Here is a 72,089-nt window from a genome sequence, read left to right as displayed (position 1 = left end):
TAAATGTGGAATGAATGAATAAAGGGAAAAGCGTACAAGGTTAAATAGTTTATGAGATACATGTATTTGGACTTTATATTACTAATTGAGCCTGATCAGAATCATTTACATGCCAAAAGTATGTGTATACATGTGCACACAAATGGTGCTTCACGCTTGCACTCAACCGTGCTTGTATCATGTATTTTCTTATTATATTCTTTCTTGTCTGTCATTTGTTATATGCTGTACCAGCTAGTCTATCCTTTGTTTCAGTCTTTCTGAAAACTGAAGGAAACAAAGAATTTGATATCACTATTCAACCAAAAAGAACTTTTATTTCTCATATCCTATGAGGCTGGTTTGGAGAACTTAAGCTGCTGACCATGAATATATGCCATTGGTTTGAGAAAAGTTCTTAATGGCCCTAAGCACTGGTTGTTTTTGAGGAACTTAGTCTAAGAGGGATATATAATATTAAATGCATCATAATCCTGGTTGCAAGTGTAAAAAAAGTGTTAGGCCATTGTGCAAGAATCAAACTCTCTGTAACCATTGTTTGTACTAGATTGTGGTTTCATTTTGGTGTTGGACAAAAGTTGGCATCGTTATGATTGGTGAATGCTGCATCCTTTTTCACTAATAAGTTCCAAGGTTCCTCACTCTACTTGTGATTGTTTATAGGCAGTAGGAAAGTGTTAAAGATAGGAGCTATGGACAGTTTTTGCCAGGGAAAAAATTCCAACACTTGGCACATCAGGAGAATATTCATTCTACTTTTTCAAGATAAAAAAAGTCTGGTTGGCATCTGGAGGAAATTGGTGGAAATTGTTTGGGTGGATATCAGGAGAATGATTAAGAGGGATTTAGGATTCTTTTTTTTTTTTTTTCAAGATCACTAGTTATTCCACTTAGTATTCAAGTTACCAATTCTTTTGGATTGTCTATCTTGTTTGGGAAAATAGTGAGAGAAATGAGGAATAAATTAGTATAGGATGACAATTTCCAAAAAGAACTAGCTGGAGGTTTCCAAGAGAACTGGAATCTGCTGTGGGAGAAGGCTTTGTCAAATATCTTCTCTTTGTGGAAGAACCAAACACCAGAAGGGAATTAGTGAGGCCAGATTTCGTGTCTTTTTCGCTAATTCTCTTGCATCAAGCAAGGAAAGACTACTTTTCGCAATCCATGATTACCAAAAACCAGTTTGACTCCTTTTGATGCTTTCCATCACCCACCTCTCAAACATTCCCTAAAAAGCCCTTGGCGGTTTGTTCTGGAGATGTCACAGGGAAATTGGAGAGATCAAACTTGTTATTGTGACGTTTCTAAAAGTGTTCTATTTGGCTGGTAAACCAGTTTAGCTTGGACTGTTCGGGCACGGCTCGTTAAGGGACACCCTTGCTTGGGGTCGGCCTCGGTTCATGAACCGAGATGAGTCTGAGCTCGTCATGAGCCAAGCTTTATGGGCTGATTGTGAGCTGGATCGTTTTCTAAAAAGAAAATTTTAAGTGTTTTTAAAGCTTGATAATATATAAAATATATGTATAATACATATATGCATTATATATATATATATATATATATATATATATATATATATATATATATATATATATATATATATATATATATATATATATATATATATATATATATATATATATGTGTGTGTGTGTGTGTGTGTGTGTGTGTTTTGAAATGTAAAACGAGCCTATGCTGTTGAGTGTAGCTTGTCATGTTCGTGCTTGGCTCATTTACCTAACCAAGCTGGCTTGTAGTTCAGCTCACCAATCTCAATTTTCAAGCCGAGTTGAGCTAAGGCAAATGCTGAGCTGCTCGTCTCGTTTTCCAGCAATATCTTACATATCATAAAAGTAAGATATTGTTGTCACTTGTCATTCTTCTAATTGTATTTACGGGTAATTTCTGCCAGCAAACATGGGGTCTTTGCGGGCTGCCAAGATCTCTAGTGGCACTCGCAACAGCAGAAAACATCAAGAGAGGCAACCTGTTTACTGCTTCGACCGCCACTATATCCCCTCCCACATCTGCACGTGTTTTCAGGCCAACCTTCACCGTCAACTACTTGATTGCGCATATCGAGAGAATCCATTCATCGCTTGGTAGTAATCTTGAGACTCACCAAGTTGATTGCGTATGGACCTAAGCACAAAGATCCTGTATTCAAGCCAATGGCTCGCAGCAAGAAAATGATTATAAAGTGAACATTTATGGTATATCAGTCTTTGCAAACTCTTTATAGACATAGCAAGGCTTCAGCCTCTAGAGTCAGTGTGTGCTGAAGGCATCTATGTTGGTGGTATTTGTCATGGTTGTTGTTGTTGGAGAAGAGAGATTTTGGGAATTGGGAATTTGTTTCTGTTTGTGGGTGATTTGATGAATCACTTTTTTTAGTAATTACTACTTAGAGCAATTTAGAAAATGGTAGTTACTAAAAAAAGCTCTTTGTTGTATCTATATGTACGTGATCTCCATTGTAAAATAAATCAATGTCTCTCTCTTCTCCCGTGGAGTAGGCTAAGCTGAACCACGTAAATCTGTGTCGTGCATTCTTTTTTGTTTCTTCATGGTATCAAAGCAAGGATGCTGATCCTTGAGGCTTGATCGTCTGATGAGCGTGAGCTTTCTGTTTTTCTGATTGTGTGGTGCTGAGTGATACAGGATTGGATTCCTGCTGCTTTGTGATCTTTTTTTTCTGTGTTCTTGTGACAGAGGCTCATCCTCAGACCTTGGAAGAATAGAAAAGTTGTCGTCTTTCGACTGAATCTCATAGCACGCTGGGATCTCTGATTTCCATACTCCAGAAGAGCTGCAAATTTCTGTTATTTTTTTTCATAACTAAGACTCTTGGACGCTGCTAGCTTCCTTTGCGGCTACTGCTGCGACTTTAACTTGTGTTGGATTGTTGCTCTCATTATCTGTCTGATCATCATCAGAGTTGCTATCTTCAAGATAAGTTATTTACTTCATTTATCTCAAGTACTTCTTCAACAACAGCATAAAAATTTCTGTTTGATAAAGAAGACAAGGTGTTGACATTTTTTTTTGCAAGGCTCTGCAAAAAAAATTTATTTTTCAAATACCATAGATCCTATTTTTTTTGTTTGCTTTCTTTCTCAATGGGTGAATCAGATAGTAACCCTGGTTGGAAGCTTTCTTCTGTTCTCCTAAATGGTATTAATTATGTTCCTTGGTCAAGAGCAGTGATCTTATCTCTTGGCGGTAAGAAAAAATTGGGTTTTATTTATAGAACAAAAACTTGTCCTGCATCGACTGAAAATGAGTATGAAGATTGGATTTCTAGTGATCAACTTGTTCGATCATGAATTCTTAATTCTATGGAACCTCAAATTTTTGGAATTTTTACCTTCTCTAAATCTGCAAAGGAATTGTGAGATTCTATAGCACAGTTGTATGGTAGTTAGAATAATGCTGCCGGCATATTTGAATTCAAGCTTGAGATTGCAGCGGCACAACAAGGTGAAAAAACATTTAGTGAACATCTTGAAAATATGAAAAGAATGTGGGATGAATTAAACATGTATCGTCCACATACTATTGATACCAAGATACTCTTGCAAAGGGCGGAGGAAGATAAAATCTTTTCCTTAGTAGCCTGAAACCTTAATATGAAAACATCATGAGTAATATTCTTATGGATGCTACCCTTCCTTCTTTTTCCAGTATTTGTGCCATTATTCAACTAGAAGAAACTCGAAAGAAGACTATGAAGATTGAGCAAAAATCTGAGAAAGTTGAATCAAATGCTCTTTTGGCAGAGAAGGATGATCAGAGAAAATTTTTTGGTACTGAAAAAGGAAGGAATACTTATCAAAATAAAGGAAAAAAGGAGACTTATCGTTGTGGTAAAAATGAGCATACCAAGAATCGATGCCGAGAATTACATCCTCATCTCAAATTGAATTTTGTCAAAAACAAGAAAGATCATGCTGTAATAGCCGATACATCCATTTCAATGAGTCAATTGAGTCACCTCCTTCAACAAATCAGTAAGTCCATGTATTCTGAACAAAGCTCTTCTGCCTCTACTTATGCTTCATGTAATTTACAAACTTGCCCTACTTTGTCTTCTAAAGATATTTTTTGGATTATTGATTCAGGAGCCACTGATCACATGGCCAATAGTCCATTCTCAGTGTATGAATTTACCTCTAGGTCTGATAAACCTAATGTTTCAGTTGCCAATGGAGTTACTGTTTCTGTGTTAGGAAGTGGCAAAATTATTATTTTTCCAAATAGTGTTACCTCTGATGCTTTGGTTATTCTATCCTTTCCAACTCAACTTCTTTATGTTGAAAAAATTACTAATTCCTTAAACTGTCATGTTATTTTCTCTCCTAATTCTGTCATCTTAAAGGATCGAAAGTCAAAGCAGACGATTGGTGAAGGAATTTATTCCCATGACTGTATTTGCTCAAACCCACTAATAAGGTGTGTCATACCAACAGTTGTGTGGAGAGTCACATCTTACACAAACGGCTTGGACATCCATCCAACCATGTTTTTCCGAGTTTTTTTTCCTTTAATATCAATTGAGTCTAGTGTATGTGATGTTTGTCAATTTGTTAAACAAACACACTTACCATTCATGAATTCAATGTCTATGTCGGTTGAACCTTTTGAACTCATTCATACTGATTTATGGAGGCCTGCTCCAATTGATTCATATAATGGATATACGTACTTTGTGTTATTTATTGATGATCGGTCTCATGCTACGTGGTTATACTTGTTAAAATAAAAAACTGAGGTGTTATTTTCTTTCAAAAACTTTCATACTATGATATGTATTCAATTCAATGCCAAAGTTAAGACTTTCAGGACTGACAATGGTTCGAAATACACCAATGACTCATTTGTTGAATTTCTTCGGAGCCAAGGGATTATTCACCAAACTAGTTGTGTTGGAACACCACAACAAAATGGGGTGGCAGAGAGAAAAAATTGGCATATCCTTGAAGTCACAAGAGCTCTTATGTTTCAAATGAATGTCCCAAAAAGGTATTGGTCTCATGGAGTTTTAACGACAATATATTTGATTAATCGACTTCCTAGTCGTGTAATCAATTTTAAGGCTCCTCTGGAAATTTTGAAGAATCGGATGCCTGACATATCTCATTTGCAGGTGTTTGGTTGTGTGTGTTACGTGCACCAACAAGGAATCCATCGTGATAAGTTGGATGTTAGATCAAATCGGTGTGTATTTTTTGGGTATTCTTCTACAAAGAAAGGGTACATTTGTTATGATGTGACATCCAAAAAATTTATCATTTCTCATGACGTACGATTTGCTGAAACTGAACCATATTTCTCATCACAGAACGATTGTGAGAATCAGTCCCAGGGGGAGTACTTGTCAGATTTGGTACCGCTTCCAACAATAACGTTTGATGCCATTACCCCACATATAGATGTTGTACCTCTAGAGAATGAAGTGAATGTTATATCTTCAGAGGAGGAAGTGACTCCTACAGTTGATGAAACCAAAGCACTTCCAGTTCAACAAAAATCAAGTAGAGAAACTCGTCCTATGAAAAGACAGAAAGATTTTGTCACGTATCATACTGTTTCTTATCCTATACAATCCTATCTGACCTATGACAATGATGCTCAATCTTACCATGCTTTTCTGAGTGCAGTATCTAGTGATCAAGAACCAAAGACTTTTCGAGAAGCTAATTCCAACACTATTTGAAAAAATGCTATGAAAGATGAATTGCAGGCTCTTGATGAGAATAAAACATGGGACATTGTTTGATTGCCTCCAGGAAAAAAAATAATTGGGTGTCGTTGGGTATACAAAATAAAATATAAAAGTGATGGAACTATGGAACGACATAAGGCAAGACTTGTTGCTAGAGGTTTTACTCAAACTTATAGAGAAGACTACAAAGAGACATTTGCTCCTATCACGAAGATGAATACTTTCTGAGTCCTTATATCTCTAGCAGTAAATCAGGACTGGAAATTATTTTAGATGGATGTTAAAAATATATTTCTGCATGGTGATCTAGAAGAAGTCTATATGAGTGTACCACCTGGTCACCCACAAGAAGCCAAACCCGGCTTAGTGTGCAAACTAAAAAAGACAATTTATGGACTCAAGCAATCACCACAAGCCTGGTATACTAAACTCAGTTCTGTTCTCATAATTAACAGGCTAAAAAGGAGTGCTTCAAACCCTTCTCTGGTTGTTAAGCAAGGTATTTATGGTACTAGTATTGTTCTGGTTTATGTTGATGACATTATGATCATTGGTAATGATCAAGGTGAGATATTAAAGCTCAAGACTCTTCTACATAAGCAGTTTGCTATCAAAGACGTTGGGACTTTAAAATATTTTCTTGGATTAGAATTTGCCTACTCAAAAAAGGGCATATTTCTTAATCAACGAAAATATGTCTTAGATCTATTACATGAAACTCGAAAATTAGGAGTAAAACTTCCAGACACTCCTACTGATAGCAGACCTAAGCTTAGTAATGATGGTGAATTATTGTCTGATGTTGGTCAGTTCCAAAGATTAGTTGGCAGACTAATCTATTTGACCATTACTCGACCAGATATATCTTATTCTGTTAGTTTGATCAGTAGATTTATGCATGCTCAAAGAGTGAATCACATGAATGCAGTCAACTGAATTCTGCAATATTTAAAGGGATCACCAGAAAGAGGTATTTGGATGCGTAAGAATGAACACAATTTCATTATTGCCTATACTGATGCTGATTGGGCAGGATGTCTAGTTGATCAAAGGTCTACCACGAGATATTGCACATTTGTTGGAGGTAACTTGGTAACATGAAAAAGTAAAAAACAAAATGTTGTTGCTCGATCAAGTGCAGAAGCTGAATATCGAGCAATGTCATCAACCACTAGTGAAGTTATTTGGCTACGAGCCTTATTGCAGGATTTGGGTTTTGGTTCATCTCAACCAACAAGAATGTTTTGTGATAATCAAGCTGTAATTTACATTGCTTCAAATTCAGTTTATCACAAGTGAAATAAACATATTGAGGTGGATTGTCACTTCGTTCAAGAGAATGTTCAAGCTAATGTTATTTGTATCCCTTTTGTTCGTAGTGATCAACAATTAGCTGATATCTTCACTAAAGGATTGCCTTTTGCCAAGTTTCAAGAGATATTGTCCAAGTTGGGCTCTATTGATATTTTTGCACCAACTTGAGAGGGAGTGTTGGTGTAGAAGAGAGATTTTGGGAATTTGTGGCTATTTGCGGGTGATTTGATGAATCACATTTTTTAGTAATTACTACTTAGAGCAATTTAGAAAATGGTAGTTACTAGAAAAAGATCTTTGTTGTATCTATATGTACGTGATCTCCATTGTAAAATAAATCAATCTCTCCCTCTCTTCTCCCGTGGAGTAGGCTAAGCTGAACCACATAAATCTGTGTCGTGCATTCTTTTTTGTTTCTTCAGTTGTTGCATGCAGGATTGCCGGTTACTCACCAAACAAGGGCCCTCCCTTTGGTTTATTGGACAAACTTTATCACGAATAGCAGAACTGCTCCACAAATTCTACCGAATATTAAAAGGGTGCCTGCAAACATCACGATACATTTTTCACTCTATCCTAAATGATATGCAAAAGGTTTGAAAAATAAAGTACTAGTTCAGCCATGTATGCGATGGTAGATAGAGGTGTGGTTTGTCAATCTAGAAAGCACAGTGAGAGAACTGTCATGAAAATGACCAACAGGTAGATATCGGAGTTAAATTGAAACTTTCTATGTTTGAAAAATGATTAGCTAAACAACCAGTCAATTGCAAACCAATGTTGTCAATATCGGTATCGGCCTTGTATCGTTTGGCCAAGGATTCAACTGAATCGATCGATATCGATGTAATGGCCAGACAGATTTTAACTAAAAAATACTATTTTTTTAAGTTAACATATTGTTGATTTTATTTTTCTGATCTAATATGTAATAATGCAACGATTTCACCAACGAACATGTTTCAACCATACTCCGTACTAGACGACTCGCTTGAGCGCAAGTGCGAGTGTGTATTAGCCTCATAGTACCAGATTCAATACAAAACCATCGTTAGCAAATCCAATTGCATTACTATATAAAAGAAATTATTAATTTGAGTATTTCATCATTGACATTGCCTTAACCGAAATAAGTTTCAAGGAGTCAACCTGCACATCCACTGGCGTATAATAGCTTCTTAGAAAAAAGTTCGAGAATAAAACGTCCAAATGACAAAATCCTTAAGTTATTATTTATTTGAGCAAAAAACTAAAAAAAATATTGATTTAAAAATTAATTTAATAAGCTAAATTTTTGGTTAAATCTCTCGGACACATTACATTTTAAAAACATTGCCATTCAATCACCAATAAAAGAAATTAATTAAAATATGAAATAGTCTCATTAAATATTAAACCATTTAAGCAATTGTTCAAAAATAAATAATTAAAAAATAAATGAATATTGAATTAAAAAGACAAGTATCTCCTAGGATCTCGAAAACAAGAGCCTTCACAACCCCCTCCAACATCCTGCACTCATTCCACAAATCACATATTACATGAAAAATATTTTATTTTGAAAGCATGGGACTTTTAAGAGTCTCAGTAAGATTCACAGCTAATGCAAGATACAATACATAAAGCTTGCATACTAAACATTAATTACCAAAGAAATATATTCAGCAAATAATAGGCAGATAGACAATTTTATAAGAAATTCATGCATTCATGATTCTAAAAATATAGACAAGCATGATATAACAATGTCAAGCATATATAACTACATTCAAATTGAAACTAAGACATTCAATAATATGCATGAATCTACATAATCATGTAAAAATAAATAAAAGTGCAGTAAAATAAAGTGAGTAAGTATTTTATGTTTTACTTGATTATCAAATAGCTATCGGGTATGCGTAGGACTAACACGAAACATTGCCCTATAAGCAAAGTCAGGTCATAAGATGTAGCATCGTGCTCAGAGAGAATATACTCAGAGGCGTAGTTTCGTGCCACAAAAATGATCATGATTACTCACTTCTGCAAAAGTTTCAAGAACATGCCCACTTAGGATATAAGAGACAGTCCTGGGCCCCTTAAATTCTCTGAGCTGGGAGACGCTGAGACATTGCCCCTCAACCATTCTAAACCTTTCTCTCTCAAGCATTTCCAAGCCTCGATATGTATACCATCTGGGCCAACTGCCCTTCTTGATTTTATTTTCTTCAAAGCCTCTGTAATTTCTTTCTTTTGAATCTTGCGCATGAAGTCACAATTCATCTCATGAAAAGGAATGGAGAAGTCTCCAAGATCTTGAGCATGACTTTCATTAAATAACTTATCAAAATAATCTTTCCATCTCTCCTTAATCTCTTCATCTTTGACTAAAACCCTTTGCATTTCATCTTTGATACATCTAACCATACCCAGATCCCTCGATTTCCTATCTCTCATCTTTACAAGCCTATAAATATCTTTCTCGCTCTCTTTGGTCTCCAACTTGTCATAAACCTTCTTATATACCTTATCCCTCGCGTTCCGAACTACTTTTTTAGCTTCCTTCTTTGCTATCATATACTTCTCCAAATTCTCATTATCACGACTCTTACTTAGATTTCTATAACACTCTCTTTTAACCTTAATAGCTAATTTGACATCCTCGTTCCACCACGATGTATCCTTACCTAGCGGTGCACCGCCATTAGACTCACCCAATACCTCCTTAGCCACCTTTCTCATGCCACCCGCTATCTTATTCCACATTGATTCTGAATCCTCCTCGAGACACCAATTAGCTTCCTTAACTACATGCTCTACAAACATTTCTTGTTTAGCTCCTTTCAGTGCCCACCACTTAATTCTAGGATCTATCCTATGTCTATCCCTTTTGCGGCATTGTCTAATTCTAAGATCTAAAATTAAGACTCTATGTTGTGTAGCTACACTTTCTCCCGGTATAACCTTACAATCGCTGTAACAACCCCTATCTCTCTTTCTAAGTAGGAAAAAATCTATCTGACTCGTATTAACCCTACTTTTAAATGTTACTAGGTGAGACTCCCTCTTCCTAAACCAAGTGTTTGCTAAGATCATATCATAGGACAAACCAAAATCTAAAATCCTTTCTCCACTTTCGTTTCTTTCTCCTATACCATAACCTCCATGGATACTCTCAAATCCATCCCTACTAATGCCTACATGCCCATTAAGGTCACCGCCGATGAAAAGCCTTTCTCCATAAGATATCCCTTGTACTACTCCATCTAAATCTTCCCAAAATCGACGCTTAATGGAATCATCTAAACATACTTTATGTGCATAAACACTAATAATATTAATAATATCCGAACCTAATACTAATTTAATAAGTAAAATCCTATCACCCTTCCTATGGACCTCAACTATATTATCTATAAACTCACGACTCATAACAATCCCTACTCCATTCCTATTCCTATTTATTCCTTTATACCAAATCTTATATCCCCAAGGTTCTATCACTTTTGCTTTTTCACCTACCCATTTGGTCTCTTGTAGACATAAAATATCAATCTTTCTCCTATACATAACATCTACTAACTCTACCAACTTACGAGTTAAAGATCCTATGTTCCAAGTGGCTAACCTAATTTTATGGTCTTGAACTAACTTCTTTACCCCCACCCGTTCGACAAAGTGAGGGAACCCTTGCCTATTTGACACCACACCCGAGCGCCGGTGTGACGCGTCACTTCCGGGCGACGACCTAGCAACCCTTGCCCATTTATCACTCCCTCCAGGCCTATAGAGTACAACGCGTCGCTCAGTAGGGAACGCCCCAACGAAATTCTCATATTGGTTCATATTCATAGGGTGTGACTAAGTTTTTATGCTGGCTGTCACAAGCCTACCGCAACCCTCCTCCTTTATCCGGGCTTGGGACCGTCAGTGTATAACTAAACAGTTATAAATGAATTTACTCATAATTTCAAATATAATTTGTATATGAGCCTTTTCCTAAAAAACAGGGCATCCTTACACCATAACAATAGCTTACCAATTGCAACCTAACTCACCTTTATCTCTATCATAAATATTTATATCATGTCTGATATAATTCAAAACTGAATTTATGAAAAGTTTAGAAAAAACATCAAAATATAATTAAAGTCATAAACCCGATTTTCTTGATAAGAGCTTCCATAAACCCTCACCAAGCAAATCGTCATGACTCTAATTAATGTTTTGTTTTTTTTCAGAATTCAAATTATATCAGACCTAATTAAAATATTCATGATAACATATTGAATCAATGAATCCACTACAACTAACCCATAACAAAAAACACATAAGTCGATTTCCCCAATTCAGGCCCCCATAAACCCAAATCGAAAAGGCTTACATATTTTTTATTATGTTCAGTTGTAGCCATGCTTAATCAATATAAATACACATAACTTAATTTAGTTCATGTTGTACACTGCATTAGTAGTCTTTAGAGACTCTTGCTTGCATGAAGTACAATGAAGAACACTTCTTGCCCCTAGCCACAATCATAGAACCTTTAGTGAGCTTTCACTTGTCATATATGAAAGTATTGCAAAACCCTCATCATCAAGCTTACCTTCAAAAATCAAATTTAAGTGAATATCATGAATATGTTTAACATTTTTAATAATCAACGTTATACCATTGTTGGTCTCCAAGCATACATCTCCTACGATAGTGGCTTTAGCTAAGCTAATATTGCCCATCTTAACATTCCCAAAGTCACCAGATGTATAAGATGTAAAGAAATCTTTTTGAGATGTAGCATGAACATAGGCACCGCTATCAATCACCTAACTGGTCTAATCAACAACATACATATCAAGGAAGTCACCTGTGATAGTACACAACAAGGACTTCTATTATTATCATTACGATCATCATTATTTTGTTCCCTCCCTTTATCCTTTTTATTGTCTCTCTTAAGTTGCCAACAATGCTTCTTTATATGCCCTTTAGTCCACAGTGATAGCACTTACTTTTGCTTTTATCTTTGTTCTTCGGACCTTTGCTTTTACTCCCCCCCCCCCCCCCCCCCCCCCATTTTTTATGACTAAAACCTAAGATTGTGAAGAAAAATGATGTGACTTTCTTGTCACCTTTTTATACGTAATACTTCTCTTAGCCAAATACATCATTATGACACCATTTGGGGCTGAGTTAGATAATGAAGTTAAATGTCTCATCAAATCCTTTGGTGCCTTTGCTTTGTTTTGTTTGCCATCATCTTTCTTTTGTTTGACCAATGAACCTTTGTGATAGTTGATTTTGCTTTTCTTGTCTTTGTTTCTTTCTTTTGTTGCAATAATTTTTGCTTCTTTGTCGTTTTCTTTAATTTGGTATAGAATGAGAGCATACTATTTATACAGAATATTGCATCAGACCGAAAAAAAATTATTAGCAAATAAGTAATTAGCTTATATCTCTAAAACACAATAAAATAAATCATATAAACATGTACCTGCATGAGTTTGAGTTTCATGTTTCTACACAAGTATTGCATGTATATTAGGACAAATATATCATAATTAATCTTATAACAATTATATACAAAGTCATGTATATGTACATATTAAGTTAACAAACATGTGCACAATAATTACTTATTTTCTTATTGAGAAATATCATCCACGAGAAAGGTCACCCAATTAGAGTAAGTATTGTAGCCAAAGCACTCAATAAAAAAATAAACTTGAAACCCATCCAACATTAATTCTACAAAATATAAGAGAAAAATAAAGATATTATTGAATAAGTAATGAATTCATATTAGATATATGATGTCATATGAAAATGTTGTACTCATAAAATTGTACAGACTTAACTTCCTCTCATCCATATTCATCTCTCAAAGAACTCTGATAATTGCCCTAGTTGAGTAAAATTAAGATTTACAATATAAATCAAGTTAAAGACATAAATAGACATCTTATGTATCATTTTTAAACATAAATGTAAGTATGCAATGTTGTTCAATGGATACCTTGTCATATTTCTCAAAAGGATACAACAAGTTGATATCCACCAAAAAAGAATGGGTCTCATCTAGTAGAGTCAAACTTTATTGTAAATAATGTTAGGCATTTATCTTGTCTTAATCGGTAGAAAAACATGAAGACTATCATTTTTAGACTTATCAAGAAATACGAGGTAAGGTAAATGGTCTTTGGTAGTTGGATTCCTTTTCAAATTATTTATGGGTGTTCACCCACCGATATTGTGGATTTGACTCGTGTTTCTAGACTTGGCACACTCGTGCCTCCTGTTTCAAACATTTTTTTATTATATGCAAGAAATTCATTCTTAGGTTAAGCAAAAACTCGAAAAAATATATGCCAAGTATAAGTCCCATGTTGATAAAGGACAACATGTTAGCTTTGAGGTCGGTAATATGGTTATGGTGTACTTACACCCAAAAAGGTTTTTCATGGGGACATAAAAAATGATCCTGCATCAGTATGGTTTATTCAAAGTTCTCCAAAAGTTATAAAACAATGCATGCCTGCCTCCGCTGCCTAATGATTTGACAAATGTCATCAATCTTCAATGTTTCTAACATGTATGCCTGTCATGATACATTTAATTCATTGAAGTTGAATTCTCTTACACATAGTGAACCTGTGATGCCTAGATGCATCTGATCCTAATTCTATAGTCTAGGATATGAATCCGATGTATGATGATGCATAACCTAAATTGGATCCCATTATAAACTGAAGCCTAGTGTGAGTGATCCACCTGTGCATAGATTTGGTTGATCAATGAGGGGGCAAAACGAGGTAGAGATTTAGCCCTTCACCTCTCTAGTTGGATTTAAACCTAGCTTGATTCGATGACTCTATTCATTAGACCTACCACCAAATCCATATTCAGGTCCATCTTTTGAGAGAGGCTATATATATTTGTTTCGAGAGAGGAGAGACTTTAATTCTCAGATGGAGAAACCCTAAGTTATTGCCTTTTTTTATTGTTTGCTTCATTTTTTCATAATTTTTGTTTAGTTTTGGTATCCATCTGCCGGGTTTAGGAGTGATCCTCCTGTTCACTGCTTCAAAATGTCAGAATCAGTTTCAATCCTAAAACAATTTTCAAAAAAGATTGGGAGGATTGACCAATTCAAACTAGAATAAAATCAAGAATAATCATTCAATTTTATTTTTTCTAAATTAAAAATCACAAAAAATAACAAAACTAAAAATATTTAAAAAACCATCAATTCAACCCTAGTTTGAATTGTGCTGATTCTACCCAATTGAGGTGAAGGATTGAATCGGCTGATTTTATAAGCGGGCTAAATCAGCTCCTTAATTGAATTGATTTTTGGCCAATTTGATACGAATTGATCGATTCAAGCCAATTTGCTTGTTTATGTGACCTTTCAAAAAAAAATGTCTGCAATTTATTTTTTAGTGTTGAGGGATATTTGGATTGCAATCCTAATAAAAGAAAATGAAAAAGGAATTTACAAATTTAGCCATAGATTTCCATCAATATAATCAACAGTGATAAATTGTTTGGCTTCTTCATCAGTCATGGTCCTTTCCCAGGTCACTCTCCCAGTCTGATTAGCTCCCAATCCATTGCAATTATACTCAGCAAAACAAGTTGTCCTGCAAAATAGATGCACCCTAAAATCTCTCAATTGTAAAAAGAAAGAATTGCAAATTGCACACACACACACACACACTTATATACATAGAGGGATGAGTGTAACAGTGGATGAGGTTTTCATCAAGTGTTACTTGAACCTGTGGGCGATCAGCGCCCGGCATGCGTTAAAGGGTTATTTTTTTGGCCAGCTAATAATCCCAGATCAATGTTGGATATATATATATATATATATATATATATATATATATATATATATATATATATATATATATATATATATATATATATAGAGAGAGAGAGAGAGAGAGAGAGAGAGAGAGAGAGAGAGAGAGAGAGACTTACCCTCTCCTTGAAGAGTCATGCCAATCATCCCATCCTATGGGAGTTATGACATCTGCAAAAGTACAAAAAGAGTAAACGATTGTTGCATATCTTCCCCAAGCTCTACCCAGGTATGCTTTTCCTGACCCTTCCACGTAACAATTCACAAACGAAAACCCAGAATTCTGCAAGGTTGAATTCCTATGTGAAGCTGCTATTGCACCATAGCTTTTAGCCGTGACATTAATAGCACAATCCTGTTTGGTAGGAGCTGCCTCAGTTAGTAGATGATAAACCAAGAAAGTCGTTCTAAAATATATTGGTGAGACATTTAACATCAAGAACAAACGGACTTGATTATCTTGTTATCTAATGCATGCTGAAAGCATATGTGTGTGTCAGTGTGTGTGTGTGCACGTGTGTTGCAAAACGTGCATCAGGATGTTGATTTGATCAAAATTGGGTTCCCTTTTCCTGCAGAGAGGATCATGTCCAAGACACCTTTTTTTATTTATTTAGTTACACGAACAAATTCAAGGCCTGGGAACAGGTAGATCATAGATAGACCCTCTTCCTCCCCGAGGGGAAACTTGGTGGCTAGGACCCTCGCCCCCAGGGCCTATGATGGGTATCGGTAGGGATGTCAACAAGTCGGATGTAACATAATATATGACTAGAATCCGAATCCGAAGTCGGATTCAGTAGCTAAATCTGGATATGATTTTTAATTGGATTTAGATTCTAGGCATTAATTTTTCATTGAAATCCGAATCTGAATCTGAATCCAATTAAAAGCTGAATCCAACTAAGATCCAAATATGATTAAGTGTAAATATCGGATTTTGGGCTAATCAGATCTAGATTCAGTTCTATCTTTTTCCATCCGAATCTGATTAAGTGAGATCCAATTAAGTCGGATTCAGTAATTAATGCCTAAATCTGACTGGTTGGCATCCCTAGGCATCGGCTTGCGCAGGGAGGTGACGCCCACATGGATTGAACCTTAACCACTCACATGATAGCCAAGGCCCATCCCCACTATGCCAACCCCACTTGGGACTTGTCCAAGGCACCTTGGATGCCATCTATTTAGAAAATGAAAGGTACTCACAAGCCATGGAATAAGATGGTACCTCCCTAGATGTGCCTACAACAATTTTTTATGCTATCCACTTTCTACATGAGTTGCATGAATCGCAGAAAAATGGACGGCTGAAATTCGTCTAAAAGATGAAACATTTTTTGGGAAGTGTTCATTTTCATGATGGACGGCATCCAAGGTACGTACCTTGGACAGTCATATCTAAGGGTAGCACTTGTTAGGTAGCTCTTTACCTCATAGAGTGACTTTGCATTGCCAAATATGAAATCAACGGTTCCTTCTATGTAGCATTCAAAGAAGTAATGCCTTCCAGTTTGATCAAACAGCGTGTCCTGTGAACCCAAGAAGTTGCATCTGTAGAACATTGCCTTATCTCCTGAAATTCTCAACGCTACTGCTTGCTTTCCTGAAATTCGAGAATTCTACAGTTCCACAACCACAAATGCAACTATATATATATTAGACTTTTTCTTTTTCTTTTTAGTAGTGAAGCTGATTGATGCAAAATATTTTTTAATTATTTTTTAACCGATTCAGAACAATTCAATTGAGAACTGATATGGGTCGATTCATCTTAATCTTTGGCCAAACGATACCGATACTGACAACATTTGGTTTTAAGTTTTCATTTCAATTTTATTTTTTAAAAGGTTAAAAAATCTGGATGGTAAAAAATTGCCGATTCACTGGATTGAGTTTGAGGGTTTATTTTAAGAAAACGGTTCACCTAGTGAATCCATTTTAACAACATTGGGTTTCTCCTTGATAAATATAAAAAAAAAATCAATTAAAGGTAATTAGAACGTTGGGAAAAAGGACAGAGAGGTGGTGTGGGGATGGATTTACTTGGAATGTTATCCCTGTGGCGCAAAAATAGTCAGATTCTATGGCAACTGAAGCAGACCCCATCGTTCCAACACTCGTTCCACTGATCACATCTGAAGCCGTAGAGTTCCATGTGATCACTGTTTCTTTTCTCTGATTCCCAATAAAAGAAATATAAGGTTTCGTGTAGGGAACAAGCACCTTCTCTCTGCAAATTAATTAAAAAAAGAAACAAAACAAAAAAGAAAACAATTTTCATTGTCAATGCATAAAAACGTAGCAAGAACATAGCATGCACTTCCAACACCAAATAAAGCAATATAGCCCCATCGGCGAAGTGGGGGTGGGGCTCCGGCCATTAGACGGACAGTAGAGGTTCGATTATTCCTGCAGTCATCACTAAGCTGGAGTACGTCCAGTATATACAGGCCCTGAGGGTGAGGATCCTAGACTTTTGAGTTTTATGCCTCTGGGAGGTATGGCAGGATGAGCCAGTCTTCCATCTCAGATGTGGTTTTCTCGAATAGTAAAATCAAAAGAACATCAAATAAAGCAACGTGAAAATGGTGAAGTATGCATACACTAGTTTTTTACCTATAAAATCCGGGAAGTATGACAAGTAGCACTCTCTCCTTATTTCCATGTGGTACCAGATCAACACCACCTTGTACAGTGGTGGAATTGCCAGACCCATCTTTTGCCACCACAATCACTCTAAACTGAGCTCCTTGGTTCAACTCCAACTCCCTCGCCCTCGCCCTCCTAACACTCAAATCTGCCCATGTAATGCTGGTTTCTTGGGTGTTAACACAGCAGGCACCTAAAATAGTAATCAGCACCACCACCACTAAGGATACTTTTGATAAGAAGAAAGGGCCCATATCTTTTCCTTCTTCTTTTCTCATGCATCGCTTTCGACCCGGAAGCATTGCAACCGAGGGGTTTCCATTTTACAAGTCATGACCTTGACACTTAATGAGAAATTAATTAGAGGAAGAGGTTTTGATAGAAAATTATTAGCTTGAAACTTAATGGTACGTAGTAACTAAAATTTAATCTCTAAATTGATCGTTTGGACTTCCTTCATGTGTAACTGTTGGATGAAATGTTTTATCCTCTTTTTTTTTTTTGTTTCTTTTTGGTCTATCTATCTGAAGGTAGGGATGTACACGGTTCGGATGTGGCTGGTACCATATATATCCAACTAATCGGATGTTGGCCAATTCGAATTCTGATGATCGTGAAAATCTAATACCACATATGGTTTTTTACATGTAATCGGATTTGGATATCCATTAAATCCGGATATCAGTTAATTAATTTCGGTAGCAAAAAAAATCAAAACCACACATCTGACTATATATGTCTGACATGATTTTGGCTTACCAAATCCTAATAAATGCAACTGGTTTTGGTAAGATAACATCCCTAATTAAAGGGAGACATTAACTTTAGTTTGCCACGTTTTTTAATAATCTTTCAACGTAACCAAATTGATTTTTGCTTAATTAATTAACCATCATTCCGTTTGTCCGGAAAAAAAACGCATCTTTCTCTCACAGAGGCTTACAACTCCCTCTTGTTCCTTGTAAACTTTGAAAAACTTTCTTATTAAAAAACTACTGTTCTAGACTATATCTTGATCTTTTTGCTGCCATACAAATGAGTTGGTTAGGTTTTAAGTTAAATCCATTCTTAATCAAATTGAAAGTAAAATATATTTGAGATAACATCAATATAATTAGACCTAGGTCAAACCATATGAAATTGAGTTGTGAGCAGCACTGGTCTCCATTAAGGACTAAGTGCAACCAAAATCGGACTTGACGTGCTTGATCTAGACCCGATGCCTTTACAGGCACGACTGAGAGACCTAGGGTTCGAACTGAAATTCAAAGAATGATCGTAACCTATTATCCAGGATTTTACTCCTGGTTCGCTCACATTTCGATCAACTATATATTTCTTTGCTTTGTTTTTGATAATCCAAGTGAAAACCACCCTCACCCTGAAATCACTGATCGTACTTTGCCCTCCTTCCCCCAAAATCACTGACCACACATTGGTTGGCCTCATGTTGGTATTGAGGTCCCCCTGTCCACCGAGGAGTACACTCAACTTTGACCTTGCAGCAAGGGACGCCACCTATGAGGTTATAACTTGTGACTAGGGATGGCATTGGAGACAACCGAGCCCCTCCTGGCCTCGCCCCATTTGGACCGGGGATGAAGGGCATAAAACCGGGATGGAGGTGGGGATGAAGGTTAAAATCTATTCCGGTGCGGGGATGGAGGCAGGGTTGGACTTACGCTTTCCCCCGCCCTGTCCCCATCACAATCCCCGCCTTGCCCCACCCCACCCCGTCCCGTCCCGTCCCCAATGCTTCAAGGGATGACTATAGAATGAGGGAAAATGGGGCCCCGCCCCACCTCGCCCCCGTTTGGATCCGGGATGGAAGACTTGAAACGGGGATGAAAGCGGGGGTGTAGATTAAAATCCATCCCCGTGCGGGGAAGGAGGTAGGGATGGAGGTTCAGATTTTGAGATGGCACAGGGGTGGAGACCTTATCCCCCGCCCCGGACCACTGCCATCCCTGCTTGTCACATCATGTCAACTTGGTGACATTTACAAGTCACTCCTACCAGATGAGTGAAGCCCTTGTATGCCAGTCTTTGCTATAGTTTATAGAGTCTCTAATATAAACTATGAGAAAAACTAAAAAATGGAAAAATGAAACAATAATGAAGGTGTTTGGTAGCAGTTTGGTGAATTTGGTTGGTTTAAATGCTGGTTGGTCATGGGCCATTGGGACCAGTTTAGTAGTTGAGGGGAGTCTAGGGATCAGTTAAGTAACCCGCTACGTGTCCCTCGCCATTCACATGACAACGTTACAAGGAGCCCAACATCAACATATATATATATATATATATATATATATATATATATATATATATATATATATATATATATATGATTGGCTGTGTCAAGTATAGCCGGTTAACTTAAGCGCTCCTTAGATCCCCTCTCCTAGTTGAGTCAGGGCCAATCAGCCCGACAATTTTCAATAGTCATTAACTGTGCCCCGATGCCTTTTTTGAGAAAAAAATATAATATGAATCCAATTAGGTCAGATCCGATTAAGTCGGTTTCTTAGTACCCATTGACATCTCTATTTACAGTGCAAAGACTGAAAGGTTTAAAACAAAAGCAAACTGATGGTGCTCTGGATGCCGTAGATCACATGGATAAACGGTGGTACAGCATCTGACCTGGTCCCAACCCTCTGTATATGTACCCCCCAAGACAAATCGAACGGCTGAGATAGGCCAAGGAACGCCGTGGGTTTATTATTCCTTGGCGACAAGTCAAAACCGCATCCATCTGTCAGCCCAACACCAAAAGGGGACAGTGGGCAGCTGCCATCTTCCGGTCCTTGAGGTTGAGGTGACATCCTCATTGACTGAAAGAAGTTGGCAGAGTTCCATGAGATGATCCTTAACCGACGCCTCCAACTTCCCTTCTTTTCATCTTCCGCTCGTATGATCATCAACGTGTGCCTCCTTCTCACACCTCCCCTTCTACATGTCTCGTCTTTGTCGCTCTCTCTCTTCTATCAACCTCTCTACATAAACACAGAGATAAGCTCCCTCAACTTGAACACGCACACACAGAGATGAGCTCAGAGATTGCAACAACCCTTCTTCTTCCTCAGGACAGGCAATCCATCAAGATGGTTCTGCTCGGCACGTTCGTGGCTGTTTGCGGTGCCTTCGAATATGGAATTTCCGTGAGTATAGACGGCCTCCGGTTTTCGATCCTCCAACCTCTTCTTTAAGTGGTCTCTTGCACCAAAACTCTGAGTTTAAGTTTAAGGCAAAGCTGGGACACCTGCCCCGGTCGCCTGAGTGGCATCAGGCCTGGGGAGAAGGTGCTGACATCTTAGCTGCCTTTAACTGGTGTGCTTCGTAAGGGCTTGGGGCTTGGGTGTCAGTGTCTCCACCCGGAGATTACCCGCTTCAGTGGAGAGAACTTCGTTATCAGAAAGATGAGAATGCACTTGCTATCTTCTTGGTCTCTCTAACGATCTCAATTTGTTACTGGTTTCAGGTGGGATATTCCTCTCCGACTGAAGAAACCATCATCAGTGATCTCCATCTTAGTAAGTCTCAGGTACGATCACCCGCGCCAACTAACCTTACCAACCAACCCACCTTTCTCAAAGCTTGCATTAACTGACTTGAGCCCATAATTTTGTTGCTTGTTTCTTGTGTGTGGCTGAACCAACAGTACTCTGTTTTCGGTTCCATATTAACGGTGGGTGGGATGGTCGGTGCTATAACGAGCGGAAGAATTGCCGATCACCTCGGCCGGATAGGGGCGATGAGAACATCTGCTGTCTTCTGCATCGTCGGATGGATCACCATCGCACTGGCTAAGGTTTTCCTCCTCTTGCTTTTGGTTTACTTCATAAAAATTGGTCACCACCATAATGGAAATCGCTATGACGATCGGAGAAAGTACTTACTCGGGCCACATAAAGTGCTACACATATTAGCAATTTTTTTTGTGTTGTGTGGCCCCAGTACTTTGTAAAGTGAGGCATCATTGTTGGCGTTCTTTAAAATAGAATCGGAATATGAAAGCAACAATACATACCAGTAGATGTCAGGGATGAAATGAAGTGCAGATGTTTGGCATTCTCCTTAACCTATTGACACCCACAAATACAATGAGCTCAAGCCTCAATTTATAGTGAAATGAGAGTATAGGGGTTACATGACATTCATGCATGGTGAACCCTTTACATGCTATATTAAATGTGAACCTTTTCACATTCACGTCTCACTAATACCTTCATTAGAGTCAAACCGGGTCACACGTAGGGTTAGATTCGATCCAAAATATCCAACAACCATTGGATATATCCTCTGCTAGAGGAAGCAATCTTTTGCCTTTTTAACTAAATGGATTTGTTTCCCTTTTGAGCAGGCTGCGTGGGCCCTTGACCTTGGACGATTAGCTGGGGGATTCGGAGTGGGCATCTTCTCCTACGTGGTAATGTTTGTTTTCTATTTCCTGTCCGTGTGTGTATGTGAAGAGAGAGCTCAAACCAAACCAACCACGTACAATGAGCTCCAACAAGGAGGGAAGATCAGGTGCAATGTGATTGCACACCTTCAGTGTGCTACTGCACCTAATCGCCCTCCATTTTTGGGATGCAGCCTATCAGCTGTGGGTTCCCAACGGCGGATGGTGGTGATTTGCAGCAGCATCACACTAAAAACCTGCAATCACATCGCACCTGATTTTCTTTTCCAACAGTGATTCTCTGTAAGGTGAGTTAATGATTCAACGGCCATCAGTATGCACAGAAAGCGAATTATATTTTTATCTTTTTTTTGTTCACGATGAAGAACCTTCCTTGAGACACGGATCATTTTAATGGGTCAGCCTTCTTATGAAGAAACCCTAAGTAGCCCACCGGCCCTCATACCTTATAGTCAGGGATGTCAATGGGTTGGGTTTGGCTCAAACTCGACACGTACCAAACCCTATAGGGTCAGGGTTTGGTGATAAATAAGAAGGTCGGATTAGAATCAGAGTTGAACCAGAAGGGCCAGATGAATATATGGAGTCGGGTATGGTTTGTGAAACTTCATATCAGACCCGGACCTGACCTGAGTTTTGACTAAGATTCATAATTTTTTAATGTAAAATGATAAAAAAATCGGACGTCTCGTTTTTTGGAATTCTTGATACAGCCCTAGTTTTTTTTTCACAATTGCCAAATAAGGACTTGCTGAGAATCACTTAAACGTTTTAAAAAGACAAAAATATCGACGGACCCCTTTTCTTTCCCAAAAGGGCAAGCACGTGCTCAGCTTGGAAAAGCATTAGTCTGGACTCGGGATTCAGGAAGAGTTGGTACCCCACTTGGAATGTTTGGTAGAAAAGTTGGTACGCGCAATGTTGTCAGTATGTATCTGCAGAAAATCAATAAGATACTAATCTGAATCGTCTATTTTTAATAAATATAAAAAATGTTTAAAATATTTTTTTTTTATTTTGTTTAGTTCTTTGGTGGACAATGATGAAGAAAGGTGTTTCTCTCAAGTACATTAGTATAATTAAGGATATGTATGAAGAAGTAGTAACCAATGTCGGCACTTGTGGAGGGATGACAACCAATTTTTCTATAACGGTTGGGTTACATCAAAGATCTGCTTTAAGCCCTTTCCTATTTGTTATAATGATGGATCAACTTACGAGATCAATTCAAGAAAATGTGCCGTGGTGTATGTTGTTTGCTGATGATATTGTTTTGATTGATGAGTCTAGAGCTGGGGTTAATGCTAAGTTAGAATTATGAAGACAGACTTTGGAAGCAAGAGGTTTTAAGTTGAGTAAGAGTAAGACAGAATACATGGAATGTCGGTTTAGTAAGCAACGAAGTAGTGATGGGAGTGTAGTGAAGCTTGGTGAGCAAGAAATACCAGTGGATGATTATTTCAAATATTTGGGATCTATCATTCAAAAGTATGGAGAAATTGATGGAGATGTAAATCATAGGATAAAGGTTGGGTGGATGAAATGGAAAAGTGCAACTGGAGTATTGTGCGATCGTAGAATGCCATTGCGGTTGAAGAGAAAGTTTTATAAGATGACTATTAGGCCCACTTTACTATATGGTACGGAATGTTGGGCTGCCAAGAGACATCATATTCAAAAAATGAGTGTAGCTGAGGTGCGTATGCTGAGATGGATGTGTGGAAATACAATAAAAGATAAGATTCAGAACAAGGAGATACGTAAGAAGGTAGGCGTTGCACCCATTGAAAATAAGATGAGAGAGAATCATTTACGGTGGTTTGGACATATTCGGTGAAGGCCTAATGATGCTCCAGTTAGAAGGATGGAGAAATGGGAAAATATATTAGTTAAAAGAGGTCGGGGTAGGCCTATGAAGACATGGATGGAAGTGATAGGAAAGGATATGAATGCTTTGAACCTCACCGAGGACATGGCATTGGATAGAAATGATTGGAGGAGAAGGATTCATGTGGAAGACCCAGAATGATCTTCTTTTTTGGTTCATATCGCCGACCCCAATTGTTTTGGGATGAAGGCGTAGTTGTTGTTGTTGTTGTTGTATTATTTTAATGGGTTTAAAACGTATCATGTTCTGATTGACACATAATATTTTTTTAATTATTTTTTAGCCGATTCAGAACGATTGACTTGAGAATCTGTATCGGGGCTGATTCAGCTGAATCGTTGGCAAGGCCGATACCGATACTGACAATATTAAGCATTCACATAACTTCTACCACTACTATTTTCGAGAGTGCAATTAGATGCCGTTAGTCAGTCTCAGTCCGATGTGATGAATGGCAGCCAGAACATTTTTTTTTCAGCCCTTCATTTTTTGAAGTGTAGATGCTGCTCATCTAAAATTTGAACGGCCCTCAAAAAAATTGTGGGTCCTATCCAAGAGACAACTTATGCATGCATGCATGGTGTTAAGTTAAAATTAACCTACTATTATATAAAAAAGCGTCCAGTCTTTTGACATAGGATGGGTTGCATCTTATGTCAGATCCTAGCCATCCAACTAAAACATCTAGGCGGCTAGGCTTGGTCCGCATCCAAGTGAAAATGAGACCAATCCTATTTATTGATTCGATTGAATGTAGGATGAAACCTATCTTATGTCAAAGGACTGGCTCCCTACTCCTGTTATATGGGCATGGCATGCATTGGACAACATAGCATGCCTCCTCGTTAAAATAAAACGTGACTTGACAGGTACCCGTGTATGTAGCAGAAATAGCTCCCAAAGAGTTGAGAGGAGGACTCACCACAGCCAATCAGGTACGACATCGATTTACTAAAACACTGAGGTTCTTTACAGTGAGGGGATACAGGGAGAACACAGTCAATCACATGACTGCTTTCCATGTGAGTGCCTGCAATCTGTTGCTGTGTAACCCATGCAATGCTGTCATGTGATTGATTGGTGGAACATAAAGAGATCAGTCAAGAGCTCCCTAATTCTTAATTCTACATGAATGACATGCCTTACTCTACGTTTCTTAATTATTCTCCTGTTTGCCAATCAAAAGTTTCATGACTCTCTCTCCCTCTCTCTCTCTCTTATATATATATATATATATATATATATATATATATATATATGGTCTGGGCCAAGAATTTAAACTGAGATGAACATGAAGATATGGTGAAAAGGAAAAGTAAATTCTAATAAGCTATACTAACAATATTTTCCAAAAAACTCAATTATTCTAAAGCATAGATTTTACAAAAAACATTAATTCTTACAAATATCATAATTATGTATTTATATTAATTGATTAAAAAACAAAACCATGGATATTTTAACTAAAATCAAGCATTTATTATTATTTATTCAAGGATTCATGTCTAATTACCATTGAAAAAAAAAAAAAAACCTTGAAATGATAAAAACATTTGTCATTTTATAAAAAACCAAATCAAAACCTTAAATCCTAACGAGCATCACTCATTTATAGCTATTTGATAACAAAAAAACTTAAATTTCTAACTAAAAGCACGCATGTGGAATCATGTTTAATGGTGATTAAAAAACAGAAATACCTAATTAAATATTCAACTCATTGAAAAAAACAAAATGTTAATTAAAAAAAACACAAAAAACTTAAAACCTAATTAAATATTCATGCTAATAAAAAAATCAAAAACCTATTTCTTAACAAAACATTATATATATATATATATATATATATATATATATATATATATATATATATATATGTGTGTGTGTGTGTGTGTGTGTGATCTATAGGTTTTGTTTAATCGGAACCGGATTTTAGATTGCCCGAATCTGACCTGTATACAGGTTCTTGCCGTGATCCAAAATCAATGGCTACGAAGGTATCAGTTTTTCTTAACTCAAAAAAATATGATTTTTCATAAAAAAAACATGATGGAAGAGTCAATTCTCACTAAATCGTGCATGCTTAACACATCTAACGGTTCAGATATATATCATAAAACACTTAAAACCTATGGGGGCAGAATGAGGCATAATGAGAAATGGAGCCTAATATATATATATATATATATATATATATATGCTAATTGAGAAAAAATTTGGATCCAACTCAGGCCTGACCCGTGCAAAGCCTTAGTTGGTTAATGTCTACACGAGCACACCCCGCACCATAAAATGAACACAGGCCTGAATCTGATCTTGCAAACCTTGCAGCTAATGGTAGCGCTAGGCTCATCAATCGCCTATCTTTTGGGGCAATTCGTCACTTGGCGTATGTTGGCACTAACTGGTGAGTCTCCACTGCTTTTAAGATATGTGTTACGCGGGATGGGAGGGAACCCCTTTCATTTGAAAAGGGCAGGGTCTGAAAAAGCATAAAGAATTGTCCTGTTTGGTTAAAGGGAAGCCATTTCCTATGAAATGGCTGAGCCACATGAAAGAATGTGGGGTCCATTGCGCTTCCATGTAGGTGGCATGTGGACCCGTGCTTCTCACGGGGCTGGTCACTTCATGCTCGTGGGAAAGCCGCTTCAGTTCCACTCATCCCTAAAGTCATCCGGATCGTCATACCCTCATTGAGATTTCATTGATGCAAGTTGTTTTGATCAAATGGGATCGTTCATTTAGTGAAAATCAACATTTGAATTGCTGGATATGTGTGCAGAATTTTTTGTTATAAAAAAATCAACTGCTCAAAAACACAAAATAGTTATTGAAAAATCATATTTTTCATCAAAAAATACAATGCAAAGGTTGATTCCTATTAAATCAACCATGCTGAATCCATCTAATCAATCAGATTCAATCAAAACAACTTGCACTGAAAAGGACTTCAGGATGATAGGAGATGACATAGAGGATGAGTAGAACTGAATTGCGAGAAAAGTAGTCATTTTTAAACAGGCCCTATGTGTCCAACATATTCATATCTTTCTGCAAGGACTGTATGTGTTTGTATGTGTGTGCACACGGGCGTATCATGAATGTACATATACACCACCATAATTTAGGAATATCTTGCAGATGATTGCAAGGAGGAAATAGAACTGAAAAATAGATGATTTTCACGCGCACATGTATATATATTCTAACCAGAGACTTGACGATTGAGTCCTTTCTACTTGCAGGAATCATTCCGTGCATCATTCAGCTCATAGGCCTCTTCTTCATTCCGGAGTCTCCAAGATGGCTGGTTAGTTTGATGGCTCAAACCATGTAGAGCAGATTACATGTGTGTGAGCAAAGATGGTACGTACCTAGTGACAAATGCCTCCTCCCTTGCAGGCAAAGATCGGCAACAAAAAAGACTTTGAAACACAACTCCAGAGACTCAGAGGAAAGGATGCTGATATTTCTCAGGAAGCGGCAGAAATTCAGGTTCACAGACTCATCCCTGTGTATCTGGAGGGCGGATCAGGTGAAATCACATTGCACACTGTGAGTGTGTTGCTGCACCTAACCACCCTCCATCTTTGGGACACAGCCTGTGAGCTATGGGGCCCAACAACAGATGAAGGGCAGTCAGGTGCAGCGGCACACTCAAAGTGTGCAATGGGATTATTGCACTTGATCTACCCTCGTGTATCTGTGTGAATTAAATCCAGACTTGAGACTTGAGACTCGAGAACTCGTTTAGAGCAAATATGTTGAAGAAGGCATATTGACATGATGCTAATCACTGTAATACCACTGTTCAACGAGCAGGATTATACAGAACTCCAAGCATTCCTTCCAAAATCAAGAATAACGGATCTGTTTCAAAAGAAATATGCTCACTCGATCATTGTAAGTATCTAAATATCGATACCTAATTGCTCTTTCTATGAAACAAACTATCTAAGTTCTGTCTCTAATTAATAAATCGTTTCACGTTCAGGTGGGAGTTGGCCTGATGCTGTTCCAACAATTTGGAGGAGCTAATGCGATCGTGTTCTACGCTAGCGATATTTTTGTCTCGGCAGGTCAGTCGTAAAGGCTAACCCCATATGTTTCACTCATAGTTGCCAGAAACAGGTACGGGTACGTGAGGGCTTAAAAAATTTCAGATACATTTTTATTTGAAATGCATATTAATATGGTTCTGAAAAATATCGATATGACTTTCTAGATACGATTTCTAAAAGAGTTGGTGCTAGTTTCTAAAAAGTCTATGCGAAGTATATATTTTTATAACGATACTTATAAATTAAAATAGTTAAGCATAATATTTAAATCAATCATTATTGCATAGTAATCTTTTCCACAAATTATAACATTTAAAACTCTTAAAAAAAGTGTTTTTATAAAATGAAATTGCTGTTTATATGTAGAAATGCTAATAGAAACAAAATCGATACTCATTTATAATGTAATAAAAATGTGTTTCCATGTAAAGATGGTATGCGTTTCTCAAGTAATTGACACAAGTTTCTTAAACATGTGATACTTCTGTTTATGGCTTCAGAGTCTAAGTTTCAAAGCCATACATGATGCACTAGGGTGTATTGAGTGTCATTGCAACTATGGTTTCACTCAAAAGGCTAGGTTGGACTCACTCTGTGCTCAGGCTTGTAGACCTAATTGACCCATATGGGGACGTCTGACTTGCCTAGTCAACTAGTGTCCCTGCTAACTGACCCAATTCTACAACCTTTTTTTTCATTTTTCAAAGACTAATTCTTTTACATTGCCAGGTTTTTCTTCTGGTAAGGTTGGGAGCATCGCAGTGGCTGTCATTCAGGTGCCAGTTTTGCTACTTCAACATGCTTCTATTCCCATATCAACGCCTTTAACTCCATTTAAAGTAACAAGTTTAACTGGTATCCTCCTTAATTTCTACAGGTGCCTATAACCTTACTAGGAGCAATTTTATTGGACAAATCAGGAAGGAAACCCCTCCTAATGGTATATAAGTAAACGTTTCCTCTCTTCTTTTCTCTAGCTAGCTAGAAACATTGTTTTTTAAATTTCTTGCGTGTGTATTTCAAATATGATGATGTTTCAGGTTGCAGCTGCTGGGACTTGCTTGGGATGCTTTATAGCTGGAACATCTTTTCTCTTTAAGGTATATATACAAGAATATTTAAGCTAGTGGATGAATGACAAGAAAGTCATTTAATGGGCCTCCCCTCCTAGATAGTAAACCCCGGGACAGTGCACTTTTTTTTTTGGATAATTCAAGTGGAAAAAACACCCCATCATCGACCACACCTTAATTGGCTGGCCTCCTGTTGGTAAAACCCTTAAGGTCCGCCTGCCCACCGTACACCCAGCTTCGACCTTGCGGCAAGGAATGCCACCCATGGGTTTCGAAGTTGTGACCTTGCTTGCAAAGAACACCCACCACACAAGCAGCTTGTCTGATCCCGGGGGAGTCGATCTTGGGCAAGATGGGGTTCACCACCTTTCCAAGAATCGCCCTAACCACTTGGGCACCCCGGGGCGAGTTTGGTCCGTCCTATCAACTGCCATTATACAAGCACTTTGAGAGGGGATTGGATCATTCCTAAACTCTGATTCTTTACTCATTTTGCGAGTTTCCCTTGTGATGTAGGCTCATCACTGGCTAACGAAGGCCGTTCCAGCCATAAATTTGACCGGCATACTGGTATTTAATTTACTTACCTTACAAGCTCGTATAAATTGGCATCTGAACAATGGTATTTCCTGATCCTGACCTTCTTTTTGTACTCCTTGATCCATGTTGCAATCTCAGGTGTTTGTATCTTTCTACTCGTTAGGCATGGGCGCCATACCATGGGTAATGATGTCTGAGGTGAGAAAACTTTAATTTGAGCTATCATCTCTTTTCAAAATAAGAGAAAAGGGACAATCTTGAGGTAGTCTTTACAAACTGAATGAATGATTGTTCTGAGCTTTATGAAAGAAATCTGTGCATGCTTCGCAGATATTTCCCATCAACATAAAGGGCATGGCTGGGAGCCTGGTGACATTGGTGAACTGGTTCGGTTCTTGGGCTGTTACTTACACTTACAACTATCTAGAAAGTTGGAGTGCAGCCGGTAAGATTTTTTCCTTTTTTTTACAGTGTTTTTTTAACTTGAGAAAAAAGTTATGCTCCACTACTAGTGCAGCTATTCAACTATGAGTACAGATCAGGTGCAATCACATTGCACAAATGCATTGTGCCGCTGCACCTGACCGCCCTTCATTTGTTGTTACACAGCTTATGCAATAGCAGTTCGACGCTGTATTAGCCTGTAATGCGTAAGGCCCATGTGCTGATGATGTAGGGGCATATTGCTATTGCATAGGCTGTATCATAAGAGGGCAGATCAAGTGCAATGTGATTGCACACTTTAAGTGCCAACTTTGCGATACAGCCTGTCAAACTGTGGGGCCCAACAGAGGATGGTGTGTGATCAAGTGCAGCAGCACACTTCAAGTGTGCAATTACATTGCACCCGATCCTCCTTTGTGTCAGAACAGATGGAGGGTGGTCGAGTGCAGTGGCACATTGCTATTGCAAAGGCTGTGTCAAAACAGACGGAGGGTTTGCTTTTGTGCAATGTGATAGAGCCTGATCAGGCCTTCTCTACGTCGGTCTTCTGAAGATGGTCCAGCAACAGCATCTTTATCATGTTTGTTGCATGTGTGTAAGCTAGGAGCTGTTTACTATATGCATGCCGATTTCATTTGAAGAAAAAGTGCAGGTGTTTATCACATTTTGTCAAAATTAAACTTTCACAGGTACCTTCTACATGTTCTCTGCAATAAGTGGAGCAGCCATACTGTTTGTGTGGAATTTGGTTCCAGAAACCAGAGCGAGAACTCTTGAAGAGATTCAAGCTTCCATGGCCTCGCTTGGCTTCTTCAGTGCAGACAACAGCAACATTGCATAGAATTCATGGTAGGGTGTTGGCCACTGGTGGATGATAGTGCAGTGAGGGACTTCCCTGCAACTTCTTGGACGCACATCTTAGATTGATTAGCTTATATATTAATATTTATGGATTAGCTTTTCTTCAAGTGTGCCTACTCATTCGTCTCTAATAACACTGGTGGCACTTAACCAGAGGCATCCCTAAATTTATATATGAATGTCATACTAGAAGGCAGGGAAGGCTGTAAGCTCCATGTCCAAAGTATAGCGAAGGGACATGCGAGTTTCTAAATGTATGAAAAGTTTTTTTTGTTGACAAATTAATGATGGTATTTTTTATTTTCCGATAAACCACCCTATGGTTGGAATCATTACGGGCTGAGAGTTGTCATGTTGATTGCAGATCAGGTCAGTGTCTACAGTGTAAAACTCCACGAGTACTCCTTCCCAAGGTTGCTAGACTAGGAAGTAGAAGCAAGAAAAACTAAAAAGGAATCAAACAAGAAGCAAATAAAAACTAAACTAAAATTGATTATTTGATTTCAGTAGAAAAAAAATATTTTTGTTGGTTACCAATTTAAATAAAACACATGGAAAGTGAGTGAAAGAGTGAAAGAAAGCACATGAAAAACATTAAAAAAATGTGAGAAAAACATATAGAAAGCCTGAATAATGTGTGAAAAGCATAATAGAAACGTGGAACAATCAAAATTTTCATGAACTTTTGGAAGTGAGGAGTATTGTGTTTTTGAAGCAAATTTCTACGACGCTTCCGACCTACTTAAGAGGCTTCTAGTAACTCTGCTCCTCCCCTGCCCAACAGGGTAGTTTCACATTTGCATAAGCCTTGTGGCAAAAGAGACACACCCCCAGTATCCAACTCTTACAACTATCTAGAAAGTTGTAGTGCACATTCTAGGGATCTGGTGCCTAGACAGTGCCTAAGCCACATGGACCCCAACCTGCAAAGTGTCTAGTGGCCACAAGATTGTCACTTCCATAAGATGAACACAAGATAATCTTAGTCTAGCGGCCAAAAGATTGTCACTTTCATGGTGGTGTTGCCAAAACATTGCACCGAGAATAGACATTTCAACACCATTCACACGAGGATATTTTTGGCAACTCCATTCTCAACACCACATTTGACAAAACCTTATTTTGGTAACAAATGGAAATGGTGTTTCCATCTCGATGCAGAGCCTTACTAAGTTTGTGACTGTGTGCGGCCAAATCTTCAATTAGGTAACTAAGTTTATTCTAGATCACACTACTAATGGTGCTAGACTGCGTGCATACCGGCCGTCTTTAGAAATTCAGAGCAATTAATTTGGCCTATAATTTTCTGATTGGGCTTTAATGGAAATATCATCTTCATTAGTATTTTCTAATTTGTATTCTTTTCCATTTGTGTTCCTTCGTTGTGGAAACTTCCTGCTAGGGAAATGCTCTTATACAATACTTCTGTAATTGAAAATTTGTAAACCCCATAAGTTCCCCTGCTCCCTTGTCAAGACATAGAAACTATTGGGCTTAATGGTTCACAGACGAACGGAGTAAATCAGCATAGAAACTGAAATTTTCTAGAGCTTTCACTTTCAAATTGCATCTCTGACTTTTAACACCGACTTTTGTTGTTGGATCAATACAATTACATGTGCTGCTCTAAAATTATGACAACTGCAAACTTTTTCTAAAATTTTGTGTAACATAATCCACACAGCTGATTATGAAATCCACGCAAATATAACAGAATAGATGCTGTCGGAAGAATTGCCTTATCGATCAGAAAAAGGTAATTATCTTCTCCATACTTCAGAACTAAAATACAGGTCATCTTTTCCAAGTCTAAAACCTCATGCTTTTCACAAATTGAAGCACATGAACAAACAACTAAAAAAGAAAAGGACGGATTTTTTTTGCAATTGGCCTCTAATTCATAGGAACCATGAAAGGAACAATGTTATACTGAAAATTCAATTTGAGTTACTGAATGGTGTATGATTCTCTTCAACAACAAATTGATTCAAAAGTATGACATTCAGCAAAACCACTCCTACACCCTACACAGAGGGAGAGGAAAAAAGAAAACAGAAGAATCGTGTTTTCAACTATATAAAAAGGGAACCTCCAATGACCATTCTTGTGCTATAACCTACCAGCAGCAGAAACATGACTTGCTAATCTGCCAACGAACAACAGAACTCTAAATGCAACAAAAAACAAAACAAAAGTTGAGAGGAATTCTTAATCTCGTTTCAAGCATAACAATAGCAGGGAGGTTGGTGTTTGGACCAAATTTGATCTCAGTCGAGTTTGACAGAGGAGAAAAGGAAATGGACGAACCAAAACGATGAAAGGAAGCCAACAGTTCCTGCAGCAAGCATGATAGCTAGAACCATGAAAAGCGAGTAGCCCAGGTAAAGAATTGCCAGGAAAGAAGCAAGCAACACCCCAGGAAATAGACATCCAGCCCTTGTGGTTCCCCACGTTGATGGTTCGCCACAGCCTCACTGCTACATAACCACCAGCAGTTCCAAGAACAAGGTAGAAGAACAGCATGCCTGTGATCAAGGTCCCGCGCGAAGCCGGCGACATGAATCCGAACGCGGCGAAGAAGATGGTCACGACACCCATTCCGAGTATCTGCACACCATCTCCCACCAAGACGCACAAGAGCTGCGGCTGCGAAGGCGCCCGGAAGACATCCCCGACTACGAGCTTCCAACCGGAGAGCTCCTCGTTCATCTGCGCCTGCGCTTCCTTGTCGAGCTCCTCGTATCTCGCCAGATCTCGGCGAACCGTCCTCAGGAAGATTACGAACACGATTCCGGCGAGGAAGGTGACGACCATCAAGGAATTGAGGATGGAGAACCAATGGACTCTGGCTCCTTCCATCTTGAGATAGGCATCCCATCTGGACGGCCACTTGATATCACTCTCAACGAAAGCAACCTCATAAGAGAACAAGATGGGCTGGCCTTTCTTCACAGTCATGGCGAGTACGGAGGGATCACAATTTACAGAGTAAGGGAGCTTGTCGTAATAAGCTTTCGCTATCTTGGCTGCTTTTGCGTTATGCTGGTAGCTACAGGGGACTACCTCAAACCCAACAACCATGTACCCAGAAGACACAGAATTGTTAGCATCCCTTTCTGAATCGGTAGTGGTGGGTAGCATCTCGATTGCATCCCCGGTGCCCATAACGCGAGCCACGCTCGGATCTTCATACTTATGAATCAAAACCTTGAACTTCAGGTGATTGAAGACGTAATACTTGCCCTTGAATTTGTATCCCACTGGGTAACCGGTCCATCTGAAGGCGGCACCACCCTTCTTGGCGTACCTTATAGCAGGAAGGTTTTCGAGGATGAGATTTACCTGGTAGAGCTCGTTGATTCTGCGGTTCAAGATCTTCACCTGCTCCGCCTTCAGCGGTCCCGTGCTGCAGAGGAAGATCTCCGTCTCGTTGCGGTTCATCTTGAACCTGTAAGGGGAACTCTCGATCCTGTCGCCCATCAGCAGCTCCCCAAGATTCTCTCTGCTGTCCTTCACCCCATCAACGGGCTTGCAGAAAGGGAGGCTGTAGTAGCCGAAGGGCATCTCTGTCTCCACAGAGGTGAGCGAATTCACCTTGACCCATAGCAGATCGCCGGTCAAGTACTTTTGAGGATAACTCCCAGGAAGATAGAAACTCTCCCCAGACCAACCTATCAAGCAGAGACACAAAACCCATATCCCAAACTTGGGAGAAACGGAACCCATATCTCTCTCTCTCTCTCTCTCGACAAGAATCAATTGGACCAGGTGAAGAAGAAACAGTGCCCTACAGATCTGAAGGGCAACACATCTCCGTGAAACTAAAGCATGAGAGAGAGAGAGAGAGAGAGAGAGGAATTCGCAACGGAGAAAGAAAGAAACGAGGGGTGAGGGTGGGAGGGATGGCCTTTGTGAGTCTCCCATGTTGACGTCGTGGGAAAGAAATTTTCAACTTCCACAATTTATTATTTTTCCAAGCGTGGAAATAGCGAAGTCTCCCAAGAACCAAAAATTTACCGAGTTTGGCTTTGGTCTCTCACTAGTCACCGACATGGTAAGAAAGAAACTAGTCCGGCAGCTCTAGTAAGTAGTTAGTAACGGCCCCATTTCACCGTTTGGACAAAGCAATGTTTGGTCTAGCAGGAGCAGTTAGTGCACGTCACCTTGTGTTGAGACGTTGCAAGTTCGAACCCCAAATGGTATGGTTGTATAACTGGTAGGGTCTGCCTAACGTCAACTTTCTTTGTCAAAAAAAAAAATTTTATTGTCAGAAATGCAACAGTAAGTACGGCAGGCAGAGTCAAGGTGATTCGGTCTTTGATTTTGATAGTGGTTTTTATATAAATACTAAAAAAATCAATTTATTAAGTGAGTCGATTTTTTAATAAAAAAAATCTCAGCAAATCAATCAGATGACACATGTCATTAAAAGCAGAAATGTTTCTAAATTTTAACTCCCTTAAAAGATATTAAAATAATAAATTGAAGTGAACTTAATCAGCCTCTTTTGCATCGATTATTGGGCAAATTCAAATCAATCCGATTCAGACTGATTTTGACAACATTGAGAGAGAGAGAGAGAGAGGTGTGGTCCTGTGGAGACAATGTACCTCGGATGAGCAACTCTTTCCTCAGTCCACATGTTCTGCATCCGCTTCATATAATATTTACGATGGCAGTGATATTTTCAAAATATCTTTGATCTCTTTTTAAATGACAAAAACTTGATACAAGCACAAAATTTTCAAAAATATAGTTAATTACTTTATGGTTTTGTCTCCTTATAAAAGAAAAGAATTACATCAGGGCCTACATTTTGCCAGGATGTTCTCAAAAAGTTATTCAATTTAAATTGATTACAATTTGTTTTCTCTTAACGACAAAATTACAATAGTAAAGTTTGCGACGTTCTTCTAGTTCACAGCACTCCGTGCAGATCAAGTGGCTGACAGATTTGCAGTGAGATCGACCCATTAAGTGATCCAGTTCTCCTCATCAAAAAAATTTACCAAGCCCAACAAAATTTCGGAACAAAGTAACCGGGCTTTGAGATGCATTAGACAGATCCATCAAACATGGATCTAAGACTAAAACCGTCAGGTTCGGTTCCGATTTTAAGGGATACCAAAACTAGAAAAAGAACTCTACCAGTAGTAATAATGTGCGGAGCACTTGGACAGCTCGTTATCTTCATCGCCGTCGCCAATTGTGACAAATATCGCAAGATTTATGAAAAACCCCGCAAACAAAAAATTATCTAAAAGTTTTACACCTTATTTTTTCATGGTATTTTCAAATATCGTGATTTTTTTCATAGAAACATAAATATTACATTTTGCACAATATTTATGTTTTATTAGCTATTTATTATAAAACCCATCTGTTATTAAACATTTTTATTTGTATTTTTTTATAAAAAGTTAATTTTTATATTTTTTATTATCAATGTTTTGTAAAAAAACCCTAGTTTTCAAAAAAAATTATTTCTCTCAAGCTTTTTTGGCTGCTGATATTTTTCCGTTTTTAGTTTTTTTTTTTAAGCTAGGCAAGCTGGGGTTAGGCGCCTCTTTTAACTTTTGTCACTATGGTGCCACCAATATCATGTATATAGTTATCTTCTCGACACTATCATGATCATCCATTATAGTGCCACCCGTTGATTATCATCACCATGCATCTCATAATAAAAAAGGATCCTATCTTTTGACATATGCAGAGGATCTTATCTTTGGACATATGATGCAAAGAACTCTATGGCCATCCTGGACGTCCAACTGATGCAATTAGACTGAGTCTATATCCAGGTGAAAATGTGAACCAATCCTAACCTTTACTGGAACAACTAGGATTGATTATAGGATGAATCTCATCCGATCTTTACTCTCTCATATTAATATGATAATACCATCCAACGATGTTATCATTGAGCAGTCACCCCTTCTTAAGAAGCCTTACACAAGGACTACCAATTTCAACCACCGATTTAGTAGATTGATGGCACTCTTTCAACAATTAGGAAGGTTGTTGAAATGTACTACCTTAATTTTGGCCTGCCATTTATTATTCATTGATGAGTGTAGCTGAGATGACTATGCTTAGATGTATGTGTGAAAATACAATAAAAGATAAGATTTGAAACGAGGAGATACGTAAGAAGGTAGGCGTTGTATCTATTGAAAATAAGATGAAAGAGAATCGTTTACGGTGATTTGGACATATTCGGCGAAAGCCTAATGATGCTTCAATTAAAAGGATGATGGAGAAATGAAAAAATATATTAGTTAAAAGAGGTCGAGGTAGGCTTAGGAAGACTTGGATGGAGATGATAGGAAAGGATATGAATGCTTTGAACCTCACCGAGGACATGACATTGGATAAAAATGATTGGAGGAGAAGGATTCATGTGGAAGACCCAGAATGATTTTCTTTGTTGGTTCATATCGCCGACCCCAATTGTTTTGGGATGAAGGCGTAGTTGTTGTTGTTATTTATTATTCATTGTGCACGTGAGAATCATTCTCTCATTTGAATGAGAGAGTGATCCTCACATGGCCCCCAAATCTCATGCTCAACCAAACAAAAAAAAAAAAGACGAATGGTGTGAGAAAACTCCTTAAATATGATTTTTTTTTTTGAAAGGAAAGATGTTACACACTACCGTTGGGTTTTGAACCTGCAACATCCCAACACAAGGTGACTTGCACTAGCTGCTCCTACCAGACAAGCAGAGCCCCTTTGGTGAATCAAATATGATTTGGTTTCTCTCCAATCTGTGAGATTTGAATCTCACATTAAATGTGTGGTTTCAAATCAAATCACACCATCACAGCAAAAATGTGAATGTTGAGGTTCTTCTTCAATCCAAAAGTGAACGGCGGTTGCTGATCCACCACTCTCACCCCATCATTCTCCCCTGATCAGCCAATCCCCTCCCCCCCATTAATCTCTATACACTGATACAGATATAGACTCTAGAGAGAGAGATGGCTTCACTCTGTTCCACCTCCATGGCCTCTCTGTTTGTGGATGGAAGTTCTGCTTCATCTACAAGTCAGAAACTGGCTACTTTGAACAATTCCCAGTACATCCTAAAAAATGCAGCAGTGTGTATGTATTCCTACAAGAAACAAATATATAAAACCCCCCAACTTGCCTTAATTTAATATAACAAAAATAGATTTGACCAAAAACCTATGCACCATTTTTTATTGGCAAGGTGGGGATTGGAGTCAATCCCAGATCCACTGGTTTATGGTTATGAGACTTTGCCATCCAGCCATCTCATTGTTGACCCCTTTCATCCCAAAACTTTTTTACTTCACATTATATGCAGTGCCGCTGCATGGTGGACCTTTTTGACAGCCACCCATCTTGGCATTTTTCGAGAATCAAGATGGATGTGGTGTCCATCTCAAAAAATGTTAAGATGGATGGTCATCAGCAACTCATACTTTTTTAGGTGGATGTCGTGAGAGTGGATCTTTCTGTTAGCAACAGTAAGAAAATCATCAACAGTACTAGCAAAGCATTCGGGTATATATATATTAGCTTCCATTCAAAGGGACATCGCCATCCGTTCATGAAAAGCAAGATAAAATTTAAAACATACATGCCCTTTTTCTAAACATCTAAACTGATCCGTAACTAGGAGAAGAGAAATCTCTTCCTCCAATCCTCTCAAACCGGATCGCTAAAAGCTATAAAAATCAAGAGGATTCACAAGAAAATTGAAAGTAGGGCATTGAGACCCTCTTTGCTTTTCATTAATTCTCCAAAACACTCACTATGTTTGCTTTGATACATAGAACCCCTATTTATATCAGCGAGTACCTCGTTTCTTAATTAGGTTATACTACTCTTTCCTAATTAAGGTGAGATCCTACTACTAATTACAAAGGGGAGTTCTCAGTTATATATTCAAATTACATGAGTCCTGTGTAGAGCTCATTAACTACATCCACTTTGCTTTTTTAATCACCCTTCAACTCTTGTTAGATAAAGAGATATGTCCCGATCAAACTTTACTATGTACCCATTTGACCCACTAAATCAGCTCAGATGGGATCAATAATGGTGACAAACAATCTTTAATAGTTTCATCTGCAGCCCTTGAAACCCAAGAATCGTCCAATTCCCATATTGAATGACAAAGTTATGGCCTTTTTAAGTTGCATGTGTCGATTTGCTCTTTAGGGACCCAAATGATGATCTGATTGATCCGGATTTCCCTTAAAACTTCCACCCCGGCCCAACAAAATCTAAATCTAGTAGTAAGTGGCACGGATCTAGGACCTATTCTTGTATTTGTGGAAAAGCCAGAATTGAAAAAAAAAAAAGAAACTGAAACTCTTTCGTACATGGATCACAAACAACTATTTCCGAAAAGTGGAAGGTCATAATTTGGATGAAGTTTCATATAGTTAGTCAAGTATCTATCGATTTTAAAATAAACCAGCAATTTAGCTGAAAACTATTAGAGCCCGTTAATTTGGTCATGCAGTTTGAAACTCATCTAAAGTCATAACAAAGAGGAATGTAACCCATAAATATATAAAAAAAAAATCAAAACACACACACATGTATATATAAAATTTAGAGTAAGTGCTAACAAAAGTTTGGTACTACAGAATGGATCGAGGGTTTTTAGGGTGTTTTTTGCAAATCTGACCATGTAGTCTGTGTTTAGCATGATCGATTAGCTAGAAAACAACACTTGGATCGTATTTTTTCATAAAAAAACATAATTTTCTAAACCTTGAATATTTATGAAACTTTTAAACCGTTGATTTTCAAACCTTATAAGAACCTACCCAAGCATCAAAATGGGACAATCCAATAGTTGATTAGTATAAAATTAAGCATGTAGATTAGATTTGAAAAAAAAAACTCAAATGCCTGTATGATAGTTGTTGGTACCAATTGGTGTAAGCAGCTACACCCTACTCTCTCTCTCTCTCTCTCTCTCTCTCTCTCTCCATATATATATGTGTGTGTAGGTATTTACATAGATTTCTGCTTCAAAAGCAAAATCTAACCATCAGATGACATATTCTATTCATTATTTTCATGTATTAAAGTTGATTCAAGTATAATGTTGTATATCATTTTTAAACAGCCTTTGTTTTCATGAATTGTGAGCGGTTGATTTTCATTATCTCAATAATAGAATCTTATGGCGTATTAAACATGATAAGACCTTATAATATAGTAAATAAATCATGTTAAACATATCTTTAAGGTTAGATTATCATTTGATGGATAGATCTATGTAAACAAGAGTGCATACCACCATATATATATAAGAAAACCTATAATGTCAAATGTGTGTAACATTGATTTACACAGAATGAGCGGCAGTCATGACTGCCGCTAATGTGTTAGGTGAAAAAATGACTTTGAGGGGATAAAAGTCATATTTTCACTAAAAAACATGCTAATCACACGATCAGCAGCAGGTGGGCATCTGATAACAGTGGACAAATGTTCGTCCACTGTTAAGAGTTATTCTATATAAATCGGATGTGATCCAGATGCTTGGTTTCATGAAAATATAATTGGATCATCCAATGCATAAGAAGGATCTTTTGAGACTTGGAAATCAATGGCTCAGAATTTTTGTAAATATTCAAGTATCAGAAAAATCATATTTTTCATAAAAAATACCATAGTTTAAAAATGTGCTGGGTCAACCCAGCGACTCACTTGACTCGGCCCATATCGCCCGGTCACTAGATCAAAAAACAGGTTGAACTCATTTTTTACAAAACTCGGCCGAGTCATGCATATATATACATATATAATATATTTTATATATAATTACAAATATTATATGAAATATAATATAAATATTATGTATATTATATATAAAAATATGGTTATACATGTATTGATAAAATTATTCATTAAATATATTTAAAAATATCATATAATGCATATTATATATAATATATTGTTAAAATACTATAAAATATAGATAGTACATGCATATATTTATATATTTTATATAAAATATAAAGTTAGCATGGCCTGACCGAGTTAACCTGGCCGAGTCACTCAAGGACCAGCTAAGTAACGAGTCATTGGGTTTTAAAACCATGGACAATACATTATCTAACAGTCGATTCTTAGGAAATAGGCCATGTTGAATGCATGTGCAGGGTTGGATTTGCAAAATAAATATCAGAAATGCATAGTTTGTACTCTAGTTCACAAATTTCTAATTAACATATTCTAGTGAGGCATATATATATATATATATATATATATATATATATATATATATATATATATATATATATATATATATATATATATATATATATATATATAAAGGTGGTTATATACATGATACCGTATGGTCGCACTCTTGTTTGTATGGATTTGGCTACCAAATGATGAATCTATTTATATAGATGTGTTTAGCATGGTTTATTTATTATGTTAAAAGGTTTTGTCATGTTTAATACATCATAAGTTCTTATTTTTTATACACTGAAAATCAACGGCTCATAATTCATGAAAAAATGTGGTCTAGAAATTGTATAAAACATCATATTTTTTGTCAACTTTAACACATTAAAATAGTAAATAAAACATGTTAAACATGATCCAAAAGCAAAATCAAACAATTGGATCATCTTATCATACTCTATCTATTTATTAATTTTATGTGTTAAAGTTGACTCAAAAATGATATTTTATACCATTTTTAAACCACCCCTATATTCATGAATTGTAAGCCGTTAATTTTCATTGTCTTGAAAATATAATCTTATGTTGTATTAGACATGATAAAATCTTCTAATATGATAAATAAATCATGTTAAATACATATGTACAATTAGATTTATTATTTTGTGACTAAATGTATCTCCCTATGATAAATTTTCCCTATACATATGTATGTGGAGAGAGTATGTCCTTTCACATGCATTGTGAGAGAATGCATGTGGATAAATTCTTGCATGCAGTTGATCCACTCGAGTCCACTCTCATCTCTTAATTAATGCGCATTATTCAAAGACCTTAAGTATTGCAAAATCCAACGCACATCATGTCATGGTTCTTTCTAATCCACACAAGTTGGTCATAATGCACAAAAAGGAGTTAGAACCAACTAGTACAGAAATTTGTCAATTATGCAGGAATGCGTATTGTGGTCTGAGCTCACCCTGATTGATGCCATTCATCCATGTGATGAACGGCCATGGATGGACTTTATCTCTTAGACGGGTCTCACATTTTTTTTCAGAGTCGTTGATGCCTTAAATGAACGACAGTTAGAGTTGTAAAATGAACAGCTGAAACCAGGGGCGTAGCTAGGATTCATGTGAGGGGGGGGGGGCAAACAGGGTTTTAGAAAAAAAAAATTATGTGTGCGATAGTCGGGGGTTCGGGGGCAGCGCCCCCGATTTTTTTTTTTTTTGAGATAAAATTAAAAATGGCTACAATTATTAATAAAAATCTATTTCATATGGACAAATCAAACTATTTGCTGCAGTCAGGGCTGGGCTAAAAAATGGATAAAAATCTATTTCATATGGAATAAGGGCAGGGATAGGACTGGGCTTTTAAAAAAAATATAAAAATTAACTGTTTGGGGAGGCAGGACTGGGCTACAGCCCAGTCCTGCCCCCCCTAGCTACGCCCCTGGCTGAAACATAGGTTAATCCATAGCATTCTTAATGCCGTTCATCCTAGGGTGAGCTTTGACGGCAATCCGTCAAAACCCACTCAGTATGTCGACATGGACACAGGTAGGCGCATGACCATTTAACCGTGTGTTGGATGTCAGGTGGTAACCAGCCTAGACCAGGAAGAACATAAACACGTCTCTCTCTCTCTCTCTCTCTCTCTCTCTCTTGGGTCTGGTCGATCCGCTTCTCTTTCTTGTTTCTCTTCAAATGAGATTGAAAAAGAGGGGACCCACACCTTGCCCACCGCCATTCTCCACTATCTGTTGCTCACCATCACATCGAGTGATCAAGGAACCACACCCTGCCCAAAACTGTTTATACTCATCCTCCATATCAAAAAAAATAGTTTACACTCCTCCCCCACCCCACCCCCCGAAGTGTTGAGTTTCCAAGATGTTTTTGGGTGGGTGAAATTTGGAAAAAAAAAATGCATACCAGTTATGAGAGCCTCTGCTTGCATTGACCATCCTCTGATATAGAAAGAACTAAATGCTGTGAATGGTACAATGTGACAGATGATCACCTTGTTGAGAACCCCATTTATTTGACTGGTAGATCATATACCTTAACTATGTTATGGGGATAAAATGTCATTCTTTCTAAAATGTGGAAAAGGAAGAAAGCAGATTTTTCTTTGATATAAATAGAGCAACCTGAGTTTTTTATCCAATTTTTTGTTTTGCAGGATTTGATTCTTGAATTGCGTATAATTGGTTGTCCATTTTTGTAACTATCATCAACATTTCTCACTTGTTTTTTTTGGTGTGTTCCTTGCTATAAAAAAAAGACAGAACTGATTCAATTTATGTTAAAAGGGTTTTAACTGTTGGACTAGATTCCCACATAAATAGTATGATGAAGTTGTCGGATCTCCAAGCCTATGGTGTTTGAATGGTTGGCATCTACAGCATTAAAGGAATAGTTAAGACCTATGTCACATGGGTGCCGGTGCGGGTGCAGGTGCGGGGATTCGGCACTTCCAAAAAACCCGGGTGCGGGCGTGCGGGGGTGGGGGGTGCGGCAGGGGCAAAAATGTAATATATATATAGTGTATGGTAGTTGTTAAGATCCACGACATTTATGCATGTTAGCATCGTTCACCACAATTTTATGCCCCTAACAAATTTAAAAATTGATATGGTGATTAAGTGTATTAATTGTCACAATTATGGACATTTTAGTCATTTTTATTAGGAAAACATATTAATAATTGTGCATTTTGAATGCAAAGCTAATAAGTGTGTAACTTATTTTTACACAAAATTGCAAAAATAGCTACTGGTGTCCACTAATGCATGGAACCACCAAGTCATTTTTAAACTTCAAGGGTGTATTTTATGGTCATGTGTTAACACCTGCAGATGGCTATGGAAGTCAACACACTTATTAACTTCCTAGACTGATCCCTCTTCATGAGAAGCCTTTTGTTTTATGTTTGCAGAGGCATTGATTTTTTTTAGATGTATATTTGAATGTGTGCCCAACTTGCTTTTTACCAATTTTTTATCTTATATGGTTGTCCCCAAAGATGAAAGTGATGAGTTGTGGAGCCTGATTCATTGTTTTTGCCCTTGCAGGAAGGGGGGTTATAAGGGGGCAGCGCCCCCCCCCCCACCCAAAGTTTTTTTTTTTTTTAAATTCCGCAGCCCATTCCATAGGGCAAAAAATGTTTTTTTTTAATCCAAAAAAAATGGACAAAAATGACCCTGGGTGCGGTCAACGCACCCAGGGTCAGGTTTAGGGATGGCAGTGGACCGGGGGAAAGCGGGGCCCCGCCTCGCCCCGTTTGGACCGGGGATGAAGGGTATGAAACGGGGATGGAGGCGGGGACGAAGGTTAAAATCCATCCCCGTCCGGGGGTGGAGGCGGGGATGGACTGGCACCTTCCCCCGCCCCGCCCCATCCCCACCCCGGCCCCGCCCCGCCCCATCCCCGCCTCCAACCCTTTATATTTTTACTGTTTACTAACCCTAACTCCCTTCCCTAATTTCCTAACCCTGGAGCCGCCGAGCCGGGCCGTCGCCGACCACCGTTGGCCGTCGCAGGGGGAGGCCTCCACCGTTGGCCGTCGCAGGGTCGTCGCCGATCTCCGACTCGTCCTCGGCGACGCTTGGGTGCGATTGCACACCAAGAAGCTTCGGCAGTACGTCGCTAACTACGAGCGCATGGCATGGAGCGAGGTCGTGGCGGCCATGGCGGAGATGCCGGTGGTGATCGATGCCGAAAGCGCGAGGCGGGCTTTCAGGCGGTTCAACTCCGCCTTCGAGGAGGCATACCGGGCGCAGACTGCGTCGATCGTGGTGGAGGACATGAAACGGGGATGAAGGCGAAAACGGGGACGGGGCGGGGACGGGGCGGGAGTGGAGGACATGAAACAGGGATGAAGGCGGGGGTGGAGGATAAAATCCATCCCCGCCGCGGAGGCGGGGCGGGGGTGGAGGATAAAATTTTGAGGCGGGGCGGGGGTGGAAACCTTGTCCCCCGCCCCGCCCCGCCCCACTGCCATCCCTAGTCAGGTTTACCGCACCCGCGTCGAGTCGCGTCGACACGGGTGCAGCACCCTGCTAGCTGAATCCCTGTGACATAGGTTAAGACCATTCTTGCCAAGGCCATTTACAGCAGATTATCCACTGAATTTGAAACTAGCAGCTTTATTTCAAACATCAGAGAAGTATAAAAAAAAATTAATGGTCTTGTTTCCCTGCAAAATCAGTTTATCTGTAAAGCATTGTAAAGCATTGAAGGATAACTGGTGAAGGGAAGTTAAACGTTTCATGCCTTTTCATTGCTCGCTGATTTCATTTTAATGAAAAATTTGTGTTGCTCAAAGAAGGGGGAAGTCCAAGACATCTAAGTACTTGTGTGATTCAGTTCAGTTTCTTGGATTAACGTGGTCTGCCTCTTAAATTATGGTTCCAACTTCTGAGTTCTGACAGTATTGACATTCCCAAAACAAAAAAACTTCTGACCATATAGATGTGCTTGTGATGAAATGTTCACTTGGTAGGACTTATTGTATATATGCTTGGTATCATATGATATACTAGGTGTTTATTGGGTTTTTATCTAGTTTTTATTGAAAATGTGCTTACGAACTATGTGCTTATTCTTTGGTATGATCAGTTGTATTTTTACTTATATAATTGCACATTATAAATGTGAAAATAGGGATAGTTGAAGATGCATTTGACATTGATGAGAGTATACCTGAAGCACAAAAAGAGTCTCAAGGCTCTCATAGAAAAGAGAACATTACATTGAGCAAAGTGCATGATAATGTTCTTATTCAAGCAATGAAAGATAAAGTAGTTAATTGAAGGAAGACACGCAATGGATTCACAAATGAGGGATATATCAATATGGAGAACCAATGCATAGCAATTTTTTGTTTCAAATACAATAAAGATGGCATAAGAAATAGGCTGAAGACTTTGAATGCCAAATATAAGATTATGCATCAAATTATAAGCACAAATGGTATGAGTATAAACTCTAAAACAAAACAAATTGAAGTTATTAATGATGTACTGAATATGTGACGGTAAGCAATGTAAAAATAATTTGATTTTGTCTTGTATTATCTTAATTTATAGTTTGATTGACTAATGCATTGTTGGACTTGTACTTAAATGTAGTCGTTCACCAAGAATAAGAAGTTTAGGTATACATCATTTGCAGATTTAGCTCTTTGTTTTGGTACCTCTTCTGCAACAGGGTCCCAATTTTTTTAAAGTTCCACCACCGTCCAATTCAATAAAAGAGCAAGTGAAACAAAATATTTTTATCATATTTGACCATGATGACACTGTTTTCTTATCTTTTAAGGCATCAACCCAAGGTGATATACCATTCTTGAGAAAAATGCAAGTACTAAGAGACCAAAGAGAAAAAAAACTGAAGATTTTCATTATAGATGCAGTCAACCATGTTGGTGAAGTTGTGTAAGAGTTGGTTAGAGAACAATTGACATAAAAAAGATGGAAAAATGCATTTAAATTTTGGAAACTGTCCTGAGTCCTGACAATGAAATTTTTTGCAAGGCAGTTAGAAAACCAGATCACATTCAAGAAAAACTTTTTTTTTTAAATAAAGTGAACTGACTGTTAAGTCATTAGAAAACCAGTAATAATTATTACACATTATTCAATATGACCTTTCCACATTCAGTTGGGTTTCACTCATCCCCTATTTTCATACCCCTTCTAAATCTTATGATGGATGTTGTTTTGATCATATCTTACCCTACAGATGGGGATCAAATATGACCCTATAGATGGATTCAGCATGATTGATTTAATAAGAACCAACCCTTGAATCATATTTTTTCATTGAAAACTATGATTTTTTTAAATTACAAATCTTTGTGTTTTGTCAACCAGCCAAAAAATCCACACACAAGTGGGATTTCCGTGATTTAAATGTCAATCTTCATTACATGAATGACGCAGATCATATTTGGGAAGTCCAGTTTAATCAAGACAACGTGTATTAACAAAATCCCGAGGGGTATGAAGATAGGAATGGCATAGGGGAAGAGTGGAACTAGTTTGTCCCACCTTAGAGTTGCAAATTGATCGATCGATATATGTCTGGATTAACTAGAAATGCCCCTCGAGAATTCATGGCATTGTCATCAATCAGTAGTAGTTAAGGTGGTTTTCCACGACTTTGCAGCATCTAAAATTAAAGCCAAGAGTTTCACGTTAAGCTACCCCAAGAATTCAACCTCACCCACCACATCTAGTCTTGAAACAATATATTTAACATGCTAGATTGAGAATCATCAGTTGTGCAATCATTACTTGCACCATCAAATAAGTCAAAATGAGCATTTTCTTTCCTGCTTTTGCGCTCCTCGGCTATAGACTCGGCCATCTCTGTGCAATAGTTCCTCCTCGTTTGTTTTGTTGATTTCTCGGCTACGATATACTTGTTTCCATCACGATTTCTCTCATGAAAGCCTGACCAAACTGGAGAAAGCAAATATCAAACGCTTACATCAAACAGAAACATGTTGATACTAAAATCAAATTATAGTCTTGGCACATGACAATTGCAGGGTGGCCAACTTGCTAACGGGGCACTGACATGTTAACAAACCATTTTCTGATGCAACTGACAAAGAAGCAGATTAAACGGCCTCTACAGATACAAGTTTGCTAGTGGATGGATTGTCACTCTGACAAAGTCCTAACGCAAACACCAAAACTCTGCTATTAAAGCAGACGTGTATTTGCTTGAATTCCTCATATATATGTAAGGTGTCAGAATTTCAACTGCCAAGAAACTCACAAAGTGGAAGACTTCACTCCACCTTCTACCTCAAATGCTTCGGCTGCCTTTCCATAGTGTCTCGCTTTGCTCATTCCGTGAAGAGTGTTTTAGGGGTATACAATCAAATCCCTGCCTGCCAAAGTCCACTTGATCAAAGTGCTCTCAAAGCCAATAACCCTTCAGTAAAAGGCCTCTAACAAGCAATAGTCAACTTCACTTGACTCGCCAATCAATAGTGTGTGCTTAAGAAACGAACAGGTGAGCAGAAGAATTGGGCGAACCGAATGCCCACTTGGTGAATGGAATAGAAGGAAACCTCATTTTGGGAAGGGTAATGGAGAGTTGGGAGAGGTAGAACACAACCAACATGAGGGTAGGCTTGTCATTTTCCCAACGGCTTGCTAGTTGCATGGGTTAGCTAGGGGGCTTGAGGATAATAATCAGGGTAGAGCATACCAAGCAAGCTGTGTGTGTTTTAAAATATAACCATTAGGGGTATTTTTATCATTTCACATTATGTAATAGGTAGTGCCCATTAGGGACACTTTTGTCTCTTTATTAGTTCTTTTGTTTTTTGTCTTTTTCTTTTTGGTTAAGGGCATTATAGTCTTTCTAATTTCATAGATATTAGAGCTGTTAGGGGTGCTCCCAATGGCCTCTTGTGTTCTCTATTGCCGATATAAGGGAGCTGAACCCCTTCTTGTATTGATGCTTTCTCAAGCATTTTGGTTCTCAACAAATCCTGTATTCTTTTATTGTGTTCTTGGCCCCTAAGTTGTATTCTTTTATTGTGTTCGGCCTCTAAGTGGCTTATTTGCATGTGTTCTTGTATTGACCCAAAAGTGGTTTTTGTTTTTGCTCGTGTTCTTGTAAGCCCATAAGAGTCATTGTATTGTTTTTTTCTCTTTCATTACATGGTATCAGAGCTTTGGTGCTCTTTGACTGTAAATTATAATTGAAGATAGTATGCTTGACCGTAAAGATCGAAGGAGTGTCCGTTCGTTGCTTCAGAGAGTGTGCCATCAATCATTTTCAACTATTTTTTTCTCACTTTTTCTCTTCCTTTATCTTTGCTTCCATGACCGACAAGAAAGTTGTAATCGTTGTTCCAATCAAATTTGATGAGACTAACTATAACATGTGGGCCAACGCGGTGAAGAGAATCTTATTTGAGAAAGAATTGTGATACTTGGTTAATGGTTTTACTCTGGAACCTCAACATATTTTTATCAAGTTTGTTGTGGGAGAAGATGGTACAACTAAAGAAGACACTCAAAGGAAATGAGAGATAAAATTCTCTTGGATTACAAAAATACTTATAAGGCATGAAAAGTAGGTCATGCTAAAGTGCTCTCTCTCTTCATGGAAAGCATGTGTGAGGAGCCATGTGAGAATATCTTAGAATTTGAAAGAATTGATAAGGCTTGTGTTAAAATGTATCATTCGACAATTGTAATATTATATATATTTTATATATATAAAGGATAATACATATTCATATATGGTATATATGCATATGTATTATCCTAATTATATATATATAATATATATTTATCTATTTATAGGCATAGGGGTAGTTTAGACATTTCACAGTTTTTACGCATATTCCATTTGGAATATGTTTGTAACTTTATTTTATTTTTTATTTTTCCCTTTTTTGTGGTTTGCGCCACCTAGGGAGGCTCCCCAAAGAGTCGTTGGGGGCTCCCAACGACTCCTTTGGGAGCCCCCTTGGTGGCCCCTCTCTTGTGTTATAAATAGGGGTCTCCCCCTTTGTATTCTTACTCCTTGGAGGAGCTTATGCTCCATTGTATGGGGTTTATACCCCCTTCTTCCTTCTTCTTCAATAATATTCAACTTATGACTTTATGTCATATTTTTGCCCCTTGTGTGGGTTTATGTGTTATCACATTATGTGCTTGTGTTGTTCCCTTTAATGAGTTTATTCGCACTTCATGTGCATGTGTATGGGTTCTTTATTGAACCTAATGTATTCAAAGCCACTTTCTAACATGGTATCAGAGCGAGGTTGAGATCGAGTTGCTCTTTGGTGCATCGGGAAGCGTGGTATTCAAGAAATTTTTAAAGAAAAATGGTGAAGTATTTATTTCTCTCTTTTCTTTCTTAAAGTTATTAGGTATGCATTCTATTTCTTTAAGTATTGTATGAAGAATTTAATATGTTTTTTTATGTGTACTCTTTGTCATTATGTCTTTTTATAAAAATTTGAGTTACTTGATACTCTATTGAATCTTTTTCGTATACATACTTTTTCGTATGTTTTTCTTTGAAAAATTTGAAAATGATAACTTGTTTGGCGAAAAATTAGATATATGATTGCTCAAAACTTAATGGGTCGGTAAAGATTTATGACCATTGGAGCCTTGAATTTATATTTTAAATCTAACTTTGTTTATAAGAATACCTTTTATATATGGTAAGTCTTTAAAGAAAGGTATGTTAAGATTAAAATGTTTGTGAGATGTAGTTTTTCGAAAAATGCTAAATTCCTTAATAAGTTTTGATTCACTTACCCAATGTGTCCTTTTTATATGAGCAACATTTAATTGAGAAAGTTTTTTTTTATATAATTCCGGTTGAATTAAGTTTTAAAATAGTCTTATGGAATATGGTGATTTTCTTTGCATCTTTATACTCTTAAAAGATTTTTTCAATTTGATTTAAAGAGCTTGTCTCATTATAAAATTTATGGTCTTCACTAATGTTTGTTGCGTACTTATTACATTAGGAGTTCGTAATAATCTATTAAGTCATGTTTTTTTGATAAAACTTAAAAGCTTTTGAATTTTTCCTCAATAAACGTTTAATTTTATAGATTTATGCCATAGTACAATCTTACTTTATCATAAGGTTTTTTTAACAAATCTATTATTCTTCTTTGTTGGAATTTCTCTCACTTTAGTGGAGTTTCCCCCTTCTTTGAGAATTTTTGTGTGTTTTGAGCTCTCTTTAAGGAGTCTTTCGGTCCTTATAATCTTCTTGTGAGTATATACTCTTTTATGAAGATTTCATGGTTGTTGTAAGAAGATTGTTTGTGAGTATCTTTTTCCTTGCATAATATCCTTCAACGATTCATTAATACTTGTAACCCTTTGTGGATCTTTTGAGATTGGTTGTGAGCATCATTTTTTAAGTTACAATAGTGGATTTCATAAGATTTTTCAAACTTCACCATCTTTATGAATGCCTATATTGGCCTAAGTTTGTTATTTGCTCATTCAAGATTATTGTCATTTAAAAATCTTGCATTACATAAAAGTGCATTTATTATCATTTGGTGTGCATTTAATTGCACTTTATATCTATCATAGTTGAGGCTTGTTTTTGACTTTTTGATTATTCCAAATCGGTTCTTACACATGATGTTGCTTAATATTTCATAATTGTGTTAGTTGCATAATAAGTCTTTTTTGTATAACTAACTTCTTTTGAAGATTAAGCATAATTCATGTTTATGCAAAATTGTTGTTATAAAGCATATTATTGTGATTGATTATATTGAACCTTTGATTCAATTTTTAATCGGTCCTCTTTTCTTTGAAAAATGATTCCTAAAGTGTTTATTGCCTTTTTGTGGCATTTATATTTGTCCATCACATGTTTCTTTAATGCATCATTGTTTTGGCCTTATTATTGTTTTATTAGAGATGTTTGTTGAGGTGAGTTATGGGCACCTCGTGTTATATCATTTTAGATTGTCCAAATTGCCATATTATAGATGGTGGTTGAGGTGAGTTATGGGCGCCTTGGGACTCTAAAATGATTTGGTATATGATCTCTAATTATGAGTGTGACACTCGTTGTTATGTCTTTTTAGATTGTCCACTTACCATATTATAGATGGGGGTTGAGGTGAGTTATGGGCACCTTGGGACTCTAGAATGATTTGGTATATGAGTGTGTCACTAGTTTGATGTTGGCCATTGATCTTATGGATGCCCTTATTTATATATAAATGTGATGGATATATGATGTTTGAAACCTTAAAATGTTTTAAGGTATATTGAAATCAAGGTTTTAGGGATTATTGCCCAACCTTCAATTGTTTATGAAAATTATGAGTGCATTTGCACATTTGTGATTTTGTGCTTTTGTGCACAAGTGTTCCATATGTTCTTTGTGTGCGTATGTTCACACATTTATTTTCAAGAATATTGTTTTATCGGTTGTTGTATCTTGTTGAAGATACTTTTACATAGTTTATCCCAAAATGTTATTTTTATGGGTATTCTTTTTTTGAAGAATATTGTTCTATTGATTCAAGGTTTGATTTATATATATGTTTGTCATTACAAGTTTGATTACCTCAAAAGTCTTCTCCTTTTATGCCCCTTATCTAAGTGTCATCATATGTAGACAAGAATTTTATTACACCTTCGTGTGTTGGTAGCCCTTTGTTGGCTTTTGCTCTCTTGGTCTAGTAGCTGAACACACTTGTCTTGAGTGTTATTTTATGTAGACAAGGCACGTTGATTCACACCATGGTGTGTGATTTTAGTCCATGTTGGCGTTTGTGTCCTTGCTCTAGTCGCTGAGATGTATGCCCATGGTTGGCTTATTTCACTCATTTCAAGTGTCATCTTATGTAGACAAGAGATGTATTGTGTTTTAGCCCATGGTTGACTTGTTACTCTTGTTCTAGTAGCTGAACATACTTGGTTTTGAGTGTATTTTTACGTAGACAAGAGATGCTTTTGGTCCATGTTGGCATGTATTCTCTTGTTCTTGTCGTAGATGCACTCATTTCAAGTATTATTATATGTAGACAAGAGATTCTTTTGCACACTTTTGTGTGTGTCTTTGGCTTTTAATGGCATTATATTTATATTCTTGATCTAGTAGCTTATACACTTGATTTATGGGTTTTGAAGGACTAATGAGGTAGTTGTTTGTAATGGATGAACTATTGTTGAAATTTGCAAAATTTCATTCATGACTTGTATTTTAAGATATTCTGAATCATATTTTTGATATGCATATTTTAAAATCAAGTTGATTTTTTGGCATTTAATCTATATATTAAGTGCTTATGGTATTTTGGCCACTTTTGTATGCAAAATGTGTCCTTTTTTGTCAATTGAGTGAGATTTTCCTAAATGGGTAAGATTCTCTACTCAAACAACACTATTCGTTTTGCCTCGTAAATGGATTTAAAACCTTGTGAACTCTTGTGTTTAGTTTTTGTTTAAAGTATGCTTGGAGACTTCGTTTCTCTTGTTTTGCACTTCATTACATGTTTGAAGCATGTTCATTAATGATTCCTTTACGTATTAATTCATTTCATGATAATATATGCATATGCTCTTTATGGCCTTTTAGGATCTCATTCAATAAAGTATATGTTGCTTATGCCTCTTCGTAGGATTATTGTGGTGTCCCTTAGTGGACTATTTTGTTATTCTCCCATTATGGGGTCGTGTTTGTCCAATATTGGACCTTATGAATGCATTATGCATTCTTGCAATATGTTTTCGCTCACTCTTTAAGCATGATATATGATTTTGAAACTTTGGTTTTCTAAATTTTCTTTTTATGATAAAGTAATTATCCTATTATGCATAAATTTTGCACCTTGTTAGGAAAGTTTTTTTTTTAAGTGCAAATATATTTTTTACTTGTTCTTTGTTGTTGTTCCTCAGGATTTTGAAGATAAGAGGAAAAGAAGTACCTTGGATAGATCATGGAAGGTGCTCATCGTTAAAGACATTGGAGGAAGACATTTACAATGGCATTCGTACTGAAGGCTCTTGAAGCCTTGAGATTCTTCCTCTTGCTTTCTTCAATCTTTTCGTTCCCCCACGCAAAGCTTGAGGGGGGGTGTTAAAATGTATCATTCGACAATTGTAATATTATATATATTTTATATATATAAAGGATAATACATATTCATATATGGTATATATGCATATGTATTATCCTAATTATATATATAAAATATATATTTATCTATTTATAGGCATAGGGGTAGTTTAGACATTTCACAGTTTTTACGCATATTCCATTTGGAATATGTTTGTAATTTTATTTTATTTTTTATTTTTCCCTTTTTTTGTGGTTTGCGCCACCTAGGGAGGCTCCCCAAAGAGTCGTTGGGGAGCCCCCAACGGTCACAAATGTGACCGTTGGGGGCTCCCAACGACTCCTTTGGGAGCCCCCTTGGTGGCCCCTCTCTTGTGTTATAAATAGGGGTCTCCCCCTTTGTATTCTTTACTCCTTGGAGGAGCTTATGCTCCATTGTATGGGGTTTATACCCCCTTCTTCCTTCTTCCTCAATAATATTCAACTTATGACTTTATGTCATATTTTTGCCCCTTGTGTGGGTTTATGTGTTATCACATTATGTGCTTGTGTTGTTCCCTTTAATGGGTTTATTCGCACTTCATGTGCATGTGTATGGGTTCTTTATTGAACCTAATGTATTCAAAGCCACTTTCTAACAGCTTGGACATTTATCAAGCAAACGTATACCTAAAGAGATGTCGCTACAACAACAACAACAACTACGCCTTCATCCCAAAACAATTGGGGTCAGCGATATGAACCAAAAAAGAAATTCATTTTGGGTCTTCCACATGAATCCTTTTTCTCCAATCATTTCTATCCAACGCCATGTCCTCGGTGAGGTTCAAAGCATTCATATCCTTTCCTATCATCTCCATCCAAGTCTTCCTAGGCCTACCCCGACCTCTTTTAACTAATATATTTTCCCATTTCTCCAACCTTCTAACTGGAGCATCATTAGGCCTTCGCCGAATATGTCCAAACCACCGTAAACGATTCTCTCGCATCTTATTTTCAATGGGTGCAACACCTACCTTCTTACGTATCTCTTCATTCCGAATCTTATCTTTTATTGTATTTCCACACATCCATCTAAGCATCCGCATCTCAGCTACACTCATTTTTTGAATATGATGTCTCTTGGCAGCCCAACATTCCGTACCATATAGTAAAGCGGGTCTAATAGTCGTCCTATAAAACTTTCCCTTCAACCGCAATGGCATTCTACGATCGCACAGCACTCCAGTAGCACTTTTCCATTTCATCCACCCAACCTTTATCCTATGATTTACATCTCCATCAATTTCTCCATACTTTTGAATGATGGATCCCAAATATTTGAAATAATCATTCACCGGTATATCTTGCTCACCAAGCTTCACTACACTCCCATCACTACTTCGTTGCTTACTAAACCGACATTCCATATATTCAGTCTTACTCTTACTCAACTTAAAACCTCTAGCTTCCAATGTCTGTCTCCATAATTCTAACTTAGCATTAACCCCAGCTCTAGACTCATCAATCAAAACAATATCATCAGCAAACAACATACACCACGGTACATTTTCTTGAATTGATCTCGTAATCTCATCCATCACTATCGCAAATAGGAAAGGGCTTAAAGCAGATCCTTGATGTAACCCAACCGTTATCGGAAAATTGGTTGTCACCCCTCCACAAGTGCGGACATTGGTTACTACTCCTTCATACATATCTTTAATTATACTAATGTACTTGAGAGAAACACCTTTCTTCATCATTGTCCACCAGAGAACATCCCTAGGTACTCTATCGTATGCCTTCTCTAAATCAATAAAAACCATATGCAAATCTTTGTTCCTCTCTCTATATCTTTCAATAAGTTGTCTAAGAAGATGTATAGCTTCCATAGTTGATCTTCCAGGCATAAAACCAAATTGATTCTCCGATATCATGACAACCTTCCTCAACCTAGACTCAATCACCCTCTCCCAAAGTTTCATAGTATGACTCATGAGTTTTATACCACGATAGTTTGTGCAATCTTGTATATCACCCTTATTCTTATATAAAGGCACCAAAGTACTCTTCCTCCACTCATTAGGCATCTTATTTGTTCGCCAAATCAAGTTAAAAAGATTTGTCAACCATTCTAAACCTTTCTCTCCCAAGCATTTCCAAGCCTCGATAGGTATACCATCTGGGCCAACTGCCCTTCTTGATTTCATTTTCTTCAAAGCCTCTGCAATTTCTTTCTTTTGAATCTTGCGCATGAAGTCACGATTTATCTCATGAAAAGGAATGGAGAAGTCTCCAAGATCTTGAGCATGACTATCATTAAATAGCTTATCAAAATAATCTTTCCATCTCTCCTTAATCTCCTCATCTTTGACTAAAACCCTTTGCGTTTCATCTTTGATACATCTAACCATACCCAAATCCTTCGATTTCCTATCTCTCATCTTTGCAAGCCTATAAATATCCTTCTCGCCTTCTTTGGTATCCAACTTGTCATAAACCTCCTTATATACCTTAGCCCTCGCGTTTCGAACAACTTTTTTAGCTTCCTTCTTTGCTATCATATACTTCTCCAAATTCTCATTATCACGACTCTTACTTAGATTTCTATAACACTCTCTTTTAACCTTAATAGCTAATTTGACATCCTCGTTCCACCATGATGTATCCTTACCTAGTGGTGCACCGCCTTTAGACTCACCCAATACCTCCTTAGCTACTTTTCTCATACCACCCGCTATCTTATTCCACATTGATTCTGAATCCTCCTCGAGACACCAATCAACTTCCTTAACTACCTGCTCTACAAACATTCCTTGTTTAGCTTCTTTCAGTGCCCACCACTTAATTCTAGGATCTATCCTATGTCTATCCCTTTTGCGGCATTGTCTAATTCTAAGATCTAAAATTAAGACTCTATGTTGTGTAGCTACACTTTCTCCTGGTATAACCTTACAATCGATGCAACAACCCCTATCTCTCTTTCTAAGTAGGAAAAAATCTATCTGACTCGTATTAACCCCACTTTTAAATGTTACTAGGTGAGACTCCCTCTTCCTAAACCAAGTGTTTGCTAAGATCATATCATAGGACAAACAAAAATCTAAAATCCTTTCTCCACTTTCATTTCTTTCTCCTATACCATAGCCTCCATGGATATTCTCAAATCCATCCCTACTAATGCCTACATGTCCATTAAGGTCACCGCCGATGAAAAGCTTTTCTCCATAAGATGTCTCTTGTACTACTCCATCTAAATCTTCCCAAAATTGATGCTTAATGGAATCATCTAAACCTACTTGAGGTGCATAAACACTAATAATATTAATAATATCCGTACCTAATACTAATTTAATAAGTAAAATTCTATCACCCTTCCTATGGACCTCAACTACATTATCTATAAACTGATGACTCATAACAATCCCTACTCCATTCCTATTCCTATTTATTCCTGTATACCAAATCTTATATCCCCAAGGTTCTATCACTTTAGCTTTCTCACCTACCCATTTGGTCTCTTGAAGACATAAAATATCAATCTTTCTCCTACACATAACATCTACTAACTCTACCAACTTACCAGTTAAAGACCCTATGTTCCAAGTGGCTAACCTAATTTTATGGTCTTGGACTAACTTCTTTACCCCCACCCGTCCAACAAAGTGATGGAACCCTTGCCTATTTGACACCACACCCGGGCGCCGGTGTGACGCGTCGCTTCTGGGCGACGACCTAGCAACCCTTGCACATTTATCACTGCCTCCGGGCCTAGAGAGTACAGCGCGTCGCTTAGTAGGGAACGCCCCAACGAAATTCTCATATTGGTTCATTTTCATAGGATATGACAAAGTTTTTATGCTGGCTGTCACAGGCCTACCGCAACCCTCCTCCTTTATCCGGGCTTGGGACCGGCAGTGTATAACTACACAGGCGGAGTTTAAAGAGATGTCGCTCATAAATAAAAAACACGTAACAAGATCCATAAGTGTACACAAAGTGACAAAAGTGTGTGAGAATACTATGGATCTTTAAAAAGACTTTGAGACCAAATGACTAAATTAGAACCTATTTAGGACACTCAATGATACTCGTCTAAGAAAAAAACAAATCTTAAAAGAGCAATTCTTTTAACTTATGCAAGGCCTTAGACCCGAATTCGAACATGTGAGGGTCACCATCACTCATCGTGAGAAATATGAGCCTCCATCACTTCATGAAGTGTTGGCCGAAATATGTATGGAATAGGTTAGATTGAAGACCATGATTGAACCCAAGAAACCTAAAAGTAATATGTCGACGGTCCAAAAACCCGGTGCCAACACTAAGGTCTAGAAGTTTCCTCACTTTCACAAGATCCAACTTTGAGAGGTAACATAATGATGAAGGAAAGAAGAAGATTATATGCCATAATTATAGAAAATCAGGCCACATTAAGCTTTATTGCCCCTAATTTAAATGAAAGCATGAGCGAAAAACATCGAGCGTAGATGCATCATATGAAAATAAGAGTGGAACCAATGGAGATTCCAAATTCATTGGAACCATGTCATTGTCCCAACTAGTAGAGGCTCTACAACCGTTTGTTAAAGGTTCATCTTCTTCTATCACGGGTGTCGTAGTATCATCCTCTTCTTCTCTTAGAGGTAAAATTTTTTGGCTCTTGGACTCTGGTGCTTCTTTCCATATGACACATCATAATTATTTACTTTCTGAATGCAAAACTAATTCAAGTAGATCTAATGTTTTTACCATCAATGGATCCTCTCTTGACATAAAAAGAGATTGGTGATTTTAAAAATTCTTCAAATTTTTATATGCTGAAAATTAGATTTGTTCCAAAACTTAATCTAAATCTTCTTTTCATTTATCAAATTACCGATCATGGTTATAGAATGTCCTTTTCATAGGACCAATGTTTAGGGAAGGATCTCCAATCCGGAATGCAGATTGGGAAAGGTCATAGAGAGGAAGATCTCTACTACATGGATCGATTGATAACTCATAAAAATACCTTTTGTTATAGTATACAAGATTTGGATATTGTTTTGTAACATCAAAGACTAGGTCATCCTAGCATATCTAAATTATTCAATGTACCTTATTTTGGTTCCCAATAAATCCTATATTTTTTACTTGTGTTCTTAGCCCCTAAGTGGCTTAAGTTCGTGTGTTCTTGTATTGACCCATAAGTGGTCTTTGTGTTTTTGCTCTTGTATTCTTGTAAGCCCATAAGAAGCACTCTCTTGTATTGTTTTTCCCTTTCATAACCTAGTCAAAGGACAACACCTACTACTATGGTATGTGATGAAATGGCCAAATAACCTGATTAGCTTGACCTATTATGTGTCAAAAGCACACGGAAATTTTGGGTATCTGAAAATTAAAACACCTCATTTAGAATTGTAAGTAATCCAAGTGATAATCAGGAATTAATTCGTAAAGCAACAAGAACAATACCTCCAAAGTGGTGTAGCACAATTGATGCTGCTACAGTGACATTCAAAGAAGCAGTGCCACATCCATATTGTGGGATGTAAACAAAGAAATCACAAATTTCACACTCCTTACTTGAAAGACCAGTACCCTGACAAAGATAATGCAACCAATCAATCCAATGAAAAGAAATCACCGAATATAAAGCACTCAAAGATGCCTAATGAACAAAAGGCTGTAGGCTGTTCCCACAGAAGTTGACATTACAGATATGTTCATAAATAGGAGATTGCTTTGGAAGTTTTAATAAAAAATTAACTTGTACGTGCCATTGCATTCAGTGTTCACAAAAAATTTGAATGAAACACTTGACACTAGAATCTCAAAGTAGACTTTGGAGATCCCACATCTTGATAATCATCAACAATCCACATGAGCCGGCAAGATACTCTTCAATTGAATAATGACCATCTACTATAGATGACTTAGAAACAAGCATTTTATCTGAAAAAGCATAGACTGTTACCTCATTACCGAGTATAAAAGCTGTACTTCTCTTAAAAGGGTGCTCATTCACAGCAACAGCATCATCTACAATCTCCACACCGCATATGTCACAACCCCTTTCCTAAATGGCCAAAGAGAAGGTGTACATAAAACCAATGTTATCTGAAGACAAAATTGTGTTATGTGATTTTCATTATCCAATTGTTGATTAAACAATCATGAGAAGAAAAGGTCAAAAATTTATCATGAAATTCTCCAATTATTCACAGCCGCCCTCCAAAAAAAAGAGAGAAAAGGAAAGAAATATTGGTTAGCATTAGCAAAGCAGAAAGAACGCTCAATGTTTACTGAAACATCAACAAGAGTACAATTTTTTTTCTATTTGAATTACAATATCAAATTTTCCAAGAAAACCATTACTGACATTTTTTGGCATATGGGAGGGGGAAGGGGCCTAAATTTTTCAGGAAAAAGATAAAAAAAAAAAGTTGCAGAAGATATGACCATCACATAAGAAATAGACCACTTCCCATGGATGAAATTTTTATCTTAACTAATTTCCTGGAAACAGAGGATAGTCCTTGTAGTAATCAAATATTTTTTTTAAGAAAAGAAAGCAGCAGACAATATGTATCTTATACATGAGAAATAAACCACTTCCTAAGCATAAACTTTTTTTATCATAACTAGATGCTCCTTTCTAGTTATTCTAACCTTATTCGATGGACTTCCTATAACACCTGATTAGATCCTTCATTATTTTTCTCTAGGCATATGTTGTACAAAACCTCGGTTTTCTTAATTCAGAAAATTGATTTAGAATCATCATAACATGGTTTGTATTTTGCAGCTGTTATAGGCACTTGATAGGTGCAATAAGGCTTGCCAGCTGATGTTGCTGTGCTGGTGATGGCAGCAATAAAATAATGGGAAATTGGTGCTTGAATTGGACAATAAGTACCAAATGGGAAAACACAATCAAATTTCATTCTTTCAAATAAACACACTGCTACTTACTTAGCTAGCTACCTAGTTTCCATTATACAATCTTTCTCTCTTTTGGTACTTTTGTTTTAGTATCTCGACAAGGGTGATTCAAAAATCTTCTAGTAATTGATTGATTTAGTGATTAGGCACACATGTCCACTCAAGTAGAAAAGAAGTTTATCTTTTTGCTAACCATTACAAGCTGAACTTTTTTACATAACCTGTCTACTATAAGCATCCTATAAGAATGCACAGCTACCGCGTGTTCAGGCAATAACATAAAGATTAAAAAAGTAATCAACTAACTAGTACAGAAAAACAATCAGCAGCCCTTAAATGATTCAATTCTAAGTCGATTTAGCCATTTCAGACGTCAAAAGAGCTTGGAAATGATGTGTTGATCTAGCTTGTAATTGAAAAATAATTCCTGACAGCTGTTTCTGCCACTTGTAAAGTTATCAATGTCTTCACTCCAAAATATTCTTCAGTTTTCTTGTTTAAGGCACAAGATCTGCATTATATGATGGACCTTGTTTTTTTCCATTTGGGATCAATACATCATTAATCTAGTCCAATTGTTACCATGTGTATAGCAATCACCACCATCCTTTTTGCATCAGGATCATGTCATCATTGAAAAGTTCAATAATCCTGTTCTCATCAGTCTTTTCTATCTAGGGGCTCCTTAGTAGAGCACAATGATTCCAAAAATATCAAAGAGAAGAAGAGAGAGCAACCACATTCTATAACAATTTTCTTCTCTACAAAAAAATCCACCACCATGATTACATTTAGCTATGTATTTATTAGTGTTCCCATAGGTTTGTAGTATCAGTTTTCTTTAATGCATAACCCATATAGATGCAAATGAACTATATAAAAATTTTCCAACCTTAAATGTAGTAGTATCATAGTTATTTTACACTGTTGTATCTTGAGAGAACCTTAGGTGGCTTACTCGATGAACCAAGCCATCTAATTACAACTTCAATATCAACACCCACTACCTATGAAGGTCGATAATCTTCACTCAACATAAATAAAACATTCTAACAAAGGCACCTATTCTTCCTCTCTCAAAAAAATAACAGGCACCTATTCTTCACTCCAGCACAGCACTATCACTTAGATTAGGTCATATTCAAACTGATGATGTGACGCATCTCAAATGCTATTTGAGAATTCCTGGAAAATGAAAATGTGGTGACAGTGGCAAAGACCCAAAGGTTGGCAAACCACTTGTATGTTTATTTTTATTTATTTTTTGAAAGGCAAGCTGGGGTTAGGCAGACCCCCACCAGTTATTATTCAATTGTACCACTGGGGTTTTGAACATGCAACGTCCCACCACAGGGAAACGTGCACTGACAGCTCCTACCAACAACTTGTATGTTTCATGTAACAGTAGGAAAATTCAGAAACCAGATGAGAAGTAAAAAAGAAGAGTATAAACAACAATAATCACTATGCACCTGCCATCTGGTTATAATGATACAAGCTAATTAAAGCATAATAATGAAAGCCAAGGGACTGAATGACCCTTTTTCCCATTGACATGATTGAAGTGCAGTTTCCCAAAATGAAAAGACCTCTAAAGAATGGCGATGGAATATCACAGAAAACATATGAATAGATGATTGGAAAGAACTGAACCCCTAAGTATTTTATCCTTTATAAAGTAGATAATCTACAAATGAAATTTTAAGGACTATGTTCATCAAGATTTTTAAGAAGGCGCTCATAATAAACCCAACTAACTAGTTACAGGGAGGGCTTAGAACAGCAACCCAAGACAAATCTTCAATTTGCATCACTTCTACAAGAAAACAAAAGAAGATAGGGGAACTGCTAGAATTTACTCTATAGGTAATTAGTGTATTTAAAAGTGTAATTGCACGTGATTTAAGTAAGTTTTTGTGTGCATGTGTGTGCTAGATATTTATTTTGGTCCTTTTAGTATTTATAGTACATTTGTTTCTATTTACTTGTGTTTTTAGTACTTTTTTCAGTTTTATAAATTTTGAAATACACTGTGAGGCTTATGCTTTACAACTCAAGGTTTATGCCTCGCTTCATATTTGAGTTGCACAAATTACTATGCCTCAATGCTTTTCACAACATTGTTTAGCTTCATTCATAATTATGTTTTGTTACTTTCAATGTTATACAATTTGATGAATTTTACTATATGGTGCAATATGTTACACACTTCATTCACAATTACAATCATTAGTTTGCTATAATTTTTACCAATTTATTGTATTTTTTTTTTTAATTTAGTTTCAACTAGTCCCACCTAAGTGCCAACTAGGCCCTTTAGGGGCGTGGCACCTACTAGTGACTTTGACTACATAGTTCACATGATTTCAAAGAGCGCTATAACTGAGGTTGTGAACATGATTTCAAAGAAATAAAAGGAAAAGGTTTATTACCACTTGACGTAACAAGAAGTACAAGAAGAAGAGTAAGAGCATCATCTTCTTCACAAAGAGTTCTTAAATTCATCAATGTTCTTAACCCATCATGAAGAAGGAGTTTCTAGGATCCAAAAGGAATAGAGGAGCTCAAAGGAAATACAAATTAGTTTAATTGATGAAAAAGTAATGAGTACATCCATATTTATGGGACTCAAAATCCCAATTCAAAAAAGAGCTCACACAAGAAAGTATCGTTGAAGAATGAAACTCATGGTAAGAAAGTATTGTTAAAGAAGGAGTTCTAATTTCCTAGTTTCCTTCAAAAAAAAAAGACTAAAACTCCAATCTTTTCTCTACTTAGCACATATCTCGAATAGAAATTATCTTGGAAACTTTTGAGCGCGCATCTTGGTCTACACATAATCTCTATCAACAGCGTCCAACCAAACTGATTCTGCTCCATTCAGAATGGTGGCGAAAAGTCATGCAGAAAAGAATAAAATGAGCAAAACATAAATCTTGAACACTGAAAGCATCAACCACAAGCATAAATTGACGGGATTCTGCATTATAAAAACAATCAACCATCCCAAAGTTACCACATGAACAAAAAAGTTCCACCTAACATATATCAGATTGCAATAGAAACAACAAGTATGATGATAGACTGAATAAGTAATAAAATCCCTAGAAAGGGCATAGTCCGAGGTTAATGTCCTTGATATACACAATCGAAACCCTCCTGATTATTCCAGAAAAACAAAAGGAAGAGAAGACGAAGAAGAGGATTGCTAGCGATGAGATCAACTCTAGGAAAGCAATTGGGAATACCTTGAGGTAGAGGCGAGCGTCGGAGAGGGTGTGGCAGTGGCGGAAGCGGAGGTGAGAAGCGGAGCCGTGGCTGCCGAAGGCGTTGAAGTCCCTCCTTCCCACAAGGATCAGCTCCGACACACCGAAGGCCGTCGCGCTCCGAACCAGCGTCCCCACGTTATGCCTCTTCGCCACGTTGTGAACGATCACGAAGCTCTCCGCCATCCCTCTCTCTCTCTCTCTCTATCTCTCACTCTCGATCTCCAGCACTAGAAGTCGAAAGGAGGGAAGCCGCGCGCTCGAAAACTGTTATTAATAGGGTAATATGTACGATAACATTTAATGTCATATTAAAGTAATACAATTTCAATAATATTTAAAAAATAACTAAAATTATATCATATTTTCGTGAGTTTTATTAAAGGTACTTTGACATATCTCGACACTAACTTTGTTTTAACAAAAAAATTTGTATTATACATAATTTTTATATAAATATCAGAATCATTTAGTTGATTAATCATGAATTACTGCAGCCCATTAGGCTTTGTTTGGGAGAAGGGCACCGGAGGATTTGGGAGGGTGTGGGAGATGGTTACATGGCAGGTCAGTGACCAACTTCAAATACTAAAAATATCAAATTTCACCTCTTTTAATAAAAAGTATTTACAACTCCTTGAATCACAAGTTTTTCTGGGAGTTACTAAATTTTAGATGGTTCAAATTTTTTTTAATCTCATTTACTTCAGTAAATCTTATATTCACCAATTTTATCTATAATGGTGTAATTAAGATGCTAACAACTAGTAGGCAACAGGCTCTCCAATGGATCGGGCATTGATCCAATCGGCCCGACCCAATCAGCTCAGTCAATGCCTGACATGTAAATTGATGGGTTGGGTCAACAGCCCACCCATTATGCTCATGAGCTTAATCAGGTCAAGTTGGGCTTATTATATTATATATATACACATATTATATGTAATATATTATATTATAAGTGTAATATATACGGGTCAACGGGTTAGCCCACACATATTATATGAATAGATAGTTTTCTGTCCAAGGTCCCTTGGACCGATCTGATCTCATAGTGTTGGCCTTTCAACGGATTGGGTCCCAATAGGACACTAGAACCATAATAAAGGATATGGTAGAAAAAGGTGCAAACGGATTAGATACAAGCCTTTCACATGGCTGATCCGAAACCTAAACTGATAATGGGTCCGACTCACCCTATCTAAACAAGATTCAAGAAGCTAGAACTGATGTGCATCTCAATTCAATATGATCATACAGTGTCCCAAAAAATGCTGGGAACAAGTTCTTTTACCTGCAAAAAGTACAAAAACAATGCCAGATGTATGTCGATCTACCGTGAAGTTGTGATTTGAAACTGAAAGTGAATCCAGAAAAAGAGTTTAATTGGATTGAATTCAAATTTGGTTAGATCATATATTCAGATATTATTTTAAGATCCATATCCCAGTTCCCTTTACTGTTATAAAGTGCCCGTATCCATTGGTATGTGATACATTGTATGGTTAGTAATGCTGCTTAATAAGTTCCTTTTGTTTGATTCAGCTCAGAGGTCTAACCAGAAACCAAGATCCATCATGTGTTATGTAATTTTACATATCTATGGGTTATGTAATTTTGCATGCGTGTGCAGAATATTATCAAAGTGAAGTTTTTGGGTGCTTATTCTCTCTTGATCTTCTCTTTTGTGTGAGTGAGAGCTCCTCTATTTCTACCAGTTTGTAATCTAGTAAAAACTGCCATTTTTTTCAAATTTTTTGCAGTGATTTTGTGGATCTAACCCTGTAGATGTTACATGCATTGTATGTTTAGTAAAAATTATGTTTTGGATCATGTGTTTGCAACATGCAAGTAGGTTTTTCAAGAGCCTCAAAAATCAATGGTCCACGGTGTGTCAAAATTTCATGAATCAAAAGATCATATTTTTATGTTAAAAAAAATCTATTAGGTCTTTTAAATAGAATGGCACAATAGCAACTGCTTCACACAATCAGCTATTTTCAAGGAGCCAATTGTGTTTTTTTTTGTAAATATTTTTTCTTAAAGGAGCAGTTACTGCACCCTCATGTACCAAATTATTCCTCACTCTCTCTCTCCATTGCTTCAGCTCAAGTTCTCTTCGAGACAGTTACTATTAGCAATAACTTCTAATTTTCATTTACCACTACAGTCAAAATACCTTTTGATACCATAACCCAGTCAGGATCTAATCTTACGTACCAAGCATTCCCTAGGAAAAATAATAAAATAAATTATTATAACCGAATGACTATTTATTCCTATATGTTAGTTATTCCTCAAGGTAAATTTTCTTGAAATAGATGGTTAAAACAACTGTCTCCTTACTTTCTTTGCCATGTTGTGGCCTTCAGCATTTGCCGTTTGCTTTTTCTTTTATCGGTTTACTCTCTCTACCTTCAACTCGAGGGGGCGCGACAGCGAGGAGCGCGGTTCCTGAGGCAGCGGTGGTGACACCACTGTGGTAGTGGTGCAGTTTACTAGACAACATGCGGCATGATGTTTGAGACAGTGCATGGTTCACAAGGGAACGTCAGCGGTACAGCAGCTACAGCAAACCTGCTGTTCGGCGTTGGTGGGCCTGTTGGTCGCGGAGATGATGGCGCTCCCAGATGTAAAGAGAGAGGATGAGACAAGAGTGTGACGGGCAGCCGTGCAGCTCTCTTTTCTTCTTCTCCTTTTTTTTTTCTTCTTTTTTTTCCTTTTCTTCTTTCTTCAAGCGAGAGAGGAGGAGCCTGAAGGAGAGGTGGTCCAACGCCAGGGGTGGCTGAAAAAGATAGTCCCGCAGTGGTGGCCGGCGACTGTAAGGTGGCCAGCTATTGTGGTGCTCGTGAAGAGGAAACCAAGAGGGGGACAACAGAGGTAAAGGCAGGAAGAGGTGGCCGACAGCAACAGCTCGCTCCAGTGTCGAGAGGATGGTCAGAGGGAGGTTCGGCAGGGGGTGGATGATTCTTGGCTAAAGAGAGACAATAGAGAGACTGAGAGAGGTTGGGAGGTGCGGGTGGTGGCAATGAAGGGTGGCCGGCGCTAGGGACTCCTCGGCGGCATCGGGTGGTCGCCGGCGAGAGGTGGCATCCTCGTGAACAGAGGAGAGAGAATGAAGGGAGAGAGATAAAGTGGGGGAGAGAGAGAGAGAGAGAGAGAGAAAAAAATGATGAAGGGGGGTCACATGAAGGAGGGAGGTGAGAGATAAAAAGAGAGAGGTGGGGCTGCCACGTGACAGCTTGAGGAAGCAGATCAGATATGAGCGTTTTTGCTCATGCGGACATCGTGGCCGTCTGTTTGCATTTTGGATGAATGCCACGTGGTTTTGTTGACTTTTGAGCTTTTTAAAATGCAAATTGGATGGCCACGATGTCAGCATGAGCAAAAACGCTCATGTTCAGCATGACCTGATCTGCTTCCAAAGGTTGAAGGTTCCTTAGATGAAAAAACCCCATCCTACCCCTCTATAACTTTGTTAATTCCTTTTTCACCGTGACCCTATTCTTTCTTCCATACATGCCCTTATTGGCTTGGGTTATTGGATCTTGATCCAACCCATGCACATATCTTACTTGCTTCATGTTAAAAGGGCTTTTTGGATTTTTGGTCGATCCAAATCTCGTACGGATCTATTTTTGGGAGTCTACACCGCTCTATCTCTGGTTCAATCCAGCTATCATGTTTGGTTCATTTCAACACACATCTAACCCGAAATCGATGACTCTGGGTCACTCTCAAATCCAAATTTACATAATCTTATGTAAAAAATTAGAATTTATATATTTAAAATTTCTCGAGTATTACACAAGTAAAACCAAACTCAAACTTGATTTGAGATTATGGTAACAGGTCCAAACCCAAGTCTAATAAGATCCATCATAAGAGAAACTATGCCTAGATCCTATAAGGATTACATGAAGCATACCTGATAAAATAATAGTTTTTATAATTTTTACATTGAAAATTTATAAATCTTAATCAGAACTAGAGTCTTGTATGAAATTTCACAAACCATACCCGACTTCATATATTATAATCAGGTCTTGGTTTGACTTGGATTCTAATCAAGCCTTCTTATTTATCACCAAACCTTGACCCTATAGGGTTTGGTCTAGGTCAAACATGACCCATTGCCACCCCCCTTATCTATACAATCATATTTAAGAAAAACATGAAAACACCCTTTAAAAGCCCAGTAGGCGGATATCACTTACAATATATATATAGTAGAGAATAGTTGCCTACATTGATCCATGCTTACTTCTATCAAACATAAAAGAAACAATAAAATAAACACAAATGTAAGATAATTTTTTCTCGATCTACCAAACATAAAAGAAAAAATCTAGTGACAAAACAAATGAAATGGATTAGAAAATAACAACGACCACCATTTGGAGACAGACAACATGAACGAAATTGAAATTCTTGTAACAAAAACAAGAAAGCCAATAAAAAGGGAAAGAAAATAAGTTCTCTAGTTTAAATTTCATAGGTGCCCTCACAATCTCAATAGCCAAGGGACAACTAACAACTAAAATAAAGAAATTGTGACCTTAAATAGCACAACTACAACAATGAAGGCTCAATAGTTATTGGATCAAGGCCTAGACTAATTCAGGATATGAAAATTACTTATGTCAACCTTGCTTGTTCAACTCAAGCCTTCTGACCATAAGTTTGTAAATCTGTATTAATTAACAAGCTCGGCAGGTTCACGCCACACAATTGTGAGTGTCATGACATTTGCACAGTTGATTTCATGTGAACCTATTTTAATTAAAAACTTGCTTAAGGTCAAGATATATGTTCATAAATATGTGTTTGAACTTCGCAAAACTGTGTTGATTAACGAGCTCGGCAAGTTTGCGACACACAATTGCGGACGTCACGACTTGCATGCAGTTGATTTTATGTGAACCTCCTTTAACTAAATACTCGCTTAAGGTCAAGACATACATTTGCAAATGTGTGTTCAAACTTCTCAAACATATATTGTGAAAGCCCCTAACTTTATAAACATATGTTGCGAACGTCCTTACCTTCACGTAGTTGATTAACCTTATGATTAGATGATGTTCACATGTCAATGTGTGCAAGCATCAACTAATCATAAGGTTAATCTTCTTATTATGAATGTTCTGATGTGTGAACATCATACAATTAGAATGTTAATACCAAAGTCGGTGAATGTCGTGATATTCACATGTCAATGTGTGCAAACATCATCTAATGATAGATTAATATCAGAGAGAATGTCATGATGTTTGCATACTTTGATGTGTTAACGGTATCATTCAAACACAGTATAAAAACCTAGTATTTACATAAAAACTGTCAATACATCCAGACATTCGAACATTCAAAAACAATATAAAATACCTGCGGTCTACAAGCTGCCAATACATTCAGACATTCAAACATTTAAACACAATATAAAAAACCAGTATATGCACTCATACATAGTATAAAAAAATATGTTATAAATCTCTATCAATACATGCATTCCTTCAAACACAGTATATGCATTCACACATTCAAGCACAGTATAAACTTGTCAATACATAAATTCCTTTGAGCACAGTAAGTACATTCATACATTGAAACAAACTATAAACCCGCCAATTAATTCAAGGATCTATATAATATTACAACAAAAGTATATACAAATAATTACAATATTATAAAAGTATATATACAACATTTCATGCTTTTTAAGGATAAAATAACCGAGAAATCTAAGGGTTGTGACTCTTGTGGTTGTTGCACATCCTGCATTCATACTCCTAAGTCCTGGAGCTATTTCTTCCTTCCAGAGAGTAGCTTTGTCGTGCCTCTAGAAGCTTATCCTTTATCACAAGCAATTTATGCAGTTGATGGATTTTAGCATTTGCAACTGCCAATTTTGCCTTTGCATCCACTCCACTTGAAGTTCTTTCATACTTCAGACTTCTAGCCTCAATTTGCTTGCCCCCCTTGTATTTGTAATCAAAGTATATATATAAGTTTCAAACAAAAACTATGAATATCAAGGTGTATGAGGTAATCAAAGTATGCAATTTTCATTTGTAACCAAGGTATATATATATGTTTGATAATATAATTATAAATATTAAAGTGCATTACCATCTCATAGCCCCTTTTGGTGTTGAAACTACTAGGCAACTATTGGTTGTGAGCATCTATGTTCTCTTGGCAGATACGTACAATGAAATAATATGCAATGTCATCGCCATTGTCATGCCAATTTTGCAATTTGTTGAAGAACATGGTGGGGTAATCATTTGAACAATCCTTCAAACAACATGAAACACTTTTGCTCACACAAGGAGGGTAACTGGGTTGTGGTTGACCATAGCCAAACTATCAGACCACTTGGTTCGTCATTTGACATTCAACTTCATTCATGTTGTGTAACCAAATGTCCTTTTTTAGGAGCTCCTAGACAACCACATCTACGTCATCATCTTCATCATCACTATAGGGGCACCACGTTACCTACATAATTAAGTTTCATTCATTAATAAGTAAGTATATTGCATTATTTATAAAATCTAGAATCACATGCTTCACATATATTTACATGTGCTTCAGTTAGCATAAGCAACTTTGCACTCCAAAGAGCCATTCCTATGAGACGACCCTTTCCTCTTTTCTCTTTTCCCTCTTCCTCATCCTTTTTGACTTTGTTATCTCCCTTATGTGACATGCTTCACATGGTCATACGTGGAAACCCATGCACTGGGTCATGTCTAAGGGACCTTCAATTGGATATGTGCTCTCATAACCAAACATGCAAGGATAAATATATAGAGTAATACATGGATTAGTACATCAATGATCAAAATTTCATGTTTTCATATAAATCAAATCAATGAATCAATTTTCGTACCTTTGACAAAATCAATATGCTGACAAAGTTTTATTTTTCATGATTTACTTGACTCAGACTTGCATATAGGTGTGCAAGTGAAGATGCCCCCTATGCAAAATCATTGACACGATCCAGGTCTTGCATAAGTTGCACATATGATGGATAGATTGTCTTTCCACCAGCGTCAATGAATGTACATGTGCCAAATAAATAGAGCAAGAATGTTATCAACTCACTCTCTAGCATATGATCAGCTTTCTCTCCCACACACGATATCTTCTCCTTTAGTCTCTTCGGTTTGTTGTTGTCATATGTCATCCTCAACCATGACAACTTCAGTCTATTACCTTCAAATACATCCTTGGTTGCTCCAAATAAAACTTCACATTTGTACTTGAAATTTTCAAACCGAAGTGCATTTACTAGCTCCATGTGGTACTTGCACCATGAAATCTACAATACTATGACCAATGGTTCATAGTGTGATCTTTAGAAATTGTCAAAAGTGCATTTGATCCAAGTTATCCTTGGTAGCTTCTAGTAGCATTAAATACCACTTGTGTACTTGAAACCAATAGAATTAATATGACAAGCACTATGGATCTTCTGCTATCTGTGATTGCGGATCCTGCAATGACAATAGAATTTGCATAGAGTAAGTGACATATGACACATTAATCATTGAATATAATACTAAAATTGATTTATTTTAGTAGACTAGTTACAAGTGCACACATTAAGAAAAATTTACATGAAATCAGTAACATATCACACATCAGTTATTGAATATAACATCAAAATTAATTTATTTTAGTAGACTAGATACAACTGCACACATTAACAAATAATTGATCAACTATTATATACAAAACAATCAGTGAATACATTATCATAAATTATAATATATAACTAGTTTTCTTACAAACATACTTCACACACACTCATATATTATAATTTAATCATTGAATATGTAACACTAAAATTGATTCATTTTAGTTTACTAGTTACAACTGCACACATCAACAAAATACTGACTCACTATTGCGTAGACATCAACCATTGAATACATGATCAAGAATTACAATATTTAAAGTAGTTATCTAATAAATATGCTTCACACACACTCACATATCATAATTTAAGCATTAAATATAATATTAAAATTGATTACATTTAAGTCTATTACTTACAATTGTACACATTAATTAACAAAATACTAACCCACTCTTGCATACACATCAATCATTGAATACATGATCATGAATTATAATATTCAAATTGGTTATCTTATAAACCTGCTTTACACACACTTACATATCACAATTTAATTATTGAATGTAACATTAAAATTGATCGTAAACATCTTACAAACATGTTTCACTATTGCATACATATTAACAAATTTAGAAAATACCTA

At 37.2% G+C, this 72,089-nt stretch overlaps 3 protein-coding genes and 1 pseudogene across 4 annotated transcripts; 1 reads left to right on the top strand and 3 right to left on the bottom strand.

Moving 5' to 3' along the window:
* Positions 1-14,513: 14,513 nt before the first annotated feature.
* LOC149835704 (pectinesterase QRT1-like) lies at positions 14,514-20,362 on the bottom strand. Its single transcript, XM_090009637.1, has 6 exons — positions 20,125-20,362; positions 17,505-17,730; positions 16,932-17,118; positions 16,319-16,507; positions 15,005-15,240; positions 14,514-14,661 (listed from the first exon to the last, which is right to left on the bottom strand). The coding sequence occupies exons 1-6, from the start codon at positions 20,360-20,362 to the stop codon at positions 14,514-14,516; spliced, it is 1,224 nt and encodes a 407-aa protein (XP_089865763.1).
* Positions 20,363-21,276: 914 nt separating this feature from the next.
* LOC149835703 (sugar transporter ERD6-like 16) lies at positions 21,277-33,823 on the top strand. Its single transcript, XM_090010632.1, has 16 exons — positions 21,277-21,348; positions 21,901-21,966; positions 24,718-24,783; positions 26,180-26,255; positions 27,094-27,158; positions 27,251-27,343; positions 27,671-27,751; positions 27,843-27,927; positions 28,639-28,685; positions 28,787-28,849; positions 28,950-29,009; positions 29,499-29,552; positions 29,661-29,720; positions 29,853-29,967; positions 30,656-30,759; positions 33,385-33,823. Exons 1-16 carry the CDS (start codon positions 21,292-21,294, stop codon positions 33,694-33,696), a joined length of 1,404 nt encoding a protein of 467 aa, XP_089866758.1. The 5' UTR covers positions 21,277-21,291; the 3' UTR covers positions 33,697-33,823.
* On the bottom strand, positions 33,724-34,553 carry LOC149835702 (transmembrane 9 superfamily member 11 pseudogene; annotated as a pseudogene).
* A 12,592-nt stretch (positions 34,554-47,145) lies between these two features.
* Positions 47,146-63,981, bottom strand: LOC149835701 (uncharacterized). Of its 2 annotated transcripts, none has more exons than XM_090010630.1 (4): positions 63,778-63,981; positions 59,562-59,663; positions 59,060-59,186; positions 47,146-47,493 (listed from the first exon to the last, which is right to left on the bottom strand). In XM_090010630.1, exons 1-4 carry the CDS (start codon positions 63,979-63,981, stop codon positions 47,264-47,266), a joined length of 663 nt encoding a protein of 220 aa, XP_089866756.1. In that variant the 3' UTR covers positions 47,146-47,263. The 2 variants fall into 2 exon arrangements, with proteins under 2 accessions (XP_089866756.1, XP_089866757.1); XM_090010631.1 differs by lacking the exon at positions 47,146-47,493 and adding an exon at positions 58,861-58,975.
* Between the last annotated feature and the right edge of the window lie 8,108 nt (positions 63,982-72,089).

This window comes from Nuphar pumila, chromosome 6 (genome assembly GCF_984573655.1).
Source record: "Nuphar pumila chromosome 6, dmNupPumi1.hap1.1, whole genome shotgun sequence".
Taxonomy (NCBI): domain Eukaryota; kingdom Viridiplantae; phylum Streptophyta; class Magnoliopsida; order Nymphaeales; family Nymphaeaceae; genus Nuphar; species Nuphar pumila.
The sequence above is the reverse complement of the archived record's forward strand: the minus strand, read 5'-3'. Positions and strand labels throughout refer to the sequence as shown.

Excerpts from the sequence above, each read along its gene's own strand:
- LOC149835704 (XM_090009637.1), bottom strand. The coding sequence starts at position 20,362 with ATGTCACCTCAACCTCAAGGACCGGAAGATGGCAGCTGCCCACTGTCC. Across the intron at positions 16,508-16,931 it reads CCACAGGGATAACATTCCAA|AATTCTCGAATTTCAGGAAA; the intron begins GTAAATCCATCC and ends GTGGAACTGTAG. Across the intron at positions 15,241-16,318 it reads ATGCAAAGTCACTCTATGAG|GATTGTGCTATTAATGTCAC; the intron begins GTAAAGAGCTAC and ends CCTACCAAACAG.
- LOC149835703 (XM_090010632.1), top strand. The coding sequence starts at position 21,292 with ATGAGAACATCTGCTGTCTTCTGCATCGTCGGATGGATCACCATCGCA. Across the intron at positions 21,349-21,900 it reads TCACCATCGCACTGGCTAAG|GCTGCGTGGGCCCTTGACCT; the intron begins GTTTTCCTCCTC and ends CCTTTTGAGCAG. Across the intron at positions 28,686-28,786 it reads TCGCAGTGGCTGTCATTCAG|GTGCCTATAACCTTACTAGG; the intron begins GTGCCAGTTTTG and ends TAATTTCTACAG.
- LOC149835701 (XM_090010630.1), bottom strand. The coding sequence starts at position 63,981 with ATGGCGGAGAGCTTCGTGATCGTTCACAACGTGGCGAAGAGGCATAAC. Across the intron at positions 59,664-63,777 it reads ACGCTCGCCTCTACCTCAAG|GAAAGGGGTTGTGACATATG; the intron begins GTATTCCCAATT and ends TTGGCCATTTAG. Across the intron at positions 47,494-59,059 it reads TGTGCTACACCACTTTGGAG|TTTGGTCAGGCTTTCATGAG; the intron begins GTATTGTTCTTG and ends TGCTTTCTCCAG.